This window comes from Myotis lucifugus, unplaced genomic scaffold (assembly GCF_000147115.1).
Source record: "Myotis lucifugus unplaced genomic scaffold, Myoluc2.0 scaffold_1, whole genome shotgun sequence".
Classification (NCBI taxonomy): Eukaryota; Metazoa; Chordata; class Mammalia; order Chiroptera; family Vespertilionidae; genus Myotis; species Myotis lucifugus.
Window position 1 is genome coordinate 1,085,405 of NW_005871049.1, and position 72,089 is coordinate 1,157,493.

At 40.3% G+C, this 72,089-nt stretch overlaps 1 protein-coding gene and 1 non-coding gene across 2 annotated transcripts; one reads left to right on the top strand and one right to left on the bottom strand.

Annotated features, from left to right (window-relative positions):
• Window positions 1–28,226: 28,226 nt before the first annotated feature.
• LOC111825818 (endogenous retrovirus group V member 2 Env polyprotein-like) lies at window positions 28,227–32,166 on the bottom strand. Its single transcript, XM_023753138.1, has 2 exons — window positions 31,929–32,166; window positions 28,227–30,584 (listed from the first exon to the last, which is right to left on the bottom strand). The coding sequence occupies exon 2, from the start codon at window positions 30,319–30,321 to the stop codon at window positions 28,864–28,866; it is 1,458 nt and encodes a 485-aa protein (XP_023608906.1). The 5' UTR covers window positions 30,322–30,584; window positions 31,929–32,166; the 3' UTR covers window positions 28,227–28,863.
• A 26,496-nt stretch (window positions 32,167–58,662) lies between these two features.
• On the top strand, window positions 58,663–58,791 carry LOC111826556. Its single transcript, XR_002829906.1, has one exon. It is a non-coding gene; the product is annotated as a small nucleolar RNA SNORA11 (small nucleolar RNA).
• The last annotated feature ends 13,298 nt before the right edge of the window (window positions 58,792–72,089 follow it).

The window sequence follows — 72,089 nt, forward strand, 5'->3', positions numbered from 1 at the left end:
GTACAGTGGACTGCACTCAAAAGTAATGACTCCTGGATGGGGTTCAGAGCAGTCCAATAGACTCTCTCTACATTTCGCATTTTTTAAGACAACGAATAACATAGGCAACCTTAGGGTGTCCTGGAGGCAGTTAGATAAATTGGTTTTCATGGGCTAAAGCAGATAGTTTAGAGAAAAGACAGAAATTACATCAATTGTGTCCAATTGTTCTAGTTGTGCCTTGAAAGCCATCTGCATGTGAAATAACTGTGTGCAACACCAAAGCAACCTTATTCAAACAATGAGAGATGATACATCCTGTGATGTTCTCCTTTTTTCTTTTCACATAAAATTGGGGCATACAAGGTGGTCCTGAATGGGAAGACAAATGGAGAGAAAAGTATAAATGGTTCAATGTTTAGGAGCTCATCTTCTTAAGTAACTTCACTTGCCTATTGAAGTGCTTAAGCAGTAAATGCATAAAACTGGTGGCACTCATGATGGCCCTGGTATCAAAGCATAAAAACACAAGAGCAAGACCTGGGTGGTCCTAGAGGGAAAGAGACATGGCAAGGTATGCAAGGAAAACCTCAGATCAAACTTCCTCAGGGAGCCGAAGAGCCACAGCATAAAACCAATCGGAGCCCATAAGAAAGTTAGAAGGAAAGTCTATCCTAAAACACTTAACAACTAAACCATCTTTGAAAAGCTTTATTGAACCAAAATCAAAACTTTGTCTGTTAGAAGTAAAGTCAACGCAACAGGATGCAAATGACCTACATCTAAAGACAAGAGCAGATCAGGTAAATATTCTTGAGTAAATGCCACACTATTTAATATATGATACTAAGAGCCAAGGTAATTTTCCTCATTCATTCATTCAACAAATATTTATTACTGAGTGCCTACTATGTACCTGATACTATTAGCATCCTTAGCTAGTTATTAATAAAGAAAAGAGAGCAAAGGGAAGTCACACATTGTTGGGCATAGTCAGCTGGGAAGCAGAGGCCTGTTTGCTCACCAAGAAGCTATAGCTTCACACTCCCCCCAGGAAACCATCAGTCCTTTCCCCCACAGATCACTGGGAGGTCGGGATAGAACAAAAGGGAGGTAAGCACATGCCCAATGAAGTAAAAATGGTGCAGGGGAGGTACTGGACCATAGAGGCCTGCAATCTAATCTGGGGAAAAGATGATTGGCTAGCAGGGGGTGGCCAATGCAAGCCCATGAAAGCGTGGGAAGCTGATAGGTTATTTTGAAAAAGCTTCTGTTTCCTCCCAAGCCTGAGAATACATAATTTCAGGAGACAAAGAACTCTCTCACTCGGTGACCCACACTCACCCCTTTCCTGTTCTCCCCCACCTGGGAACATGCGACCATGAGGATCTAGTGGCCACCGGGAACTCACGGCAGACTGTGTGGGCTCCGAAAGACTATGAAGCAGAAACGCTGGGCACTGGCCTTTGCCTTGGCCTTGTTGAAGACGCAGGTGTGCTTTTCCATGGCTGGACAGATGGAGATGGGACATTGGGAAGCCAGGAGAAGGACTCTTTTGATAATACATCACAAATAAACCACGTCACCACATCACAATCTCCCATGCATGGGTCCTTGGAATTCTTTCCTCACAATCCCGTGGAAGAGCCTAATTTCCACCCACAGCAGTACCATTCTAGACCCTGGGATTATATCAATGATCAAAAATAGCAAAAATCATTGTCCTCATGCTGATTATATTTCAAAGGTGGGGGATAGAAAAGAAACAACAAAAAGTAAATGATATAGATGATGATAAGTGCTATAGAGGAAACAAAGCAAGTCATGGTGGATAAGAAACGCGTGAAAGGAGTAGAATCAAGAAAGTGTTCGTTGATCTAATGGAGATAAGCAAGCCATGCAGACATCTGCGGAAACAGTGGTCTACATGGAGAGAAAAGCAAGGGTGAAATCCTGATGTGAGAATGTGTCTGGCTTATTTGAGGAAGAACAAGGAAGCCAATGTGATTGGAATGGAATAAGTAATAGGTGAGAGAATGGGGATCAGATGTGGAGCCCTGTAGGCTAGTCCCGTGGTCGGCAAACTGCGGCTCTTTGGTCCCTTGAGTGTGGCTCTTCCTAAGCCTTACGAGTACCCTAATTAAGTGAATAACAATGTACCTACCTATATAGTTTAAGTTTAAAAAATTTGGCTCTCAAAAAAAATTTCAATCATTGTACTGTTGATATTTGGCTCTGTTGACTAATGAGTTTGCCGACCACTGGGCTAGTCTAAGGGCTTTGGCTTTTACACTGAATGAGATGAGAGACATTTTGAAGATTTTGAGTATATGAGTGAGATGATATTTTTTAGAAGAACACTCTGGATGCAGTGCAAAGAATAGATTATAAGTAGGCAAGTGTGGAAATAGGAAATATCAATAGCAACAATTCAGGCAACAGGAAGTAGTAAAGGAAGTGATGAGAAGTGATCTGCTTCTAGAGCAGGATTTCTCTACCTTGGCTCCATTGATATTTTGGGCCAGATAATTTTATTTTCTGAGGATTGCATTGTAGGGTGTTTAGCAGCATCCCTGGTCTGTGCTAATTAGATGCCAGTAGCAAATCCTTACCTCATTTGTGACAACCAAAAATGTCCAAACACTTCCAAATGTCCTGGAGAAAAAAATTCAATCCTGGTTTAGAACAACTGTTCTAGATATATTTCATAGGCAAAGCCAACTCGAACTGGAAAAAGATGAGTCAAGTATGATGTATTAGCTAAACATTTTGTCATCATGATACAAAAAAAAAGAGTGGCACAAATAAAACAAATAATCCAGAGTGTGTTGGGGTGGGAGGAAGCACTATACAACAGGGCCACCCAGAAACCAGCCTAGAGAGGGGTCTGCCATCCTAAATGTCTCTAATCTATTTAGTAGCTCACAAGAACAAAAGCCAATTCTCAACTTGTGGGAAGGGAGAAAGAAAACATGGAGATCAGACAACAACAATTTTCAGAACATGAGTTCAGCAGAAGCAATTGCATACTTCCCTTTCATTCAGATCTCAGTGGAGAAAAACCTAGCCATATACACATAGCTACAAAAAAATCTGAAACGTAGTCTTTAGCCAGGAATATATATGGCCAGTCAAAATGTGGGTGGAGAAGAGTCTATCACTAAATGAAAGAATTGAAAATGGAAGATAGTTGTCCTGCCAACAAGGTCTCCAAAGTTTAATTAACTGGGAGGATCATGTTACCATTAATCTTCCTGGGAAGAACTACTGGTGGAGCTTGTTTGTCGAGGTGGTGGACAGGGAAGGAGATGAGGAGTTTGGTTTTGAACATATTAAGTTTAAGATGTTTATTTAACACCTAAATAGAGATGTTCACTAGGTTCAAAAAAAGCTTTGGAACAGAGATATAAATTTGGGAACTCAAGCTTGTAAAACGGATAAGCTCACCAAGGGAGTGTTTAGACAAGAGTGAAGAATTCCAAGAAGTCTGAAGGTCCTCTGATGCTTACAATTCAGGAAGAAGCAAAAGAATCAACAAATGAGACTGAGAAGTAGCAGCTGATAGGAAGAAAATCAGTGGAGTGTTCCAAAAACTTAGTGAAAAAGTGTGTTTTAAGGAAAGTAAAATGATCAATTATGGTAGAGGCTGATAAGTTCAGAAAGATGAAGATAGAAAATTAACCATGGTGATCTTGGAAAGAGCAGTATGGAGAGGGGGTGGGTGGTGGATGTTAATATGGGAGAGAAAATTAGAGAAGGGACCTGGAAACAATTATTATGGCAACCTGTCCAAGGAGTTTTACTGGGAGCAGGGGAGTGAGGAGATGTGCTGGTAAATTAAAGAGGTTTTTATACATTGGTAAATTCTATAGCATGTTTGAATGCTAATCCAGAAGAGAGGAAGGAAATTAACATTAATTTTTGTTAATTTTATCCAGCACCTCAAAGGTTAACCAGCTTGAGTTCTGCTATAAATACCATTCTATTAATTCTTTTTATTTAAAAAGTGAGTGATAGATCATGGAAAATTCTGTGTTTTTATCAGAAAGTGAAATATAAAGCAAGAGATATAAAACTTTTATATATTGAATTCTATATTATTTGAGACAATAAGGTTGACATTCAGTCAATATGTGCCAGTATGGCCATCTACAACTAAACATTTTCCTCTAATCTGATTATCTTTGTGTCTAGCTATATACTGCTCACAATAGACAAAACTAAATCATAAAAACAACAGAAAAGGTGAATGTCAAATAATAGAAAAAGAGATAACAGGTAAATATTAACAAAATAAATATTGGTATAACTATTACTGCAAGAAACAGCTTTAAAGCAATACATAATGATAACAGTTGATTAATACATATTTTGTATGTTACATGTACTATATACTGCATTATTATGATAAAATATTTTTAAAATCATAAGGAAGATTTCATTCTTTTTATGTCTAAGTAATATTTATATATTCTTTATCCATTCATCTATCGATGGGCACTTGGGTTGCTTCCATATCTTGGCTATTGTAAATAATGCTGTAATAAGCATAGGGGGGCATATTTCTTTTTATATTAGTGTTTTATATTTCTTTAGATAAATACCCAGAAGTGGAATTACAGAATCATATGGTAGTTCTATTTTTAATTTTTTGATGAACCTCCATACTGTTTCCCATAGTGGCTTGAGAAAATATATTTACAGTGAATATTGAAAAAAATGTGTATAAGTGAACATAATACACAGTTCAAACCTATATTCCCCTTGGGGGAAATTTTAAAATATAGTTCTAAATAATACACAGATCAAAGATCAACCAGTTCCTGTTGATTAGTTGGTGTCTATGCTATGCTAGTTGTTAAATATTTTTTATATCATCCTATAAAAGACTAATAGAAGAGCTAAATCTCTGGCATGATTAAGAAATAAACAAGGAAGAGAACACAAAAAAATATTAGGAATAAAAAAATACTATAATGCCTTGGCCAGTGTGTTGATTGGGCATCACCCTGTGTAGTGAAAAGTTGCGGGTTCAATTCCCAGTCAGGGCACATGCCTGGTTTTAGGCTTGATCCCCAGTAGAGGGTGTGCAGGAGGCAGCCAATTGATGATCAATGCTCTCACATAGATGTTTCTCTCTCTCCTACTCCTTCCATCTCTCTCTAAAAATCAATTTAAAAACTTTAAAATAAATACTATACTAAAGATACCTGGGTGTTTTTTAAATTAATGGAATAATAAACATAGGTAATAAAAATTAAAATGAATACCAATAACTTTGAAAAAGTATATCCTAGAATGATGAAATTTATTAAACTGGTTCAAAAAGCTATAGCAAAAGAGTATCCCATAACTATTTAGGAAATTAGTTAAAAATATACACTATTTTCCCTCCCTACCAAAAGAAAACATAACCAAATAATTTTAGAGCTAAGTTCCTACATTCATTCAAGGAATAAATAATCCCTAAATATAAGCTCTTCTACAGAATATAAGATTAAGAAACAGAGAGTCTAGAATATCTTTGATACTCACCCTAGACAAGGTAACAGAGGAGTGTAAAATTATAAGCAAATCTTATTAAATAACACAAATAGAAAAATCCCATATAAAACATCAACACACTGAATCCTACAATGCATTTTTAAAAAACATACAGGAGAACCAAGATGGCGGCATAAGGTATAAACCTGTGAGTGCTGCCCCCCACAACAACATCGAAACTACAACTCTAAGACAAAACAGCTATCATCCAGAACCACGGGAAAGCTGGCCGAGTGGAAGTTCTACAACTAGAAGGAAAGAAAGAAGCGCATTGAGACCGGGTAGGAGGTGCAGAGGCGCCAAGAACAGAGGTACAAAGGTGAGCGCAAGCAGGCTGCACCTGGGTGAGCAGTTTTTTTCAATTGGAAGGAGATACAAGCTCTCGAATGCACTGAGCTCATTTAAGGTGAGATTCTGGGGTCCCAGACTCCTACAGGGAGAAACTGGACTGTCTTGCAGCGGTTTGAAAAGTGAGGGTGACTTTCTCGCAGAGCTGCTTGCAGGGATCATTGTTGCTGTGGGGGCGCGGGACTGCAGAGACTCGGAGTCCCGAAGACACACAGTCGCGGAGACGCTGACGACAGCCATTGCTGTTTGCTTCGCCCTGGTGATTCTCTGAGACCCAGCCCCACTCAAATTACTTCCCCTCCCAAGCTGTGCTCAGCGGCGCAAAGGAATCACCTCGGCTTTTGCAGCCTAATCTAACTGCAGCTGGGTCAGAGAGCTCCAAAACTTCCAAACCCCAAACAAAGAGGAGAAACCTGCTGATATCGCTGAAGCTCCTGCTGGGTGGACTCACACAGTGGTTGACTTGGAGATCCAGGAGCCAGAGTACCCCTGGTCAGATACCAGATTTCAACTCCTCACATCCATAAGGGACACACTCAAGAGACAGACTCAGTGAGCACCAAAGCCCCACTGAAGCAAGTCCTGCCCCATAAGGGTGTCTCCAGCACGGCAGTTCTTCTTATAGACACAGTGGGTCCTCACAGTCAGCCAAAAATGCGAAGACAAAGAAACATGTCACAGATGAAAGAAATGGAGGAAAGCAAACTAATGGAGGACATAGAGTTCAGAACCACAGTTATAAGATTACTCAAGAATTTTCTACGAACCTCTGAGGAACTTAGTGAGACCTTCAAGGATCTTAATGAGAATGCCAAAAAAATGGAAAAGGACCAGTCAGAAATTAAACATACACTGACTGAAATAAAGAATAATATACAGAGATCCAACAGCAGACGAGAGGATCCCAAGAATCAAGTCAAAGTTCTGAAATATAAAGAAGCAAAAAACACCCATCCAGAAAAGCAAAACGAAAAAAGAATCCAAAAATATGAAGATAGTGTAAGGAACCTCTGGGACAACTTCAAACATACCAACATCCAAATTATCAGGGTGCCAGAAGAAGAGAGAGAACAAGATATTGAAAGCCTATTAGAAGAAATCATGACAGAAAACTTCCCCTACCTGATGAAAGAAATAGACTTACAAGTCCAGGAAGCGAAGAGAACCCCAAACAAAAGGAATCCAAAGAGGTCCACACCAAGACACATCATAACTAAAATGCCAAGGGCTAAAGACAAAGAGAGAATCTTAAAAGCAGCAAGAGAAAAACAGTTAGTTACCTACAAGGGAGTACCCATACGACTGTCAGCTGATTTCTCAACAGAAACCATGCAGGCCAGAAGGGAGTGGCAAGAAATATTCAACATGATGAATAGCAAGAACCTACAACCAAGATTACTTTATCCAGCAAAGCTATCATTCAGAATTGAAGGTCAGATAAAGAGCTTCACAGATAAGAAAAAGCTAAAGGAGTTCATCACCACCAAACCAGGATTATATGAAATGCTGAAGGATATTCTTTAAGAAGAGGAAGAAGAAGAAAAAGGTAAAGATAAAATCTATGAACAATAAAGTGACAATAAATAAACACCTATCAACAAGTGAACCTAAAAATTAAGTCAGAATAAACTGGTGAATATAATAGAAGCAGGGGCATAGAAAGGGAGTGAACTGACAATTCTTGGGGGAAGGGGGTGTGGGGGGTGCGGGAAGAGATTGGACAAAAATCTTACACCTATGGATGAGGACAGTGGCAGGGGGTAAGGGCATGGGGTGGGGTGGGAACCAGGTGGAGGGGAGCTATGGGGGAAAAAAAGAGGAACATCTGTAATAATCTGAACAATAAAGATTTATTAATTTAAAAAAACACACATACACACATAATGGCCAAATTAATACTTTTCCGGGAAAGGCAAGGATTGTTCAACATTAGAAAATCAACAAATGCAACTTCTATTCAAGTGACAGAGTAAACAGACACTTTAGTAAGCCTCCTGGATTCGAAACTCAATAAAATGACACATTATACATAAAAAGAGAGCACTCAAAAGTGCTAACTACTCTATTGATATGTTACATTGATATAACTATTACTTTGTAAAATCCTTACATTATTAGAATAAACTGTTTTTTGCCGGGAGCCGGTCCATCCTTGCTGCTTGACACAGTCGCTGCAGGAAAGAAACATCTGCACAACATATGTTTCAAGGGACCTGGCATATATAGCATATTGTTCTTAATATGTTTGCTCTCTTTAGCGCCATGTGTTTTAACCAAGGTCACCTCTCTGAGAAAGGTTGTTTCCCCAGGTGGGGATTTTTCCCTGAGGTTAGGGAGGGGATACAACCCCTTAATTAAGTGCCAGGCGGGTAGTTAAGCTACATAATCTTTACTCCCTGGAATGGAGATAAGAAACGCCCTAACCTTTGTAATAGAAATTGACAGGATTAAAATCGGCTGGTATAAATACGGATGTAACAAGACAATAAACATCAGATCCTGATCAGTTCCTAACCAGAACTCCGACCAGAACTTTGGCTGGAGATCCTGGCTAGAGGTCCTGACTAGGCTGCTGATCAACTGAAGGCTGTCTTCGTGTCATTCCTTCTTCGCCGACTCCGTCCACACCTTTGGGGACCCCTGGACCTGCTGGGGTTTTTCATGATATATTAGTTATTGAAAATATAACTATTCTGTGTAGAATTTTTATTACTATGGTCACTTATGAAATGGATTATGATTTAATTTCTTGTCATTGAGTTTAGGCTTCTAATGTACACTAGTAACACAGCAACATTCAGATATCCTGTAATGAGAAAAACTTTTAAAATTGTTATCTATAAATTAAACAGTCATAAAAACTTAACTGTGATATGTTTGCCTCACTCTAACTTGGAAAGAGTTTCCATTACCAATCCAAGGTTTTAAAGAACCATTGGTCTATTTGAGTTTTCTTCTTGTGCCAATTTTGGCATCTCATACTTTCTCCCGAAAAGTGTGTAATTCAGGATTTCAATTATTCTGTATGGTTGCTTATAAAAGAACACAATTATTTTATAATTTATAAGTTCTGCTACCTTTATAGCTATTTCTTTTCATTTTGTATTTTATTTTTTCTCTTTCTCAGTCAATCTCAGAGAAAGTTTATCTCTTCATATTAATCTTTTTAAAAATATCAACAATTTCCTTTAAAGAGACAAAATGTATTTTTTAAATTTTTTATTTTAAATCCTCCAGTATTTTTTTATAAAACATAAGATTGGTTGAAATAAGCCCAATAAATCTCTAGCATGCACTTAACTAAAGAAAGGGAAACAATATTAATACCAAATAAGATTACAAAATGAAAATTGTCATCAGAAAACTATTATTGAATCTATCAAGAAAATTATGTCATGAAACTTTATGCACTTAACAACAAAGATTTGAAATACATCTGAGTCACCACAATACAGGCAGATGGGCTGAGGGCAGCTAATGAGAAGCACAGGTGTCTGTCCCATCATGTACTCATATGTATCCTGTCTATCCCCTAATGGGTGCTCCTTGCTTACCCCTCAAAATTTACATAATTAGTATAATTCACTTAATATTAATTTATGTTACTATGAAAAACAGCTCCTAGATTTATTGAATTTTGAGTCCTGCCTGCGGTTGCCTTGGCAGGGCCAGACCAAATAATTTTGAGGGCCTCATACAGCCCATGACTAGCCCAGAAAAACATCAAAATTCCAATTTTGAAGTATGGTTTTTCTAATGAATGCATGTCACTTTTGCACCATCATAAAGTCAAAAAACCCTCAGTCAAACCATGGTAAGTCTGTATATATAAAGCTAAAGTTGATACGGTCTGCTGAAAGAAATTGAGTTTTATTGAGAAAATGTTACATAAACCCTATAAAGAAAATATAAATCTCTAAGAAGTCTACAGATCAAACAGACCCAAATTAAATGGGGATAAAGACGATTTAAATAATATACTTAAAACTTATCTTATAAATAGATAGCTCTCCAATAGGAAGTTTGGCCCCTTCTGGTAACTGAGATGATATGGCTTTGCCATTCAGTTCTCCAGGCAGCTAAGCCAGGCATGCTCTCATGGAAATGGCAAAGGGCATTAAGCTAGAGCAGCGGTTTTCAACCTGTGGGTCGAGACCCCTCTGGGGATCGAACGACCCTTTCACAGGGGTCGCCTAAGACCATCGGAAAACACATATATAATTACATATTGTTTTTGTGATTAATCACTATGCTTTAATTATGTTCAATTTGTAACAATGAAAATACATCCTGCATATCAGATATTTACATTACGATTCATAACAGTAGCAAAATTACAGTTATGAAGTAGCACCGAAAATAATTTTATGGTTGGGGGGTCACCACAACATGAGGAACTGTATTCAAGGGTCGAGGCATTAGGAAGGTTGAGAACCACTGAGCTAGAGGAAAACATGAATGCCCCTGGAGGCTCGGCTTGGAACTGTAACACACCCTTCCTGCTCACACTATTGGCCGAAGCAAACCAAAAGGAAACCCAGATTCAAGGGCAGGGAAGTAGACTGTCCCTCTTTATTGAGAGGGACCAGACATTCACATGGCAAAGGGCGGATTCAGAGGAGAGGGAAGAGTGGGGATTATTCATGCAATCAGTCCTCCATGTGGGAGCCTAGGAAAGAGAACTTAGTGTTTAGCAACCAGTAAGTGTGCATGCAATGCTCGCTGAAAGGATCTGAGAAAGGAGAAAGATTACCTACCTGACCCTCTCTGAAGGAAAATGACACAGTATAAACAGGATGGAAGATTACGGGAAAATATTTTTATGGGCAAATTAACTCTAAACACTAAAGGAAGAAAAACAAATGCAGGATTTGTTCCAACTGGCAGGAATATCACTTCATAGACTATTAACGTGGCATAAGTAAGATTTCTAGTTGCTCTGCTAATGTTTCTCTTTTCCTTTCTGCTTCCACTTAACTTTTCTCTCAAAGAACAGTGGAGGAACTTCAAACATTCGGTGACATTTGGTCTTTACAGGAGGAAAAGTTATTTCAAGTGCTTCAGAGGATTCCAAGAAGAGTAACAGTTTTTCATCTTTGCCATATCTATGACTTTATTAATAATGATATTTCCCCTTCCAAGGGAAAGTATAGCAGTTTTTAGCTGGTTTCCTAATCGCTTAATTAAAATCTCACAGCCAAAGCTTTGTATATCATACAATGAAAATAAGGAAAGCACTGGATGTCATCACTAAGCTCTGTGAATTGATGAAGAACTTTAATAATGGGTGATGAATATGATACTATGATAAGAATGGTTTCATTATGTTTCACAATACTGCCACCTACATATCCTTGGCCATGTTTCATTTATACTATTGTTCAATTCAAAAAGGATTTAAAGTTTTGAATGGTCTTGACTCATTCAAGTATTTTGCAATGTTAAGGGTCCATTGTTTTATTATTAACTCCTGATATGCAACACTAGGAAGAGGAGGGGGGAAGAAATAAGTGTTCTCACTTGTTGAATGCCATATTGTAGAAGAAGGAAAAGACTGTACCAATTGAGGGAGGCGGTGAAAAAAAGACTTCTAACAGTAACATGAAACAGTATTTTTAATTAAAATTGGAACGCTTTAGGCAGGAGAATTGCTCAATTTTATGCCCCCTGAAATAACAAAATAAATGAATTATACTTTAGTTACATGAAAAGAATGCCTTATTTTTAGCAAATTTTTAAACACCCTGCATAAAAGATTAATAGATGCAACAAAATGCATTAGACAGATGTGGATATAATACTTGCTCCAAATGCCAGCTGGGTTTGTAATTACATTTCTGGAGACACTGAAGACCTGAATGGCTGCACTGAATGTGGTATATATTATTTCCCCATGGTGAGTGCTAGTCATAGACGCTCCCTTTTCATTAAAAAGGACATACAAGTATACTTAATATATAATGCATTTCATTATACTTAATATAAATTATAAATTAAAGAAGATATATATCTTTACATTAAATTAATCTAACATAAATTAATTGTAATAAGTATTGGGAACGTTTTCCCGGTACTAAAAAGGACATAGAGATATATCATTTTTAATGTGAGATTTTATTTCTATCACATGGCCTTTAACCAGAGACAGACGGCAATTCCAATGGGGGGGAAATAAAGAGAAATACTAGTTCACGGATTAGAGAAGTTTTTTAAACAGTTTGACCAGTAATCCTGCTATTTCTCTCACTAGCACAGATACTGAAGAAATTTATCTTCCATTTAAATAATTCTACAACCGAGAGATGAAAGCATTCAACCGACAGTTGGAAAAGGACAACCAATTCAAAATTAGATGCCAGAGAAACCCGTCAAAACCAGCATGCTGGATTTTCATATTTGGTCAAGACTGCGGGTCAAACTGAAGGCCGAAAGGTGACAATGATTTGCAACTGCCACGATACGTCTAAGGAAGTCACTTTTTAAGGAGAATGACAATAAAATAAATTTTAAGCACCAGAGCGCTCTCCTCCCTGCTCCCTCCCGGGCTGTCAGGGGCCATCCTCCTCTCCCGCCCCTGGAAAGGGAGAGGGTTTGTTTCACCGGCATTCTTGTTATTCCCAGGACAGTCCTCCACCAGCCTCCCCACCGCCAGCCCTGTGTCTGTGATCACCGCACACTCAGGACAGAGTTCCCAGGGACGCCCGTGCTGGCTCCCCTTGACACCATGCACTTTCTGCCCGATGATCGCCACAGAGGGGAAATGTGAAGAAAGTGTCATTTCTCTCACAACCCTTGAACTTCACTCTCCACACACAGAAACCTCCTTCACTGAAAAATTGGGCGTATCTGCAAAGTGTTATATGTGTGTAAGAAGGAGTTACCTTTAAACCTGTATGCTAAACAGGACTCTTTGGGGAGCCCAAGAACAGAAAATTATGGGAAAGTCCCCTTTTCTAGTTTTTACCTTTCTGTCGGAGGCTCTACCCTTCAGTCTGTCGGAGGTAATTCTTTCTTTTTTTATCTTCCCTGTGCAAACCTGCACTCCTCTTGGAGAGATTCCAGTTCCTTCCCTTCAGAGGAACTTCCGGCCTGCAAATCTGGCCCCTCCTCAAGCCCCGCGGTTCATCTATTCCCCCAAACTGAATTCCTGCGAATAGAATTCCTCGGATGTGTCAGCAGGAGACTCTAGCCGGGAAGTGGTGCCCGGTGCTCAGGCCCAAGGCTGGTCCGCTCAGGACTCCCAACCTCTGTGAGATAAAGACGTGCTTTCTTGGTCTTCCCCAAACAGGCTGTGTTGCCTTTTTTTCTTTAACTATATTCTCTCTCTCTCTCTCTCTCTCTCTCTCACACACACACACACACACACACACACAATTCTTACAATGTGGATGTAACATGTTTTTCCATAAATGAAACCTCATATTTACCTAATAAAGACACTAAATTATATTGTTAAACTCAATAAAGTTAGTTTCCCTTTGTTCAAACTTCTTCTAGACAATGGGTCGAGCAGTGGTTTGCAAAGTGTGGTTTGGAGTCCCTGGAGGTTCAGAAGGTCAAACTTCTTTAAATTAATAACTGAGGTAGTATGTGCCTTTTCTACTCTCCTCCTCATCTGAGTGTACAGTGAACATTTCCAAAGGCTAGGTAGCCTCTATGGCCATCATCGTTCTGACAGTTAGTGAAATAGATGCCTGTGGATCCTTATATCTTCTAAAATCTTCCACAATGAGCCCTTTGGGGTCTTCCTTAATTTTTAAGGGTATAAAAATGTCTTGAGACCAAAACATTTGAGAACCACTGGCACAGTAGGAAGTAGGTACAAAACCACCGATTTCCACTCCATTAAATCATAGACTGAGCCACTTCCGATAGACGCTCTTCAGGTATATCCCAAATGCTGAGAGTTTTACAACTGCAACTTTTCGTTACCTTCAGCATATCAAAAAAATCTTTCTTTTTTAAAATATGTTTTTATTAATTTCAGAGGGGAAGGGAGAGGGAGAGAGAGAAACATCCTATATAATAAAAGCCCAGCAACCGAACAGCATAATGACCAGGACAACTGGTCAACCAGTCGCTATGACGTACACTGACCACCAGGGGAGTGTCACTCGGCTGACCAGTATGAGCAGCTGCTCCCACTGCAAACCCCAGGCCTATGGGCAGGAACCCTGTCTGCAATCATTGCCTCCTTGCCCCAGGCTAATCCTCCTCACTCCCTGCTGCCTCTTCTGGATGCCCACAGGCCATGCAGCGCTGCCTCCGGGCTTACAGAGCTGACCCTGGAGGTTGGGAGGCCGGTTTGTGGCTGCCATGGGACGAGGCCTACTCCACCGCTCTCAGTGCTATTGTCCCTGGGCCTGGCCCAACTGGGTCCCCTGGAGAGGCGAGTGCTCTGGCTCCACAGAAGATGCCGGACCAGGGAGCAGCCACTCAGAGGGCGGGTCCACAGCTACTCGGCTGATCTGGATGAGTGGCACTCCCACATTGGCCAACCCCCGCAGGCCATGCCCCCCACCAGTGCATGAATCCCATGCGCCAGGCCTCTAGTCTTTATATATAAAAGCCTAATATGCAAAGTGTCCCCTCGGGAGTTCAACTGGGAGTTCTATCACTCACTATGACGTATGTTGACCACCAGGGGGCGGCACGGAATGAAGGAAGGCCCCAGCCAGCAGCCAGCAGACAGGGAAGGGAGGCCCCAGCTGACAGCTGGCAGCCACTAGGGACCCTACCCATGCAGGAATTTCATGCACTGGGCCTCTAGTCAATGATAAAAAGAATCATTGATTGGCTGCCCCCTGCATGCCCCACACTGGGGATCAAGCCCACAACCTGGGCTTGTGCCCTGACTAGGAATAGAACTGTGATCTTCTGGTTCATAGGTCAACACTCAACCAGTGGCCAGGCCAAAAATATCTTTCTAAACAGAAAGTTAGTAGTGTAGTTTTCCTTTAGCCAAGAATTTGAATTTTTATTTTTTCCTAGCTCCATAGTTGAAAATTTCTTCCCCTAGGAGATCTATATATCTATATCTATATATTGCATATAGTTTCAAAATAAGTGAATATACATATATTATATAGAAAGTCTTATCGTCACAGCTAACCATTCTTGTAGTAGACCATATATAAGAAATCAAGGAATTTCTGTAGATCTTGTGTCATCTCTATAATAGATGAGCATTTACACTCTACAAAATAATAATCTTAGAACCCTTAATTTACTAGAGATAAAAAATGAAACCAAACAAATCAGATTTTTAAAAAAATATATTTTATTGATCTTTTACAGAGAGGAAGGGAGGGGGATAGAGAGCTAGAAACATCGATGAGAGAGAAACACCGATCAGCCGCCTCCTGCACACCTTCCACTGGGGATGTGCCCGCAACCCAGGTACATGCCCTTGACCGAAATCGAACCTAGGACCCTTCAGTCCGCAGGCCAACGCTCTGTCCACTAAGCCAAACCATCCAGGGTCAGATTTTTTTATTATTATTATTTCAGAGAGGAAGGGAGAGGGAGAGATAAAAACATCAATGATTAGAGAGAATCATTGATTGGCTGCCTCCTGCACACCCTACACTGGGAACTGAGCCTGCAACCCAGGCATATGCCCTGACCAGAACCAAACTGTGACCTCCTGGTTCATAGGTCGACACCCAACCATCAAGCCATGCTGGCCGGGCAAATCTTTAAATGCATTTTATCCAGAATGAGCTCTAATAGATAACTACTGAGGAACTACCAGGGCTGTCATTTGCCATGAAGTTTGAAAGCAAACAACCAATCAACATTGACAGTTCAATTATAGTTTAATAATCACTAAAAAAATGCTTTCTAATTTTTTAAAGTTTCTGTTTGATCACCTATATTCTGGCCAGCTTAAAAACAACAGGCAGGGGGAAAAGCAGAACTATATCAATAAGCTAAATTTCATTTGTAAAGTTGATATCTAGTTTTCTATTCCATATGACTTCTATATGTAGCAAGAGCTTTCCTGTAATTTACTAAGAAAGCACTTCTCCCCTGGACTATGGGAACTACCTATTATTTTATCCCAGATCTTCAGAGGCAAAGCCTAGCTCAAGAACTTATAAAACCCAGCTTCTTGTTCATAGTCTCTTTACTACCTTAAAAATTACCTCCTGGCCCCAGCCTGTTTGGCTCAGTGGATGGAGTGTCGGCCTGCAGACTAAAGGGTCCCAGGTTCAATTCCAGCCAAGGACACATGCCAGGGTTGCGGGAAGCAGCCAATCAATGATTCTCTCTCATCATTGGTGTTTCTATCTCTCTATCTCTTTCCCTTCCTCTCTGAAATCAATAAAAAAATATGTTTAAAAAAAATTACCTTCTGGTGCCAGATGTACTGAGAAATTGCTAAAAGTGGTTCACAACCAAAAATAATGGGTCAATACAAAAAGACTTAAGGAATTATGAAAAAATAATCGACCTCTATTTTTATAACTGACTACTTTAAACATATTTTTAAAATCAGCTTTGTTGTAAGATCACTCAAGCATTATAAAACCTAGTTGGAAGTTACTTCAAAGTTGTTTCCACTGGCTTTTCATTTTGTTAACATTAATACACAGAATAGAAATCACAGGCATGATTTAGAACTCAGAACAAACTCCAGAACCTACATGGCTCCCAAGTGCCTATATCTTGGAAAAATAACAGAAATATCAAACACCCCCCTATTTTGTCCCTTTCCCCTCAGTACAATAGTTAAAATAAAAGAAGCTTCTCTGTGTACCTGCATTGTGAAATGGCCTCCGTCTTTATTGTCACAGTTTCAGGGTGCTAGCCAAGCCAAAACACCCAGTTCTTTAGAACTGAGCTTTCATACACATTCTCTGCTGAACTGTTGAGTCCATGTGTCAAGGTTCTGCCTTCCTGATCGCACCTGACCTAGAGGGTTTATTGGTGGGGCTGGGCCAATCAGACATTACCTCTCAAAAGTTTTAACTAAGAGGAACGCATGGACTGACAAACACAACGAGCTGAGGGATAGCAGCCCCCCTCACACACACACACACTAGAGTTCATGCATAAACCTCAGAAGAGCCACATGTCTGCAAGAAAATACATGTCCACCCCACCTCTCCTTCTGGCTAATATACCAATAACTAGCAACAAAAGCTCAGCTTAGCCCAACTGAGAAAGTGCTGACCCTACCAAAAGCTAAAGGGATTATTCACATAAGGATCTGCAGTGCCTCGAAAATGGGTTCCAGCAGGAACTCATAGAACATGCCTGGGACTGGGACCTGAGGGTATTGAGCCAGGGTAGAATATGTAGCTGGATAATGGAGAGTTTGCTAACTCGGAATATTCTCCCATGACTTAAAAACATGCACTTGCAACAACCTCTCGCAGCGGTTCTCAACCTGTGGGTCGCGAACAATGAAAATACATCCTGCATATCAGATATTTACATTACGATTCATAACAGTAGCAAAATTACAGTTATGAAGTAGCAACGAAAATCATTTTATGGTTGGGGGTCACCCCAACATGAGGAACTGTATTCAAGGGTCGCGGTATTAGGAAGGTTGAGAACCACTGCGAGAGGCCTGATGCGGTGAAGGCCCTAGAACTGCCTTGGCATTGTTGGGAACGGGGAAAGGACTTACAGAGGTCGCACTGTTGCATGGATCTATCATAAAGGAGTGGAGAGCACATCGGATGACTATGTTCACCAGGAGCACAAGTAGAACAGGCCTTGCACTAACACCTAATGTGCTAGTGAAGAGGTCACAACATCACTGAGCAGCTCAGAAATGGCTGTCCTCTGCCGGACAGGATTGACGATGGGGATGGTGTTACGGAACTGGGATCTCTATCAACAACTGAGATGGTAGGATTCTGGAACAGGGGAGGCCATGTAGCAGTACTTCGGATTCAAGTTTGATGTAATTACTGTCGCTGGCAGCAAGACCAGATTGCTAGCCAAGAGACCTTGACCCATGGAGATCCATGGATGGCCACTAAACACAGGGACAAGACTGATGAGAAACCAAAGAGGTTGTTTCTTGTTACAGGCTGATACCATTCTCCCAATAGAATTGCAATGCCAACCTTGCTCCGTTTCCACTCCTGGTCAAGTTTTCAGAGTCAGTGAAACTGAATGCTGGGAAAAGTGTCTAGATCTTTCCAAGGCTTTTGTGGACAAGGTCTGATCTATCATTGATACTAAAGGGCCCCAAGTGTTATCATAGCCCCCCTAAAACAGTAAAGTCTCTTTTACCAAATAAATAATCAGAATCTGGAGATTAGGGTGTAGATATATTTGGGGGCCTTTATTCAGCCACCCCAGTGCCATATAAAAATACAGATGATATTCTAGCTCATATCTCCTAATATTTGCTATTTTCTTCTAAAGTATCAAATGGCCAAAATGGGAAATGGGGAAATGAGGAGTGGACAAAATTCACTGTTCTGCTTAATTGACTTCCAAGATACACCTCTTTGTTACCTCTGGCAAAGAGAAGGCTGCATAGATCAGTGGTTCTCAACCTTGGCTGTACATTAGAATCACCTGGGAATCTTTTTTAAATCCTGATTTCTGGGCCTCACCCTCCGGAAATTCTGTTTCTTTGTTACTAATGTTGTGGCCCCACCCCATAACAAAGAAACAAAATTTCCAGAGGATGAGGCCCAGAAATCAGGATTTTAAAAAGATTCTAATGTGCAGCCAAGGTTGAGAACCACTGGCATAGATCAATAGAAACAATTGCAAAAACAGTACAGGTGGGCCATAACCCTTCTCCAGATTCAAGTCTTCTAAGAGAAAATGTTTCAGTGATAAATTCTCTGAGCCTTGACTTTCTATCTAAAAATAGAGTAACCTAGGGTATTTATCTGCTGTTTTTCTTAGGATAAAACATCTATAAAGAAAAAAATGATCATGAGTATCTATATTATAAAGAGGTAATATGCTAATTGGTCCTAATGGTGTCCCAATCACGACCAGTCAACAGGCTGCACGTGCACAGGAGTTGGTGGGCAGGGACGGGAGCAGGTGCTTCCTCCCCCAGCGGAGGCGCACACAGGCCTGCCCAGTGCTAATGTCTCAGAGGCTGAGACTGCCCATGACGGAGGCACGAGCAGGCCCGCTGCACTGCCCGGCCCAGAGGGGGAGCGTCAGGATGGGGGCGGGGCCTCGGCAGAGAGCTCTCAGCATTCCTGTGCCGGGGTCTGAAGTCGCGGAGAGGAAGAGAGAGCAGATGGGTAGTTAGGGGGATCAGGCCAGGAGGGGAGAGCAGGTAGGGCCATCAGGCCGGCAGGGGAGCAGTTAGGGGCATCAGGCAAGCAGGAGAGCAGTTAGGGGCCTCAGGCAGGCAGGCATGTGAGCACTTAGGAGCCAGTGGTTCTGGATTGTGAGAGGAATCCCAGATTAGAGAGGGTGCAGGCCAGGCTGAGGGGACCCTCCCCCACACACACACACCCCATGCACGAATTTCATGCACCGGGCCTCTAATTTGAAATAAAATAATATCTAAAACCACACAAAAATATTCTCCTGAAAAATGTTAAGTACTTCTGATAGGCTACCCTCAAACATCTTGGTACAGTTATGCTGGCATTATAATAAACTCAGAGAATAAAAAAGGATCTTCCAATATTGTTCAGATATTAAATGGTATAGCTAAGAATACAATGAAGTCTCTTAAATCATGTTTGTGTGCCCATTAAGTAAGAGAGAGAGAAAGAGGAAAGGGGTGAGTTTTTAAGAGTGGGAAAGCAGGGAAGCAATTGGCCAGCTATGCTTCTTATATATAGTCTCTGAAGTTCTAAGATAATAAACCAGACAGACTAGACAAAGCCTATTGTCAACATAAGAAATGTTCAAACCTGTAGAGAATTTTTATGAGGTTATTTGAGCAAAACTGATGACAATTGCCGGGAAGCAAAATCTCAAAGGATTGAGAAAATGCTCCAGATAATGGCAGGGTTTATTTTGGTGTGTGTGTGTGTGTGTGTGTGTGTGTGTGTGTGTGTGTGTGTGTTTTAAGTGCACAAATGCCATGAAATTAAATTTCATGGAAATTCAGGAAAAAAATTTTTCTTACATTTTTTAATGCCCTCTGAAGAATTTTCTTATATAAACTTTGGAATTGTTTTATATCAAAAAGGTTAATGTCTTCACCTGGTTCTTTAGTCACTGAAAAAAAAGAAAGTTTGGGATATTTTTCAGATAATGGCAGTTTTGTATCTTATTTTATACATTACAGTCAAAGGAGGAAGTGTAAGGAGAGTACCATGACATTCATTGGTGATAGATTAGGGAGAAAACAAAGCGAGGGAAATCTCTGAGACTGGATAAAAAGTAAAACTGCTAGACACATACTTCTTTTACATTGGGTGTAGGATAGTTAACAATGAACATTTACGGCACAGAGAGACGCTATGAGATGGTATGCAGAAGAACAAGATAACAAGGAAGGGTTCTGGGAGCTTGTGCTCTGGTTGGAGGTTGTGCCCTGAGGGGTCTGGAAAAAAAACCACGAGGATTACTCTGACATTTCAAAGGTATGTTATCTTAGATGCACAAAGACAATAGACAGGCTCAGTTAAGGTAAAGATTAACCTTTGTCAAGAAAGCTACTGGCCTAGGACATGGCTACCTGCCATGACTTGCTTTTAGTTAGGAAGTTTTAAATTCAGACCATCCTGTGTGGTTATTTTAGGTCTCTAAGTTTGTAAGGCCCACCGCGCAGGCCTCCCCTGAGCTTGTCAGGTTTAATATGTGGCCCCTTTTTGTCCACACTATACAATCAAATCTCTAACTGTTAAATGAACAAAATCCCAATGGTAAAATAAAACAGCTGCTAAAGTTTGGCAAATATTATTTATTCCTCTTACAGTTGCATTAGAAGATGAAAGTATAATGGATGAATAAACCATTCTTAGAAACTGAAACCACACATTTCATCCAAATCCAACACAGAAAAATGCAGGTCTTGCATATCCTTAGGGAATGTTTCTCCTAAATATATGTCAACTGCTAGGCTCTTGTGGTCTTTTTCACAGAAGTTGTGTAAAGAACACTGATAGCCCTGACCTGCGTGGCTCAGTGGTTAGAGTGCCGGCCCTCGGACCTAAGGGTCCCAGGTTCAATTCTTGGTCAAGGGCACATACCTGGGTTGGTAGTTTGGTCATGCCTCCCCTCCACTCCACCCCCAGCCCTGGTGTGCAGGAGGCAACCAGTCAATATGTCTCTCTCACATCGACGTTTCTCTCTCTCTCTCTCTCTCTCTCTCTCTCTCTCTCTCTCTCTTTCTCTCTCTCTCTCTTCCCCCCCTACCTTCCCTGCCTTCCACTCTCTCTAAAAATCAATGTAAAAAATATCCTCAGGTGAGGATTAAAAAAACACACACACACAAAAGAACACTGATACCGTTGTAATTAGCTAGTTGTTAATAATAGGAAAGGAGCAAAAGGAAGGCCAGACATTATAAGCTTGGCCATTTGGGAAGCTTCACCAGGAAGCTGAAACTTTGCACTCCCCAGGGAACCACGAGTCCATTCCCTGCAGATCTGTAGGGGAAGGGACTACACAGAGGGGAAGATGGGTGCATGTGCAGTGAGTCTGGGTAATGTAGGGAAAGTACTTGCCTGTCAGTCTAGCCTGGGAGACAAAGATACTAGGCCAGAGAGGTAGAGTCACTGCAAGCCTGTGAAAATTTGGGAATACATAATTCACTCTCTTGCCTCTCTTGTTCCTCTGGCTTTTCTCCAGTTTCCTTGCACTCACCTGTGTTCCCTCCATAGCCATCTAGACTCCACACGCAATGGACTTCAGCTGGGAACACAAACTAAGCTAGCCTGATACTGGACTAGACTGTGCAATTATGGTATGGAAACTCTGAACACTGGCTCTAATCCTAGCTCTGCTGAAAGCAAAATGGGATGTTTTCCCTTGGTGGGATGGAGGGAAACTCAGGTGTTTAATTGCACGCAAATAAAAATCATTCATTCTTCCATGCGAGTCTCAGAAAATTCCTTTTCTTATGACATTTCAAGAAGCCCTCTTCTACCTGCAACAGGTGAGGACATGCAGAGCTCCACACCAATAACAACACCACCAGTGGGAACCCAAGAAGTCCTCAAACAGTCTCTATTTCCTGGAGATTAATGGCATATTACTAAAATCTCAGAGAACACAAGTTATCAGGCCCATTCATTCAATTCTATTAACGTGTGTCCCAATAAATCCAAACACACTCACTTACTTGCTCCCATTGTTCCGTCTCTGACTTTGCCCAGGCCATTCTCAATACCTATGAAATCCGTTTCTCAATCTTCTCCTTTTCTCACCCTAATGTTGGGATTGCCTGGTTGCTAAGACCCTGCTCAGAGATTACCTTTGGCTTTATGTCTTTTCAGATCAGAATAGTACAGTGGTTAATAGGTGAATGCAGGAGTCAGACTGAATTTGACACCTCTATCAACTACTTCCTACTTAGGAGCAAATCAAATTTTCCTCTCTATTAAGTGCAGTTTCCTCCTCTATTAAGTAGAGATTAAAGGTTTAACCTACCACAGAATTATTGTGAGGATTAAATAAATTAATATATGTAAAATACTAGCTGCTGATTGATTGGTGCATACTGAGTTTTCAGTAAGAGTCAGCTGTCATATGCCAAAGTGAAACTAATCATTCCTCTGCGGGCTCCAATTGCACTTTTGTTCTTCTTTACCAATCTTTCTACAGAGGATTAGTTAATATACACATCAAATTGTGTCTTCTTTAAGGACTGAAAAAAAGCCTTACTTATTTTTTATCCTCTATACCCTTTCCAACTCTAATATTGGGAAAGCTAGCCTTCATTGAACATGCAATATGTGTCATAAATTATGTGAGTTTTTTATGTGCATTATCTCATTTACCTTCATAATAACCCTATATAGCAAGAATTATTAGTCATCCCCACTTTACAAATGAAGAAACAGGTTTATCCTGGCCAGTGTTGCTCAGTGGTTGAGTGTTGACCTATGACCAGGAGGTCACGATTTGATTCCTGGTCAGGGCACATGATACAGGGGGTTCCTCGGGGGTGAGGCCGAACGGAGTCCTAACAAAGCATGCCCAACTCCGGGGAAGGTTCAGTGACGCAGATCCAAGTTTATTGTGTGAGTGCAGCAACATATATAACATTCCAGACCAATCAGAAGTTTACAACATCCATAGGGCAACCAATAGTAGGAAAGATCAGGGTACTATGTAGGGGCTCCTGGGGGTCTTCTCAGGCGGGCGATGCCACTTCCTGGTGTGCCGAGGAAGCTTGTATAGGCAGAGCGTGCTCACGCCATTGCATCTGCCGCAGCACTGAGATAGATCTCCTGAGCTCTTCCCACAGGCACATGCCCAGGTTGTGGGCTCGATCCCCAGTAAGGGGTGTGCAGGAGGCAGGAGGCAGCTGACCAATGAATCTCTCTCATCATTAATGTTTCTTTCTATCTCTCCCTCTCCCTCTGTCTCTGAAATCAATAAAATTATATATTAAAAATTTTTTTTAAAGAAAAACAGGTTTAGCAAGATTAAGTAACTTGCTTAATGTTGCATGGTTAATAGGGATTTTCTGATTCTAAACTCTTAACCACTATTCTATATAATAAAGAGCTAATATGCTAATTAGACCAAACATCAGAACGACCATCTGGATGACCTTCCGGACAACCATCCGGACAACCTACCAGACAAAGCCAGGCCTGCGAGGGCCGGCCAAGGCTGCGAGGAGCTGTGAGGGCCAGCCAGGGCTGCGAGGGGCTGCGAGGGCTGAGCCCCTTGCACAAATTTCATGCATCGGGCCTCTAGTGTTATATAATCTCCTAGTTGCTACACCATAAAAGTGTTGAATGCTACATTAAATGATCATAATCTTTACCATAAAGATTTGTATAGACTCTACGATGTTGGTGGGCACATTATAAATAATTACTACTTGCCTTGGAGAGAATAAAGTTAATAAAGTTTACATAATTGTATCACTGAGTCTTAGGGAGAATGAAGTACATTTAGTCCTACTATTGTAGAGCCCGGCTACTCAGTGTGGTCCATGCACCAGTAGCATCATCATTACTCAGAGGCCTGTAAGAAATACAGAATAATCTTGGGCCCCACCCCAGATGCACTGAATTACAATCTATATCTTAATAAGATCTCCAGATCAAGAATCATTTTTATAGAGGTCATGAACCAACAATTCTTATAGTTAAAGAGAATACATGTGGGCACAAAAGTCCTTGTCTCACTAAGTGGCACACTGGATAACCAAGATTTCATACTATCCTTAAATACTGATAATATCTAATTCATTTACCGATTTCACTGTTAGAATGTTACCAAAGTTGCCAACCTTCAACTATCTTGCATTCACCATCAGTGCAGTGAAGGAAGGAGTGATCTGTTCTAGAGTGTGAGAACGAAATGCTTGTATTCCATTGTAAATGGGAATTTTGAAATGCTAAATAAATGAAATAAAAGCAGGACAACTATTGTCCCACAAAGCCACCTATGTTAAGGACAGCGTCATGACAATGGCAAAATTTATTTATTTGGGCAGTTTTGTTTTTTTTAAACACAACTTTCTTTCTTTCTAAGAAAGAAAGATATTTCTAAGATGGTTTTTTGGTTAGTTTTATCATCATGACAAAAGTGAAACGTACAAGAAAAAGAAAATTTACTTTGTAAGAATTGAATGCTAGCAAAGCGTTTTTAGTAAACGGGGATACTGTTCTCCACACCGTCTCGGCAGCGCGGGTGGTGCCTGCCTCTGACAGCCACCTGCTTACCTGCCAGAGAACTCTGCTGGGGAAACCCCCAGCAGTCTTTCCTATAACAAGGAAAACCGAAAGTCTCTGCAGTGGAATGAAGCAGTATTTCAATCTGCCGCACAAAGTAATTCCAGAGGGTTGATGGATGAGAGGTCAGAAATGTCAAGTGTTCCAAAAATTAAATAGTTCACTCGTAAATCACTCAACCCAGGCAAGAGCAGAAATAACAGCGCTTGTCCTAACAGCCACCAGAAAGAAAGGACACATTCCAGCCACAGTGACAGCACGGCTTCTCCGTAATCCCTCGCAGCGGCATGTTTGGCAGCTCGGGCAGGACAAAGAATAGAAATGTCCATCTTAGCGGGCAGACCCCATGACATATTTCCAAAGAATAATAGAAAGAACAGCTCATGCAGACAACAAGACAAAACCAAATTTTAAAAAAAACCTGCATCTTTCAACAGAAAGATCCCAGAAATACCTCTACAACTAGAAGAGCACTAAGCATAGCAGTCACCTTGGGCTAAAAGAGACAAAGGAACGGCAAGGTGGGAGCACCTGTCTCTCCCTGATGCACACACCAAGAACGCAAAAGACGTTCAACAGGTTCAAGGTAAACAGATGTCAGCCATGACACCGGTATGCGTCACTGTGTCCAGGTACCAAAAGCTGCCGGAGGCTTCTTACCTAAGAGTGCAAAATGTCACGCGACCTTGTCTCTAGTCTTTCTTTTGTGTTTTAATTGAAAAAATGACAGTTTCTTGAATGTAAAGTGTAATTGAGAAAACTTGAAATTTAAAAACATAATTAACAGTTACTGATATGTTATGCTAAAATTTTGTGTGTTCGTGTGCGTATACATGCATATTTGGTTTGTTCGTTTTCTTCACAAATGAAAGCATGCTTTATGTACACATAGTTACTATTCTGAACCTGGTCTCTTTTGGCCAAAAATATGTTTTGGAGATATTTCTTTGTTAGCATGTAAACATCTGCCTCACTTTAAGGGACTGGATAATAATATATTGATTGAATGTCTCACCATGTATTCAGCTAGTCATAAAAACAAATTGTTTTTATTCTGTAAAATTAAAAGTAATGCAGAGACCTCTTTCTAAAGTTATCTCTGTACACGTGTATCTCTTTACACATCTATAGGATAAATTTGCAAATATAAAATTGCTGATCAAAATCTATGTTTCTAATTTTGACAGACTTTCATCAAATTGTCCTGTAAGGACATCAATTTATCCCTTGAAAGGAATGTAATCCACCAATGAAATTTAATGAGAATGTCTGTTTACACATACTCTCATCCACACTATATTGGATCTTTGGTAAATCTGATAGGCGAAATGGCATTTCATTTTTAATTTTTATTTTCAAAATTATAAATATTAACATCTATTCATATTAAGTGCCACTTGCATTTCTTTAAAAATGAATATAGATTGTTTATCTTTTGTTAATTTGTCACAGCCCATTATATTCTATATTTCATCAAATCAATACCATCGTAACTAGCTGGCTAATATTAATAATAGGAAAGGAGCAAAGGGGAGGCCACACATTGTAAGCCTGGTCCTCTGGGCAGCTGCAGCTTTACACTCCCCAGGGGAACACCGGCCCATTCCCTGCAAACCCCTGAGGGAAGGGGTCCAACAAGGGGAAGATGGTGCATGTGCAGGTAAGTCAGGGTGACATAGGGAAGGTGCTTACCCGTCAGTCTAACCGGGAACAAAGATAACTGGCTTAGGGGGTGGAGCCACTGCAAGCACGCAAAATCTTGGAAGGGTAATATCCCCAGACAAAGGAATTCCCTCTCTTGTTCCTCTTGCTCACTCCTGCTTCCTTGCACTCACCCGTGCTCCCTCCATAGCCAGGTGGCCCACGGTCGTGCGGGCCCTACACGCAGTGGAATGCAGCGGGGGACACAGGCTAACCAGCCAGATGCTGGACTGGACCGTGCAAACAGGGAGCAGAAACTCTGCTCACGGCCCTGCTAAGATAAATGGGACTTTTCCCATGGCAGGACGCAGAGAGAGGGGACCCTGGGAACTCAGGGTTCAATTCCACGGAAATAAAGCTTTCCACACTACCTCATCCCCCCTCTGAGGGCCCCAACAAATTCTTATCCCTGCAGCACCCCAAAATCCCACTTCTACTAGTAACAGGTGGGGACACAGAGCGTACCACACCGATAACAAAATCAAAGACATCATTGATTATAAAAAGAAAAAAAAACTCTGCCCATTAAATTAAAAAAGAATGCTTTCTTATCACCTATAATTTTTAATTTGAACATATTAAAATAAGCCTTTTACATTTAAGTGAGCAGATAGTTTTGCCATGTTTCCTTGTTAAACAAAGAGACGGGAAATAGAGCAAATGTCTTCAATTCAGTGTCTGACTCCTCAGAATCACTTTGCAACACTGAGTCCCCGTGTCCTCGTGTCCACGGTTTCCCCAGCAACAGTGTCTTCTGTGCAATCCAGGGCACCGGCACTGAAGCGTTCCTTAAAGACAGTTCCTCAAGGAACTGGAAGCCACCAGGGCTGGGCTCTGGGGCTGACACTGCCATTGAGAAGAGCGAGCCTGCTCTTGACTCCAGCTGCAGGAATGTCGCCCAACGAGTCTGATATCCCACCTCCCCTTCTCGCAGCCTTCTGTTTCCCACCATAATGCAATTTGGATTTTAAGAAGCTTCCCCACATTCCAGTTCTAGAAACATTGAAATATGGGGAAGATGTGAATTGTAATTAGCAAAATGCCCCATAAGGAAAACTAGTCTTTGCATTGGGGGTTGGAAGTATGTTTCTCAGTTTGGCAGTTTTATTTTGACTAAGATTTTTATCATTGAGAACATTTACATTTTCATGTGGTCAAATGCATCTTTTTTTTTTCTTTATGGAGTATGAATGTTACGTTTTGAGCATCCTCCCACCACCACCAGCAGCAGTATTATAGGAAAAAAATGCCCATATTTCCAAGGAACAGTTTTGTTAGATTTTTTTAACTTTTAAATTTGTGATCTAACAGGAGAAGGGGGCAAGTGTTTGTAGTGTGTTCAGTAAAGTGTCTGAGGTAGAATTCCAGCTTTCTTTTTTCTCAAATAACTACCCAGGTTTCCCACCGTCATCATATACTACTAGATTGTCACATCTGTGTTGGTTTATTTTATAATTTAATTCAACATTGATCTATCAATAGTCTCCTAAAGTACAACAAAATTGTCTTCTATAGTGAAACATTATGAAATGTTATAAATCTTGCAAGGCTAGTGGGCTTTCATTACTCTTCTTCTTTACGTTTTCTGCATTTTATTGGAATGCTTATTTCTCTTGAGCTTTCCAATCAGTTTAAGTTACAAACAAATCATTTTCCTCTTTTTACTGTCACAGTATTGAACTTCCATCATTTAGAGCTGCAATCTCTAGAATACCAATTTACTGTCTAAGAACAGTGCACTCACTCCGTTTACCCAGATCGCATTCTGTAACCGGGTGAAAGCTCTTTCTGCTCCCCACATGACGGCCAATAAGTCTAGTGACAAAAAGTTGAGGCAGGGAAAGCAACTTTATTTGGAAAGCCAGCAAGCTGAGCAGATGGTGGACTAGCATCCTAAAGACCCGCCATGAGAAAGTACAGAATTCAGGCTTCTCTTATGTCGGGGGAAAGGGAAAAAAGAGAGGGTTTGAGGTCAGGAGGTGGTTGATGGACACAGACATCTGGATGTCAGCAAGGGCCCAAGGGGGACAGTGAAACTTCTTTCCTTTTGGTTCACAAACTCTGGCTGCTGTGGTGCAGTCATAGAGGCTCCTTTTAAAAAACAATCATTATTTTGGTAGAAACTTCCTTTCTTCTTTGGGGACATAGTCTCAAGCAGGGAGATTGTTTCAGTAATTTCTGGGCTACAGGTTAGAGTCCTTTAATGATGAGCATATCTACATGTAGGACTAAGCAGAAGTTGCTAACTGACATGCCAGGCTTGAGCAAGATGGGGTCACAGAGTCTGGTTACTTATTCTATTACAATTTCCCACTGTCAATTGCTCCATTCCATAATCATGTGGAATTGGGGATAATGGGACATCGTCTCTCATCTGACCACTTCCTGTGATCGGGGTCGGCGAGGTGAGGTTGTGGAACGGAACAATTTGACCTGATCTATGAAATGTTCTTTATGCTTCTCTGAAACATGGGGTTTAAAGATTTACCATGGGCATTTCCCTATTTGTCTTAGGAGTCTTAGCCTTCTTAGCACAGCTCTTAATTATACAGTACATAATTATTATGAATACCATAACTATAAGAAGAAGAATGAGACATAATTTGAGAATACTACCTAGGTTCGACTGGAACCCATTCAGTTTCCTCGAGAAAAGGTCTGTGAACCAGTTTCGCATTCTATCTAACTTTGTTCTGCTCTGATGTCCTAAGGTTTGCTGGCGCCGAGTAGCCTGTTGTCCGATTTGAGCAATATGAGTCTCTACCTCAGAAGAGGAATTGATAGATGTACAGCAAGTAGCGTTAGCAGCAATACAGACTCCGCCTTGTTCAGCTAGCATGTCATCTAAAGCTATACGATTATCAAGTACAACTTTAGCAAGAGAATCCAAGGACGTCTGCAGCCCAGTGAGGGTGGCAGCCATTTCATTTGCAATGATATCTAAGGTTTTGGATAGGTTCCTCAGTACATGTTGGTGAGCTGCCACATTCCACCAAGGAAGGAAGGTGTAGCCAAAGAAATAACTGTCTCCCTCAGGGAGGTCCCGAGCAATCCTAGTGAGGAGAGTGAGGGGACTGGTCCAATGGACAGTTTCTAGAACATTCTGGACAGAGAATGGGGTTACCAAGTAGCCCAATAGGCAGGTTCCACCAACATGCCAACTGTCAAGGCATTTATAGGCCCAGGCCTCATTTTGGGATCCACAAACAAAAACGTACCCCATGGGAGCACATAAGATTCCAGTCATGTTCTGAAAATTAAGGCTGTCCCCTTGGGGAAGGTGACTCAAGATGTTTTCTAACCAGGGGTCAGTGCGAGGCAGGGTCCATGATGGAGTCATATGGCAACTCTGTAAGGGGGTGGGGGTGCCCTTCAGGTGTGTCGCGTTTTGATCCCTCCAGGTTCTGCATAGTTCAGTAGAAGCATAGGCAGAGGACAGATTTGCACATCGTTGTCGAATCAAAGGGAGAGAAACGGGGTCAGTGAAATATGTCTTATTATACTGACAAGCAACAGTAGTTCTTCCATGGGGCGTGGTCAAATTCTTGTGCCCCAAGGACTCAGGCTTTTGACAGTATTTACCTGGAACCGTGGCTGTCAAGCTCTCAGGTGGGGTGAGGAAGAAACAAGGAACAGGAAATTCGTAACTAACAAGCCTCACTCGGTAAACAGCATTAGGGAATTTCATGTCATAAGTGACTTGGAAACTCGGGATCTGAGAGAAATTTAAAACGGGCATGACCAGAGGGTCCGCAGAATCAAGCCCGGAGGAAGGTTTGACATGACAGAGCCAGTAATGGGATAAGTTAGCGGAGGAGGCTATGGATTGAGAGATTCGAACGAAGGAATTGTCCTTCCACGCGGGGGTGCAGCTCCAGCAGAGGGACAGGACACACAACGCAGCCCAGAGCCTCATGCTACTTATCTTGTTCATGAAAGAGTCGCGTTAGGTCTCCTAGGGGCTCTCAAGTCCTAGAAGAGGAGGGACTTCTGGCGGCGCCACCTTTATTCCCGTGTGATGTGTCTGCGGCTTCCGTCCAGCTGATGGGCAGGTGAGTGCGTGTTTAGCAGAACCCTGAGGCTCCCGTCCACTTGGCAGCCAGGTGCTGTTCAGGTCCCTTTTCTCTCCAAGTCTGAAGGAGGACTCGATCTCGCAGGCGAAAGGGGTGCAGGGTCACATCAACAAGATACGCAGACCTGCTGGAGGCAAACTCATGGACAGGAGTTCGAATCGTGCCTAAAGTCTTAACACAGCTATTGCCAGATCTCGCAAAGCACCGGCTGTTTCACCTGCTGGGGCAGAGACCTGGGATGGCCGACCAGACAGAATTTCAAAGGGGCTTAAACTAAACCTGCGTCGGGAGCCATCCTAATCTGCAACAGGGCAACAGCCACGCCTTCCCTAAGTCATATGGGTTTCCTGACATATTTTGGCAACATTCGTTTTCTCGGTTTTTTTCCTGTTGACTGTGGTCTCTAGGAAGAATGTCATTTCCAGTTGATAGGCAGCATTTACCTGCCGAGTGATATTGGGAATGAATGTGGGCCCCTTGTCACTTTGAAGGGTGTTTGGCAATCCGAACCGAGGGATGCTCTCCTTCAGAAGGGCTTAACTACTCCACAGGCCTTTCCAGTTCAGGCGGGGTAGGCTTCTACCCATCCTGAAAAGGTGTCTGCAAACACTAGCAAGTACCTAAAATTTTCAGAGGCTCGAGGCATTTGAGTAAAGTCTATCTGCCAGTCCTCACGGGGCACACCCCCTTTATGTTGAATTCCCGTCTGTGGAGGCTTAGCAGCAGTTCTGAGCACAGATCTCACAACACTGTATAATTTGTTGAACAGTCTTTTGCAAATCAGGCCCCATTGTATGTTTTTGGATCTATTGCAAGGTGGCCTCACCTAAGGGGTGTCGTCATGTTTGTGCCAGAGCACAGCACTCAGGATTGTCTCTGGCAATCAGAAGAGTCCTTGTGCATTGCCTGTCCAGCTTGGTCAAAAGTGAATCCCCATTCCTTGGCTCTTTGTCTTTGTTTAAGTATACCAGCTGGTACTGAGGCAAGGCAGTCTGAGGGAGGAGAGATCCTACCAAGCCTAGATAATCGCCTTCCCTTGCTGCCTTCTCTGTGCCCTGGTTGGCCAATTGATTTCCTTTGATTGTATAGGTTTCACCCTGCTGATGGCCAGGGCACTGCATGATGGCCATGTGTGCGGGTTGGTGGCCTGTATCTAACAACAGCAGAATCTCAGAAGCATATTTAATATCTATGTTATTGGCAGTGAGTTGCCCTCTTTCTTTCTAAATGGCTCCATGGGCAAGTCCTACTAAAAAGGCTTCCTGGGAATGTGTGTGTATATACACACACACACACACACACACACACATACATACATACATATTTACCTGTTTTCCTTCAGCCAGAAGCAGGGCTCTTGTGAGAGCAATGGTTTCCGCCTTTTGTGCTGACCTCCCAGGGGGTAAGGTTTTTTGCCTATAAAGTTCTTTGTAAAGTCACCACCGCGTAACCCCAGAGCAAAGCTTACCTTGGTCCATGAAGCTACACCCATCGGTGAAGAGCTTTAACTCTCGTTCTGCTAACTGGTCAGTCAGGTTCGGCCAGCGAGAATATCCTTGCTCGACGACATGTTCTGGAGTTCACAGAGTCTCAATCCGGAGCAAGTCTCATTGCGTTTAAAGCTGATGTTAATCGTAGCCTCACATTAGGATCGCCTAAAAGGATGGCTTTGTACTTTCCCATTCCTCCTGACGCACGCCAATAAAATCCCTTTCCCTCCAATAAGGAGAGGACGTGGTGGCAGCTGTACATGGTGGTAGGCTGCCCCAGGGTGAATTTCTAAGCAAGTAGCTGCAACGGCCGAAGCCAGGGGGCCGTCGTTTACGGTGTGGTCTAGCTGCTGCAGAAGTAAGCGACCGGTCGTGGAATGTTGCCCAAGTTTGTGTCAACGTGCCAAGACTGATGCGTTGTCTCTCGCAGACATACAAGTTGATTAGCAAGTCTGATAACCCTAAAGCTGTGGCTAAAATTAACTTGTCCTAAGTTGTGTCAAAAGCTGCTTGGCATTCTTTAGTCCAAGTAAGAGATTCCAGAGCCTGTCTTTTTAAAGCCTCATAGATTTTACGACGAGTCTGTAATTTGGAACCCAAATTCGACAGAATCCTGCCAGCTTCCCAAATGCCCTCTATGAGGTCTGCAATTGACTGTTTCTGTCAGGCAGTAGATCGCTTTGACTTTGGGACAGGGAGATGCCCAGGTAAGTAACTTGGTGTTTACATATCTGGGCCTTTCTCTGAGAAACATTCAGCCGAATGATTCAGTCTTAATAGAATGTTCAAAGTGGAGCTTGCTGTCAATGCCATTCACATACTGAAGTAAAAAGTCCTTCATCTAACATAAGGTCCCCAAGATCTTTAGCCAGTATTTCCCAAAATAAGGTGGGAAGTTTGGTTTGTTTTTTTAATTCCAAGAGTATATCTTTTTTTTAAATTACATTTTACATTCAATATTATTTTGTGTTAGTTTCAGGTGTACAGCACAGTGGTCAGACAATCATACACTTACAGGGTGCTCCCCCGATATTTCCAGTACTCACCTGGTACCATACATAGCTATTACAATATTATTCACTGTATTCCCTATTCTGTACTTTACATCCCCATGAATATTTTATAACTACCAATCTGTACTTCTTAATCCCTTCACCTTTTTCACCCAGCTACCCAAACCCCCTCCCCTCTGGCAGCCATCCGTCTGTTCTCTGTATCTATGAAGAGATGGAGAAATTTTTGAATCCCTGTAGCAAAACTGTCTGGTCATACTGCTGGGTTTCCTGTGTTTCTGGGTCTTGCCATTCAAAGCAAACAACTGCTGGAATTCTTTGGCAACTGATATGCAGAAAAGTCCACCCTTCAAGTCCAGTACTGAAAACCATCCATATTGGTGAGCGAAGTATATGAGTTGGGCACCACAGAATGCACGTCCTGAACTATTTCATTTATAGCTTAATATTACATAAATCCTGTTAACTTATATTAAATTTGCACCTCAGCAATTTACTATTTTATTGCTGCTATGAATAGGTTTATCCAACATGTTTTCTAACTAGTTATAATTAACATATAAGGAAGCTATTCATTTTGTGACCAGGCTGATCACTCCAAACTCTTCTTAGTTTTAATACTTTTTTTAGTTTATTATTTTGAGGTTTCTAAGAATACAATCATATTTTTATAAAAATTATAATTTTGCCTCAACTTTCAGTTTTTAAGACTCTTTCTAAAATTTATTGAATACTAGAGGCCTGATGCACGAAGATTCGTGCAAGAATAGGCCTTCCTTCTCCTGGCTGCCAGCACCACCTTCGCTCCGGCCAGAGCCGCCTTCCGCCTCTTGCCTTGTCGCATCAGTTTGCATATTCCCTCCTTATTGGCTGTGGGCACCACCATCTTTGTTGTGAAGTTATGGTCAATTTGCATATTCCATCTTTATTAGATAGAATAATTTACTGATATGGACACAATAATATATATATATATATATATATATATATATATATATATATATATAAAAAGCTAACTGGCCGGTAGGTATAACATGCACTGACCACCAGGGGGCAGACACTCAATGCAGGAGCTGCCAAGCGACAGCAACTTTGCAGAGTGCCCTCTCGCACTCTGGGACCCCTCAGAGGATGTCGGACTGCTGGTTTCAGCCCAATCCCCACACCCGGCCGAGGGACCCCACCTGCCAGAGGGACCCCACTCACTCCACAGACACCCTTTGAGCCCTGGCACCGCCCCAGGTGCAGCCGGCTGGGGAGGGACCACGGGAGGTTGGCTCCAGGGTGTGTCTGGCCCGTCTCGCCCAGTCCCACCCCGCCGGCCACCTTCTAATTAATTTTCTTTCAAAGTGCACAAATTCGTGCACCGGGCCTCTAGTATTACATAATAGTAAAAACAAAAGGGCATTTTGATGGTATTGCCTAAAGTAGGTCATTGGATCTTGAGCATGACACTGTAATTTGCTCAGAGATTTCTACTGATTAAGGAAATATCCATCTCTACCTAATTTATAGATATTTTTGAGGAAATAGAAGTTGAATTTTCAGTTCAGTTTCTTTTGATATGATCTTATCTTTGAGTTATCAGCACTATATTAAAATGATGTATTAGAATCATATTATTGGCATAATTAACATAAGGAACTGGAATACTGAACATCCCTTATGTTGTAGGAAAATTTCCCAATTTCATTATGGAGTGCACTTTTTAACCCTTTGCGGTCCAATTTTATTTTTGGAATTCAAACAGTCTGTTCCAAATTAATTGACGGGATTGAATGTTGAACCAGTTTGCGGTGTCTCACCCTTGACGTTGGACCTGCTCCTAGCGCCTGGTCTGTCAAGTCAGCCTCCACGTTGGACCGAAAAGGGTTAACATGCACCAATATTAATATTTTATTTTGGACTTTTTTGCACTTATGTCCATTAGCAATATGTATTGGCAAGGTTTTTTTGTGATTTTTTTTCTTTTTAAGATCTTTATCACATTAATGAAAAACAACAACTCAATTTTAAATAGTACCAATTTGCATCTAAATAATTAAAGAAGAATTGTAAAGAACAAGTAGCCTAAGATTTAATTGGGAATATGTGTATTTTAGTCTTATGAGGTACCCTGGCTGGTGTGGCTCAGTTGGTTGAGTGACATCCCATGCACCGAGAGGTCACTGGTTCCCCATCAGGGCACATGCCTGGGTGGTAGTCTCGATCCATAGTAGGAGGTGTGCAGGAGGCAACCAGTCAATGTTTCTCTCTTTCTTCCTCTCTCTCTAAAATCAATCAAAACATATTTTTAAAAAATAAAGTCTTATGAGGTAATTTATTCTAAACTGGTACAAAATTTATAATTTTTATCAGTTTTAAAACTAATCTCCTATATTTTCTTTCTTTTTTTTTTTTATTTTGCAACTTGATGGGGTTTTTTCCTTGTCTGTCTTTTTTTTTTAACTTATTTTATTTTTTATTGAATTTATTGGAGTGACATTGGTTAATAAAATGATATAAATTTCAGGGGTACAGTGCTATAATGCATCATCTGTAGTTTCTCCTACATTTTCTACTAGCTTCACTAGACCCGGTGCTACTTCTTCCTGAATGTTTAGAACATGAACAAGGCACTGGTTAAACTTTGCCTAGTATCTCATATATTTTATGTGATGTTTATGTGTTTCATTTGGTGCTATTTTTGTCAAGTTTTGATGTCAATATTACCCTTGCTTCATAAATACAAAGTTTCTTTTTCCTCTGGTGAATAGTTCGGAAGGATTATCAGAACTCACTGGTGAATTTGAGACCGCAGTGCTTTGCTGGTTAACACACGGATTATATTCCAAGCTCTTTCAGGTAACTGCTCTGCTAAAATGCTTAATATTTTAGTGGTGAATTTTGATATTTTATTATTTATTGGAAAAATATTTTAGTAAGGTTTTCCAATTTATTTGCATTATTAAAGCAAAATATGCTTTTTTGTAATTCTATCTAGTTTGTCTTTTATGTGTCTCTGCATTTTACTATTTTAAACATCATTTGATTAGTACTTTTAGGAAATTTTTTTGCCTCTAATTTATTGGGTTTTTCAAAGAATCACTCTATTGATTTGATTATTAAATCTACTTTTTTGTTTTCTCTTTCACTAATATCTATCTTTGTCTTCACTAATTCCTTCTGAATGGTTTTCTTGGACTTACTTTGTTTCCTACATTTCTTATTCAATTCTAATTTTAATGCATTGTGTTCAGAGAATGAGATACTTTTCATTTAATAGAATTAGCTGCAGTTTCCTGCATAATACAATATGTGGTCAATTTAGTTGATGTTCTAGGCACTTTATCCTGTGTTTTCATGGTATAAAATTACATAGCCTATGTGGCACTTCCTACTATGAAACAATTCTATGGCCCACTCATACCCCCAGAGTTTTGTGTTCCAAGTAAGGATCTCCTGACGAAATACTTCAAGTCTTGAAGGACAGTGTCCAAGATACATAAAAATATACACAATCCTCAGTATGTTTATTCATTTGGCCAAAATTTCACACTGCTTGGCTTCTACTGTTTGCAATTAGTAGACTGGGTTTGGGCCATGTACTAGTGTCATTGGAGATGAAGGTCTGTTTGTTTGCTTAATTTGTGTCATTTTAATTGGTGTTAGAAATGGAGTAAATTGGAAATACCTTAACATTGCCATCTGTAGCTGGAAGTATTACACTTTATGTTTACTAAAATAGTTTAAATTTTATTTTATCCTGATGAAGCTTATGAGTTTTTGAAACATTCAGTGTAGAGAAAAAAAAAACTTATATCAACTTTTTAACCTTCTCTACCAGAAAACATTTAAGAGGCTTTTAAATTTTTCAATTTTTATCTGTTATTATGATGTTCAGAACTTTGTCATTATAGTAGACTGAATAAAACTCCATACAAAGGCACATAGAGATTACAGATAATATATCACAAAAAATGAAATGTAATGCCATGCCAAGCTTGAAACTGAGAAATTATCTAAGGTGCCAGAAATAAAGAGGGAATTCAAAGTCAGAAAGATAATTGTAGTGAACATAAAATTGTTCATAAGAACTTACAGGAAAGTGGGCCTCATGCCAATCTGGGAAACGTGGTTGGAATTGATCCACCTTTATAAGTGTTACCTTATCTGTAGTAAGGGACTGAAATCTCAGCCAACAAGCCTGAAAGTTTTGTAAAAATTATGACAGGAGGTTAAACGGAACTTCTATTGAGTCAGAGTTGACAACTTGGGTCCACAGATGAAAACACAGGCACTAAACATCTCTTATTCTAAAAATAAATATCAATGTCTGGGGCCTCCTGAAAGTTTCCAGAACTGTCCCTACTATAATTAACTACCACCCAAGACCAAATATAAATGAAACAAAAGCAGAGCAACTCTTGGGAGTTGGACTGAAGTCTACAGCATTGTGGGGAGTAGACTACCCCCAGGGAGAATGTAAACTTACTAATATCTTCATTTTTCATAGTGAAGAGTAAATATATATGATCAAGGGGATAAAACATGAAATAAAAACTTTTAGAAAACAAGGAAGGTATCAAAAACTAATCAGTTATTTTAAAATGACAGAAGTAAAGATTTTTCTATCTTGTTAAACAAAGATAGGAAAAATTTTGAGTGTCTAATGAATAATAAATGCAAATGCATCTCTAATGAATAATGCAAAGGCAAATATATATTAAAAACTCTTGAGCTCATGATAACCCTACAGACTAAATGTTAATTCAGCATTGTTTGAAATAACATGAACTTAAGAAATATAGAACAAAAAATAAAATTAGAACATCTCTATTTTGTAATCCTTAAAACCTAATTTATATAGATAACGATCATCAAAAGATGAAACAAAAAGAGACTGATGGGAAATTTGCAACAGAGAGTTTAAGCTGTCACTTGCTGAACTGGAGCATCACTAAATGTGGGGCAATTTAATGTACAACAAATTAATGGTAGGAGAAAAGTGAGAGGAAGTAGAGAGGGAGATTATTCTAGAACAAAATCTCTTAAGAAAAAAGATCAAATGCAATGAGTGGCCCATGTTTAGATCTTAATTCAAACAAACCAGCTTGAAAAAAAAGGTTTTTTTGAAAAAACTGTGGAAATTTAAGGCTTGAGTATTAGATTAGAGAAAGTGTTAGTAGTAATATTTTTAGGTATAATCAAACTGTGTTTATGTAAGAAAATATACATATTTGTTATAAATGCATATATAAATACATAGGAAAATGCTATGAAAGCTGAAATTAGCTTTAAATGACTTCAGTAAAAGAGTAAAAACAAAAAACAAAAGGCATAAATGACAGTGACAAAAAATTGATGGTTGTTGAGTCTGGGTATATGGAGGCTCATTATACTTATATTTACACTTTTTTTGTATGTTTAATTATTTTACCAAAACTTTAAATTATATATGATGCTTAGTAACTGCTTTAATAAAGCTATTTGACACTAGTTTAGAATGTTGGTTTTATTTGCCTATAGACATTCCTAAAATGGCAAGCAGATTTCCTAAGATAAAATTAACCTCTAGGCTTAACCTTGTAAAACTCTAACATAAATATTGAAGTCAAAACAAAAAAGTATCAACATAAAACTTAAGAAGTAGGGGGGAATGTCAAGGGGAGAAAAAAAAAGGAGACCTATGTAATACTCTTTGTAATACTTTAAGCAATAAAAAAAATATATAAAATTTTTAAAAAAGAAGTAGGATGAATTACATTTCTGAACAATATAATAGGCTAGTTGCCTGAATCAACCCTTCCACCAAAGGCAATATGTATTCCTTGATATAATACAGAAAATATCTTTTATGATGCATTATGGAGTTAGGATGAGAGTAAGAAATTTTCAGGTCTAAAAAAAAAGTAGAAAACTGCTGACTGCATTCAACCTGAAGGTATTTGCCTTTGAAAGAGTAACAATATTATGTTCTTCCTGAAAGAATTTGAGCACCATGGATTATGTCATCCCATAGGAATCACCCACAAATCCTATTACTGCCTTAGTAATTACCAAAAAAAAAAATTGATTCTTCAAACCTGGGTGCAAAGCTGCAAAAGGGAAATATCATTGTTGATAACTGGCAACCAAAATCTGTTTTGAAGACCAAATTGAAATGATTCTCATTGAGAGAAAACTCAGGCAAAAATTTCATTCAGCATGATTCAGAACTATTGGTATGCCTGGGCATTGGAAAGAACAAATAAAAATTCTCTCTGGAGAAGACCTTTCCTTCCAAGTCCTTAAAGATTGTTCAAAAATAAAATTCTAAGGAAAATAAGCATCATAGCAATATTTTTCTGCTATATCTCCTCGGGAAAGGGAGACAAAGAAAAAATAAATAAATGGGACTACATCAAACTAAAAGGCTTTTGCACAGCACAATGTAAAGGCAACACACTGAAAGGAAGAACATATTCGCCAATGATACATCTGATAAGGGGTTAATATCCAAAATTTATAAAGAACTTATACAACTCAGCACCAAAAAAACAAAGAGGCCCACACCAAGACACATCATAATTAAAATGCCAAGGGTTAAATTCAAAGAGAGAATCAAAATCAACAAGAGAAAAGCAGTTACCTGCAAGGGAGCGCCCATATGACTGTCAGCTGATTTCTCAACAGAAACTTTGCGAGCCAGAATGGAGAAGCAAAAAATATTCAAAGTGATGAAAAGCAAGGATCTACAACCAAGATTAACTCTACCCAGCAAAGCTATCATTTAGAATTGAAGGTCAGATAAAGAGCTTCACAGACAAGGAAAAGCTAAAAAAGTTCATCACTACCAAACCAGTATTACATGAAATGTTGAAGGATACTCTTTAAGAAAAAGAAAGAAAAATATAAAAAATATGAACAATAAAATGGCAATAAATACATATCTATCAACAATTGAATATAAAAATCAAAATAAACGAACAAGGAATCTAATGAACAAAATACACTGATGAATAAAATAGAACCAGAGGCATGGAAACAGGGAACAGACTGATGAATCTCAGAGGAAAAGGGGAAGGGGGGGCAGGAAGAGATTAACCAATGAACTTATATGCATATATATATTACCTATGGACACAGACAATAGGGTGGTAAAGGCCTGGGGTTGGGCAGGAACCAGGTAGAGGGGGACAATAGGGGAGGGGCGGGGGAAAGAGGTACATCTGTAATATTTTCAACCATAAAGATTTTTTTTTAATTTTTCCAACAACAAATGGATTCAGTATAGTTGAAAAAATATAAAAATAAAAGAGTTGTTATATATATTTTTAAAAAACTCCTAAAAGAAAACATCAGAGAAAGACTTCACAAATCTTCAAGTGGGCAAAGTTTTTCAGATTGGAAACAAAAAGCATGAACCATGAAAGACAAAGTAATTTTTCTCTTTGAAAGTTGCCATAAGAAAAGAAAATGACAAGACACCGGACTAGGAGAAAATTATATCTCAGGAAAAATTAATAAATACCTAAATAAACCTTAAAAAATAAAATAATAACATCTTTATGAGTTATTAGAATAAGACAACATGCACAGCAACCTTAAGTTCTTAAATAGGTAAGGTAATGAATGAAGTCAACATATCATAATATCCGTGTATTGTCTGCAAGGGAACTTTAAAAATTGACTTTAGATTTTGATATAGTTTAAAATGGAACCATTTATATTAAAGAAGCAGATTTGATAACTTTCATTATTTTTTTAAAATGAGAAAAGAAAACATTTCATTATCCCAAAAGTCAAAAAGTCAAGAAAGGAAAGGAAGAGAAGCCTACATTCAGAATGAAAGTACAAAATAAATATAAAATTATCAGACTTAATTTTTCAAATACTTATAAGAAGACACATCAAAACATAAGGGTGAAAGTAAAATGATGGAATGAGTTTTACCATGAAAATTACCATCAAGCCCTGACCGGTTTGGCTCAGTGGATAGAGTGTCAGCCTGCGGACTGAAGGGTCCCAGGTTCAATTCCGATCAAGGGCATGTACCTTGGTTGCGGGCACATCCCCAGTAGGGGGTGTGTAGGAGGCAGCTGATTGATGTTTCTCTCTCATCAATGTTTCCAACTCTCTATCCCTCTCCCTTCCTCTCTGTAAAAAAAATCAATAAAATATATTAAAAAGAAAAAGGAAATTACCATCAAAAGACAGTCATAGTATTAATATAAGAAAAAATAGACATTAATGAAAAAAAAGCATTGCTGAAGATAAAGATGATTACTTCATGGTGAAAAAAATATTCTATTCCCCAGGAAGGTTTTAATTCTAAATTTTAAATTTGGATGAACCTAGTAACATGATAAAACATATGAAAACTTAGAGAAAGGGAAATAGAATTTATGTTCTTACCAAGTTGGTCAGGGTTCAATGTTCCAAAAATAAATTATTTTCTCTTAAAAAATGTCAACTACATTCTAGTACAATCTAACTCTCTGATTTAAGGATATTCCCTATTCACACAATGACCAAAGCATTTTGTGTCCACTTGGCCCCAATAACCAGTCACCCTCCTTTTCACAAAAGCTCCACAGATGGAAAATACACAGTGTGGGTATATTTCACTCGATTCATTTCTCCTGCTGTTAGCACAGCACATTCCTGGGCTAAATCCCTCTTTAACTGATGCTGCAGAAAAACTGTGACATAAAATGATCAATGTTGTGCCATTGGTGTCTAAAGATGAAAAATGAAAAGTTGAAATGTTTATTTTGGACTCAACAGTGAGCATATTGGAAAAGATTTAAAATGTTGATAAAATAATTTTTCTTCCCTGCACTTTCGTTTTTGCAACAGGTTGATCCTCTCCTACAAAACACATGATCTTCGTGAGTACATACCATGTGTCAATCATAAAACAAAGAAACTTGTGACATTTGTGTGGTAAGTAATCCTTAAGTTACATCTCTGCTAGTGATGACATTAACCTGGAAATATTTGAAATTTGCATTTGTTCTAAATTTTCTATGGTTACAATTTTTTAAGTTATTAAAAATGCATTCAACATGATTATAAAAATTCAGCTCTGATAATCATAGTTTAGATATAGTTTTATGTCCTTTACACAGCAAACATTGCTGAAAATTTTTTTAAATTTTAGTACATTAAATCTTCTAAAGGATCTTTAATGTCATTTTTTTTCTGGTATAGCTTTTGGTGAACCAAATAATTCTTTGAATATAAGTATCCACTCTATAATGTAGATAATTTTGATGCTGATATTTTTACATTATATACACTCTAAAGCAGGGGTCCTCAAACTTTTTAAACAGGGAGCCAGTTCACTGTCCCTCAGACCTTTGGAGGGCCGGACTATAGTTTAAAAAAAAACTATGAACAAATTCCTATGCACACTGCACATATCTTATTTTGAAGTAAAAAAACAAAACGGGAACAAATACAATATTTGTATTTGCATGTGGCCCGCGGGCCGTAGTTTGAGGACCCCTGCTCTAAAGATATATTAGTTGCTGTAAACTATCAAAGACTTATAGAATTATAAAAACAGGATTTAACATGAAAGTTCATATGTTTAGTGATTTAAACATTTTTCTGAAAATGTGCTTAGTTTTGATGTGGTGAAAACAGAACTTCATATGTTTATAATGGCTATTTTCTTCCAAGTGTGTATATGGACTTATATCATTGAGACCTTCCACTTCTTTCCCTGGAAAACATTAGAAAAATATTGATTAAATCTAGCTTTCAGTTTGTGGGCAGGAATATGATTAAATTATCTCCCAATAACCTATGTTATATTTAAAGACACTGAGATGCTGATTTTAGTTTCCTTGATACACTCTTCTAAGACTTAAAATCCTCAGAGTTATGAATTTAATACCAAGCAAGGTTTTTTAAACCAATCACCTCTTCCCTTAGATGGTGGTCACTTCTTGGGTGAGGAAGACATTCCCAGCCATGGCTGGAAATCAAAGAGTCAAGGGAATTTTAATCAAATCGTGTTATCTCGATAAAACAAATAGTCCAAGGCGGTAACTGCCTCTCCACATTTCAGTAAAGCACTCTTTCTAATGTTAAGGCTCAATTTAGAGTTGTGACAGAAACACAAGTCAAACTAGCTCAATCAAAATGTGGCGTCGCCCTAAAATCCAAGGAAAAGCAGCTCCAAGAACCAAAGGGGTAACTGGAACCTGGGAGGTTCAGGTCCTCAGGGCTCCCTGCCCTTTCCTAATCTCTGTTTCTTTTGTGCGTGGGCCTTATGCTCTTCTACCATAGCTTAGCTTCTTGCATATCATCAGGGACATGCCGCCAGAGTCTCTGGGTTCATGCCTGGATTACAGAAGCAATGCCTGACAGTAGCAAAACAACAAAATGAAAAATAGAAAGTAAAAGATTTCCTCTCATGTAATAGGGGAAAAATAAAGGCCATTTTATCAAAACTAAAGGACAATGGTCCCAAAATTTTAACTGATACCCAAGAGTCTAGCAAAATGAAAGGAGATAGAGTGGCAACCACCATTCCTACATTCTTTCAGTCTTTGAAGATTAGAATAATATATTGAAATTTCTGCAGAAACGTTATTATGCTTCAAACATAACTCTTTAAAAGGGTGGAATGTTTTCCTTCTGGCCCTCTTTACATGGCCCTTGTTGGCTATGACTTCCTAGGCCAGCAAAAGTAAGGTGCGGCTTCTGCCAGTGGCCAAGTCATTGTGTATCCCTACTTCCCTACACTCGGGGATGCACTAGAACCACTGTAAGGTTAACTTCTGTGCCCAAACTCTATGTAAAACATCCGCAGCTTCTTCTCTAAATGGAGAACCAAGTGGTGTTTCAGATAACCTGGTAGCAGCATCAGCTCAGAAACCATACGCCAGAATCTTCAGTCTGAATCTTCCACTGACTCCAGTGCATAGTTAGCCTGGTAAGTAGCGGTACACTCCTTTGGGAATGGATCAGAGGAATGTTTATCTTATGTGCTTGTGGTTTTGGAAGGTCCTCCCAGAAGAATCTGTAATCAGTGGGTCCTGGGTCAGTGCACTGGCTTTGATCTGAAACCGGGGAAAGAACTACGTATTTTTCCGTTGCAGTGGCTGATATCAGCCTTCCACTTGCCAAGTTTTTATTTTTTATTTTTTTTATTTAATTTTTTTGGCCAGGCATGCCAAGTCACATCCGAATTAGTAATTTACAGATCTCACCATTTGTTCACCAGGATCTGTTAGCCATCTGAAGATACCTGGGGGTCATGTCTACCTTGCCTCAGATAGGTAAGTACCACTAACTGGCTTCTGCAGTTCCTGATAACATCATCCCCAACATACTAGGAAGGCTATGTATCCCCTAGAGTCAAGCCAGACTATGGAAGAAAACCATGAACAAACTTCTCAAAGACACGGAGGTCTCCCTCAGACTTTCCAATGGCTGAGGGAATCAAATCTTTACGATGCCATACAGTGTGCAGACATTGTAATTGCATGGGTCGTGTTTCAGTACTGGCTCAGCTATTTACTAACTGTGACATTTACTTCTCTGAGCTTCCATTTTTCTCAGCTGCAGGAAGATAAAAATATCTACCTTGCTGGGTTGCTTTTAAGGTTCAAAAAACTCTAGCACAATGCCTGGGACATATATGCACTCAAAAAATATTTCTACTCCTTCCTTCCTTCCTCCCTTCCTTCCTTCCTTCCTTCCTTCCTTCCTTCTTTCTTCTTCTTCCTTCCTGTCATAAGGAAAACCATAACATCCTCTCACTTTTCATACCCACCTTTTACCATTCTCACAAAACCCACTCACTTTGTCTATAATTTTCACCTACAATCCTCAAAAATAGTGAAGGCATTAAGCAATGTCAGTGATTCCTTCCCTTCTTTTTCTGGTGTCTTTTCCCAGGTGGGTTTTTTTTTCCAATTTCCACTGAGAATTCGGGTAAATATGCCAAATTTGTAGTGAAGGCTTGTCCTACCATTATAAACTAAAATAAGAAAATTAAGATATTGGTAGGAATTGTAGAAATGGCAAAAGTTTATCTATATAATACATATCCTGGAAAATTACTTTTTTCCTAAGAAATGGGTAGTATTAAAATTGAAAAAGTTTATCCTCTTGCAAATATTAATTCCAAAGCATATTTTTTTCTAAATACTATAATTAATTCATAGAGATTTTTAAAAACCATATTCATTTAACACCAATATAATGGAAACTATGGCCTGAAACTATAAGCTACCAAGTTCTCTGTTTCTTTCACTTGAGCCTCTATTTCATTTTTTTTTAACACAGATCAAGGGTCAGCAAACTACATTCTTTGAGAAAATCTGGCCCACCACCTGTTTTTGTAAAGTTTCACTGGACATAGTCACGCCCATTCATCCACTTATTGTCTATGGCTGTTCTTCGGCTACAACAGCAGGAGTGAGTAGTTGTGACAGACACCATCTATGCTAAAATATTTACTCCTTGGCCTTTTACAGAAAAAGATTGCCAGTCTCTAACATAGATCGTGTGGGATGTCACGGACGACTTACTCAAGTTCACATCACAAATAGTTAAACCAACATCAGCCATGTAAGCATTGCTGAATACATCTGAACCCATTGTATGAAAGCCTATGTTTAGAGTTCTTGTTTTCTTTCTTATACTGGTAACATTTTGAATCTGTGTAAGGGAATGGTCATCTTTCTAAAGGTGAACCGAATACTGAGTGAGTTCTTCTCTAACACTAACTAGAATTACAAACCTTATAGATGGGTCTTCCAAATACGATCTATGGACACTATAAATAAATGGTTAATTCTGTATAAAATTTCTGAAGCATTCTTAATGAGAGCCCTAGAACACAACTTTCCTTTTTAGGATTGCCACAAGCAAACTCTGTAACCTCAGGTTACACACTCTACTACCCAGGCTTCAGCTAAAGTTCTGTAATTTCCGGAGACATAAGGAAGCAGTGTAAAGGTTTCAGCACTGCAACAATAAAGCACAGAAACTGACCACACATGCTGTTTTGTTACAACTGAACGCAGGTAATTTATGGCAAATGCTTATCCCATTTTCATCAATCATGCCTTGAAGCTTACTGGTAAGATTCCCATTTGTTAAGAAGGAATAAAAACGCTGAAGCAGCACCCTGTCAGTTAGATTTCCTTGGCTGAGCGTGGCTTCTGGTGATTTTTTGGTAGGGAGACGGCTCTCGTTCTTTCCGTTGTTATTAGCTTGTCAATCTCTTGGAAATTCCCAGTTTGATTTCTATTTGCGCCATCTCACTGGTTTTAATCTTATTTTCTAAAAGTATGTTTCCTGGAACGCAGGCCCCTGCTGAATCTAAAGCACGCTTGCTCTTGGATTATGAGGCTTTTTCCTGCCACCTCAGTTCTTCATTCCCTCTCCTCCTGCCTCCCTTCCTTCACTTGCTCACTAAAACATTACTTGGGATAGATAGCATCTGTGAAGGGAAGAAATTGTTTTTGAACAAGTCAAAACCCAAAGGATCACGGGCTCAATTCCCAGTCAAGGGCATGTACCTGGGTTGCAGATGCCATCCCATGCCCCGGCGTGGGCGAGTGTGGGAATCCACCAATTGATGTGTCTCTCTGACAACACGCTTTTAATAATTTTTACATAGCAAACAGCACGATATAGGCACTTAGTTTTTGTACTAAAAGACGATTTCCTACTTAAGACTTTAAGATTAGGAAGAAACATTAAAAAGCTTGTAAAGTGTTGTTGAAAATTTAGGATAGGGTCTTGACTCACTGATAAGTGGTAAGCACCCATAAAGTAAATGGATATTTATCTTCACATCCACTTGTATGTTAAACAGAGCTACTGTAAACCAGTTAGAATTAGGGAAATGCATTATCCAAGATCGATATATTTCTAGGGACTATAGACACATACTGAACACTTTTCCCAGCCTCCAGAAACCGGCAACTAGGGAGGAAAATCCTGTATCAGAAACAGAGGGAAGGGGTGGATGAACTGCCCGTGAAGTTTCGTCAGCTCCCCGAGGGTCCCAGTTAGGTCTGTGTGGGGTCACTCTTACTGAACTTGATCAAATATCCCCGAAAATGAACAGGGAAGTTTCTTATCAGAAGTTCAAGAGAAAAGAAAATATAAACCTCTGAGTCTTTTCAAATTCAGCACAGCCCTATATATCTAAGGTGCCAGATAGCATTCTCTATGCCCCTCACAGCTCACGTTTTCTTGCTTTCCTTTATAAGAATCTTGGCTGCATGGCTCTGCTAAGCTCCAGGAATGGTGAAAATGTTCCTTGCAGCCAAGTCTTGTTCTCTGGGAGAAGAGACCACAGGCAGGCAGGCTCTAGTTTATTGAAAGGGCTATATTTTAAGTATTCCTTGGAATATAAATCGTTTAGTACTTGGAGTTAATTCCATAGAAACCATGCTATGAATGAGATCTACCCTCTTTGTAAGTTTGCCAAAGTCTTTTAACCTATATTGTTCTAAAATCATTGTTGCAATGGCACTATTTTAATTACAGTTATCTACCACTCGACTTTTTTTAATATCAATTTTTTTTCTTTCACCTGGTTACAGAGGTATAGAAATAGACTCATAGTTGCCAGAGGGGAGAGGATAGGGGGCTGGGTGGAAAAGGTGAAGGAATTAAGAAAAAAAAAAAGCCACCTCGTATGGGTGAAACAGTATGGGTGAAAGAGGGATAGATGGTGATGGAAAGAGACATGAGCTGGGGTGGTGAATATACAATACAGTATAATTTTATTAACCAAGGTAGCCCTAATAAATTTAATAAAAAAAAGAAAGGAAGGAAGAAAAAAAGAAACAAACAAAGGAAGACAGAAAGGAGGAAATGAGAGATATGACATCAAGACATATTCTACAGATATTTAAAGTATAACGAAATAGTCTAAAAAACTTTATGAAAATAAATTCAAAACTTACATGAAATGGACAAACTCCTTTAAATATTTACACAAACAAAGCTCATTAAAGATAAAATACATAACCTAAGTAGCCTTATATATACTAAAGACATTTAATTTGTAATTAAAAACCTTCCTGCTTTCAAAATTCCACATCTAGGTTGCTTTCTTTTTTTAATTTAAATTCTTTATTGTTGAAAGTATTACACATGTCTCCTTTTTCTCCCATTGATCTCTCCCCAACTACTCCCACCCCCCAGCACATGCCCTCACCCCCCTACTGTCTGTGTCCATGGGTTATGCTTATATGCATGCATACAAATCCTTTGGTTGATCACTTACCACCACCCCACTCCCCTGCCTTCCCTCTGAGATTCACACCAAGGTTGCTTTAATCATAAATTCTTCTAAATGTTTAAGGAAGAATTAATACCAATTCTTTATAAAAATCTTTTTAAAAATTGAAGGATAGGGAATACTTTCCAACTTACTCTATGAAGCACTGATTCCAACATCAGACAAAGACACTGCAAGAAAATATCCCTCACAAACATAAATGCAAAAATTCTAAAATTTTCAACAAGTTAAGCTATATAAAAAAGAGGACAACATTCATGACCAAGTGAAGTTTTCTTAGGAATGTCAGGCCGATTTAACATTCAGAAGTCAACAAATGCAATTCTTATATTTGCAAACTAAAAAGAGAAAAAAATATATCATTTCAATGGATGTGTAAAAACGTATTTTACAATATCCAACCTCTATTCCAAATTGTGAAAACTCAGCAGATTAGGAAAAAAGGAGAAAAATTTTACAACATGATAAAGCATCCAAAAACCTACTCTAACCATGAAAAAGCCATGAGACAAACTAAAATGAGAGACATTGTCTAAAATCCCTGACCAGCACTTCTCAAAAATCTCAAAGTCTTCAAAAGAAATGTTTGAGAAACAGTAATGTCTCCTTAGACTCATTTGGGCTGCAACAACTAACTGTAATATGATATTTTGGATTGCATCCTGGAAAAAGAGATTAGGGGAAGACTGATGAGTTTCAAATAAAGTATGGAGTTTAGTCAATAAAAAGGGAACAAAATACTGATACATGCAAAGACATAAATGACTCTTAAAAGCATGATGCTACGTGAAGGAAATCGGTTGAAAAAAAGAGTATATGTTGCGTATTATTCCAATATTAGCATATTATTCCAATACTGGGGATAGCTGCCTGACACAATTGTGGGGTTACAGTCTCAGAGAAGTCTTCCTACTCTCTGAAAGAGTTTTTAGATTCTTCCATCTTTTTAGGTGTTTTATGGATGGTCAACTTGTTCCAGAGAGACCTTCCATTCTCTTTACATGGGAAAACTACGTTTTTCTAAAAACAGAATAATTTTTTTAAATTTTTATTGAATTTATTGGGATGACATTGGTTAATAAATTTTATAGGTTTCGGGTATACAAACCTATAATACATCATCTGTATATTGCATGTGTGTTCACCACCCTAAGTCAAGTCTCCTTCCCTCACCATTTATCAACTGTCAGTCTATTCTCTGTATCTATGAGTCTGTTTCTATATTGTTTGTTACTTCATTTTGCTCATTAGATTCCACATGTAAGTGAAATCTTATGGTACTTGTCTTTTTATGACTGGCTTATTTCATGTAGCATAATACTTCCAGGTCCATCCACGCTGTCGCAAAGACAAGGTTTCCTTCCTATTTACGGATGAGTAGTATTTCATAGTGTAGATGTACCACAGCATTTTTTATAACAAAATTCACAATTTATTTACATTGAAATAAACTAGACAAAGTCGACTTTCTTCACCAAAAAAACCCAGCAATATTTTCTGTATTATTTCTAGATTACCTTCTGTCTTTTTTCAAAATTTATCTACTGCCTCATCTTGATTTACAAGCAAAACCTAGAGAACCTACAAAAATGTGTTTTGTGGTTACCTAGGAATGTACTACAGCTTTTTTATCCACTCACCTACTGATGGGCACTTGGGCTATTTCCAAACCATGGCTATTGTAAGTAACACTGCAATGGACATCGGGGTGCACATGTTCTCTACAGTTCGTGCTTCGCGGTTCTTCAGGTCTATTCCCAGCAGTGGAATGGCTGGGTCTTAACCACTGGTTATCCTGGCAAAAGGGAAAGCCAGTTTCAAATTCATCATTTAGGACACCCTTAGCCCATCCTCCTTGGTTCTGTAGTCATTGGGTCTGGCCTTTCCTGGCATAGAACTAACTCTCCCACTATGTGCAGTTGGAGGTGACCACACGCTGTTGTTTGGGGTAACTGAAATGTAAAATAAATTTCTGTCTAGCTTGGATCCATAAGTTTTGCATTTTTTGAAGAATTCCTTATTTTTATATTAAATATACTGTAAGCTCTAGAAATATCCCAGTTGTTTTTGTTAAATAAAATGTTAATGGTTTGGGGGGGAAAGGGGTTATGTGGGTCCTTCTGTTGTAATTGAGTCTTGATGTCTATTGGCCTATTCGTGCATGGGGGCTACCCTCAGACTGGCTCTCTGAGAATTGACCCTGACCAATGTCTACAAGCTGCTATTCAGGTGCTGACCACATGCAGTGAAATTTACTTAGCAGGGTCCGAGATACCCCTTTGAATATGCTGCTTGCGAAGCTAATTGGATCCTGCTCTGTTGTCTGAAGCTGGCCACGGGGGTGTTAGTTCTGGGGCCCCTTGGGAGGGAAATGGTGCAGGTCAACGTCAGATGCTGCCTGTGACTGGCCCTGGGCAACTTGTGTGGAGCCACAAAGTGATCCACGGTTTGTGGCTGCCTCTGCTGGGCCTGGGTATGTGCGGCGGGAAACAACAAGCTGTGCATGAAGGCTGGCTTTTACCAGCACAGGCCTGGGGACAAGTCAGCAAAAGTCCCCAGGCATCTGGATTAGCCTTTACCTGCCTCCACCTGCCAGCTATCTGTTAGGCTGAGTCACTGAAAGAGCCTCTGGCAGTACTCATGTTGCATGAGGCAGGTTCTCGCGGTAGGGGCAAGTGGTATTCACCAGATGATACAGGTTCACACTTGGTGCCAGTGCTGGGTCTAAGGCCACTCAGCAAATGTCCCAGGGTACACTCAGTCTAGCTACCACCTGCTGGTGCTTGCACACCTTTGCAGTAGGGCAGGATCTCAGGGAGTCATCAGAGTGAGGCCGCAGAGTTTATCAGGCCCCAGCAGTCCTAGATGTGGCCATGTGAAGGGAGAGCTCTGTACTGGTCAGGCGTGCAAGGAATAAACGGCCACACAACTCAGTATGTCCCAGCGTCTGCCAGGAGCCCAATCTCAGCAGGGTGGAGTCACCAGGGGTTGGGAGGGTGGGTCTAGGAGACCTTCTATGAGTGGGAGGCTTGGGGTATCGTGGGGGGAGTGGCCCCTGCTCCAAAGCCACACAGCTCAGTCTGTCCTGGATTCTGCCCATACCTCAGCAGGGAGAAGTCACCAGGAATCCAGAGGGTGGGGCCGCTTGGAGACCGGAGAGTGTGTCTAGCAGATCACCCATAAGAGGGAGGTGGCAATCAGCTCACTGGAAAGTTGGGGAAATGGGCCCCACCCCAAAGCCATACAATGCAGTCACTGACACCCCCGAGTCTGCCCAGACCTCTACACTCCAGCCCACTCAGCTGACTCCTCAGCAGGGTGTGAGCTCTGCAGGGTGGGGCTATTGCATTTCCCCAGGCTGATGCTGTATGGAGGGGAGTGCTCCACCCAAGATAGATGGTATGGGAGAGGGACTCAGCACAAGGATTCTGGCAGCTGTCCCTTAAGTTCTTTCCCCAGAGGCACAAACCCAGTCTCTCCTAACAAACTCTAGTTCACTATGACCCCCCTACCCCCGCCCACTGGAGCCCAGGGTGAGTGGCTATGAACAATATTTTGTTGGCCCTTTAAAAGGGTGCCTGTGTCTCTCCCTGGTGGACAGAATACCCACTGATTTTCACATCCAGATGTTCATGTCTTTGTTGTTCTGGGTTGGGGAGGTCGGCTTGGGGTAGACCCTTTCTTCTTGGGGGAGACTTTGCATCTGAGCTATCTCTCCAGAATCTCAGCTAACCCTTTTTACATCTCCACTCTTCCTACCAGTCTAGGTGTGGCTTCTGTAAATCCCTGGTTGTAAGACTTCAGTTAGTCTTCAATTGATTATTCAGGATGATCTTATAAAATAAAAGCCTAATATGCTAAGTGTCTGACCATTCGTTGGACCGTTCAACCAGTTGCTATGATGTGCACTGACCACCAGAGGGCAGACGCTCTGACCAGTAGGTTAGCTTGCTGCTGGGGTCTCAATGATCGGGACTGAGTGAGACGGGCCAGACATGCCCTGGAGCCCTCCCATGGTTCCTCCTCAGCCTCTAATATCTTTCTTCTAATTAATTTCCTTTCAATGTGCACCAGGCCTCTAGTTGTTTAGTTGTAATTCCAGTTTGATCCTGGGAGGAGGTGAGTGTAACATCCACCTACTCTGCTGCCATCTTGGATCCCCTCAAGAACACAGTAATTGAATAGAATGTAAGGTACCTGCTATTTGACTGCGATACATTCCCTATGCCAAATTCTAAGTTAATTATAAGGTGTTAGCATCCGGAATTTTAATTCAATTGAACTCATGACATTGTTTAAGGAGAATGGGACTTCAAGGACTTGGAGGGAAATGCTGCACAGGAAAAGACAATTGCTCTTCCAAGTTCATGTAAATAGAGTTTGACTTGCAGTGAAGCTGATACATCTATCACTTTCTCAAACGTTCTATCTCCTTCAATGACATTCTTTCTTGAAATATACTTATGTGATTTTTCTTTTTCCTCTTTTTCTACTACCTTCAACCACCCTCTAGTAGCCGGCTTCAAAGAACACTTTGAAACCCAGCAGATTATTCCCAACTGAAATGTCCAGCCTTGATCTTGTATCCTTTCTGGCTGGTGCTTTGTGTCTTCTTACTGGTTCTTTCCCATAAGAATAAATACATTTACTTTTCTCACACATATTTTTAAATCAACTCCTATTTTTGCCAAAGATACAGCTATCCCCTTAGTTCCCCAGGCTCATGTTAATGGAATAACTGTTCAATCCTATCTCCCCCGTGACCTCATATCCAATTCATCACCAAGTATTTCCAAATGCCTTACCCTTTTGGAAGCTCCTATTACCTCATATCTCTTGAGATGACCTTCCTTCTCTTGCTTCCATTTGATCTCTGTTCTAAAACAGGCTGTGCACACTGCTCTAACACTTTTAAGTGCCTTTTTGTTGACACCTCTTTCTATACAAGAGTCTACCATATACTTCCCAAAGTTTGCCATAATAAATCCAAACTTCAGTATCCAGCATTCAGAGTCTTGTATCAACTGTTCTTCTGTATATTTTATATACCTCAAAAAAATCTCTTTGCTTCCCCCACTAAGAGTTTACTGTACACTAATTGTCACATATGGTTCTCACAATAAACATTAAATAGATACTATTATCATATTCATTTCACAAACAAGGAAACAAATAATCAAAAAAATGAAAGTAATTTGCCACAGGTCACTCAGTTTATAAATGGTAGAGTTATTAATTTACTAGAGGCCCAATGCATGAACCTTCCCCCGGCTGCTGGCACCCAGCTTCCCTCACAGCCCCGGCTTCTTCCGGAAGGACATCAGGTCTAATTAGCATATTACGATTTTATTATTAGAGATTGCAGATCATTCTGACTCCAAAGCCTATACTCTTCACTAGTATAATCTACTGCCTCCACTTGAAATACCGCCTTTATAGGTGTTGCTTCCTCCGAGAATCTCCCCTCTCCTCCAGTCCCAGGTGCGTCACCCAGCTCTGCATTCCCTTTCATAGCTCTCACCTCTGGTCTATGTCCTCTATCTGTTTGCTCTTGTGTACAGGCGGTTGCCATTTACCTGCAGAAATGGCAAGTTTGAGAATCACATATGTAAAAGGTCCAGTCTCTTGAACATGAACCATAAATATCTGTCAAATGAAAAAACAAAGAATGGAAGTTCTTCATTTTTAAGAGCCTCTGGGTTCTGTATCTTTGAAACTTTTCAGTGGTTAGTATACTTCTCTGTACACAGTAAATACTCAGTCAAGGTAAACTGCTGGCTCACCAAGCTCCTTATACTTTAAATACTCCAGTGCATGTAGGTGCTATTTCCTTTTTTAAAAATCCTTGAAGTTACTTGAGTTCTCTTGGACTTTTCCTTTTTGGCAATGAATGGGCAAAAATTAGGCCAACAACGGTTGTGTATAAAAAGCATTCAGAGGCTAGAGCTACTTTCCCTCAGACCCAACAAATCTGGGGTCTGGGCCTTTTATCTCACATGGAAATGAAATAGCTTTGAAAATGGTCAAAAAACAGTAGAACATGTGAACAATGAGAAATCATTTAACATTTAAGGTCTGACATGCTGACCACCATTGTTGCTAGTAATAAAACATCTTAAAATTAATGCCTGGATAACAAGAAACAAAGAGAAAAACAAGAGAAATGATATTTGCATTTACATAGCATTCTGCCCTTTCCATAATAATTTCCCAATCTCCGTTTCCACCCATAAAAAAAAAAAAAACTCAAAAACAACAACAAGCCAGGACAGTTATTATTATCATCTCAATTTTACTTACAATGTTTTTAAGCACTGTGAGATTAAATGATTTTTGCAAAGTGATGGGACCAGGAATCACGTTTTCTGAATCATACACCAATATTCTGACAAACGTTGCTGTACTTGCAGCCAATAATTCATTCAGTCGCTTGTTTTGAGGTCTGAGCATATTTGTTAAACAGTGCTACCACCTGCTGGTAAGTTTTCCAAAATTTTACATTATAGCAAATCCTATAATGGCAAAAAGGTAAAAGAACAACCAATGTATTATTATAACTACATTTATCTACTATATTCTCTAATTGTACTTTCCATTGTCCTGCCATATCTGCTTAGGTCCTCCTTTATATAGCCAAATGAATCTTGCAAGATCAAATGTCTAGACATTTATTTCTTTTCTCAAGAATTTATAATTACATTCATTTTCTCTACTTTCTAGAACATGCATATTTGAGAAAACTTTTATACAATGTGATAAAAAAAAATTGATGTCTACTGAGAATGGAAATCAGTATTCCCCAATTTTGTGTGCACGTAAAACTCATCTGGTGAGGAAGTTCTTAAAAACATATACGTCTAAGTGTGAAGGTCAATTTTGTGTCAATTTGAGTGGGCCACAGGATGCCAGATTTAACACTGTTTCTGGTTATGTCTGTGAGGTTGTTTCTAGGCGAGATTGCCATTTGAATCAAGGACTCAGTAGCTTGCCCTCCCAATGTGGTTGGACATCACTAATCCACTGAGGACCTGAATAGACTAAAAGGCAGGAGGAGGAGGAACTCCCTCCCTTTCTCCTGCCACACTGACTGAGCTGGGACATTCCATCTCATCTTATCTATTCCTGCTTTAAGACTGAGGAAAACACCAGAGGCTACCCTAGTTCTCAGGCGTTAGAGCTGTTACTGAAATACATCACTGGCTTCCTGGGTCTCCAGTTTGCAGGTCCTGAGCCTTCTCAAGCCTCCATAATCGTGTGAGCCAATTTCTATTGGATGCCATTAGACATATAGATATATTATTTATTTGTATTATGTTGTAATACAAATAAATAACAATATAAGAATAAACTGTTTCTCATACTCATAACTGTGAGCCTACTTTTGCCCACCCCTGTGTGTGTGTGTGTGTGTGTGTGTGTGTGTGTGTGTGTACATTAAAAGGGTAATATGCTAATTAGACTGGGCGTCCTTCCTGACAAAGCCAGGGCCAGAGGGAAGCCAGCCCGGGTCCCAGGTACCTACTGGCAGCCAGAGGAAGCAAGCCCAGGTCCTGGGTGCCAGAGGGAGGCCGGTGCTAGCAGCAGGGGGAAGGAAGGCCTACTCTTCCACGAATTTTGTGCATCGGGCCTCTAGTATATATGTAGCTATACACACACATATATGATAAATATATGAGAGAGATATATAAGAAGGATATATATTAGGTATATATACATATACATATATATGTGAGAGATATGAGATATGAGGTATATGTTATATGTGAGATATATCTGTATATATCACATGATGGGAGAGGAGAGATGATATATACAGATAGTGATCATATTTTTATAGATCTATATATCCTCCATTGGTTCTGTTTCTCTGGAGAACTTTAATACAGATTTTAGTACCAACAGTGGTTTTAGAAGAACAGACTATTAAAGGTAAGTTTTCTGAATTTTCCGGAATTGGCATTCTGATTTGATTAGATCTAAGGGCACTAATGACCCTGTTTCTAGTAAAAAGAGAGCACTGATAGTCCATAGCATGATCTGTCAATAAAGACGCAGGAAATGTGTCCGGCTGGTGTGGCTCATAGTGCTGACCTATGAACCAGGAGGTCACGATTCAATTCCTGTCAGGGCACATGGCTGGGCTGTGGGTTCAATCTCCAGTAGGGGGCATACAGGAGGCAACGGATCAATGATTCTCATCATTGATGTTTCTATCTCTCTCTTCCTCTCCCTTCCTTTCTGAAATCAATAAAAATATATTCTTTTAAACTGATCTAATAGAGGTAAACCCATATATGATAACTGAATCTTCACAAATGAGAACATTGGGGAAAAGCTTAAATATTTAATCAGCAATGTTGTACTTTCAATTAATTATCCCACTGTACCATGAAAGGATTGCAAAAAAAATGTTAACCTTCCAAAATAAAGGGAGAAAACTGTCTATTGGTTGGGTTTAGGAAAGTAAGAAAGTGTTAATGAACTAGATGTTTTATTTATCATAATCCTTTACCCACTCAGAGTCTAACTGAACAATGTCAGAGCAGAAAGATAACCAGGAGAAACTGTGAAGAGATTCCTGGCTGTGACTGCATTACCTAATAGCCTCCAGATGCTGAAACCTCAAGCCCCACAATGAGGAAAAAATTTATGAAAAATTAGCCTTATTTGGAAAGTGTTGGACATGTCAACGAAGGATGTTAGACAGTAGGTAATGGAGGCTGGTGTAGGGCAGACTGACCTGAGGAAAGGGAGATAAAGCCATCAGGTCCTTTACAAACCTACTCTCTATCCCATGATTAACTTGTAAAACCAATCCTGGCAGCATAGAAGAACCTTTCAACGAGTGAAACATCTGTGACTCATTAACATAAAGGATAAGAATACAGAAGCTCGGTGAATCCCGGTCCCCACTCCTTTGTCCTCAGGCTCATCAGCACTTAGTATCACATGGAAGCTAAACCTTCCGCGTGGTAAACAAGCAGATTGTCTGGGAATGGACTGCTTGGGACTGAGGTAGCTGGTCAGGAATTGGCTCTGCCAGCTCACGTTGAAGATTTTCTGATTCACAGGCATGCTTTCATCTGATCATTAAAAAAGGCCTCATCCTTATCCTCCCTCACATGCTGCTCATCTCCAGCTGTTGTTGTATGACTTCAAAGCTGCCCTCCATCCAGCCAGATTTTACCCATGAGAGGATGTGAGCTGTGACAGAACAGTAGAACCAGAGCTGAGAGTTTCTCTCAGGAGGCAATCCAATCACTTCTCCTGTTGATTGAAGACTCTACTGAACTGCTTCATCCAAAGTGACAACAGAATTATAACATTTATCCCCAATATTTCTATGAAATCACATAAGACCCCCAAAACCCAAAGCAATCTTGAGAAAGAACAAAGAAGGAGGTGTCATGCTCCCTGATATCAAATTACACTACAAAACTACAATAATCAAAACAGTATGGTACTGGCATAGAAACAGACACATAGAGCAATGAAACACAATAGAGTCCAAAAATAAATCCTCACGTATATGGTCAATTAATCAATGACAAAGAAGGCAAGGTTATACAATGGTATAAAGACAGTCTAGTCAATAAGTAGTACTGGGAAAACTGAACAGATATATGCAAAAAAAATGAAACTGGACCACTTTCCCATATCATACACAAAAATAAACTAAAAATTAATTAAAAACTTCAATGTAAGACCTGAAACCATAAAACTCCTGGAAAGAAAGCATAGGCAGTAAAATCTCTGACACTGCCCTGAGTATTATCTTTTTTAATATGTCTCCTTGGGCAATGGCAACAAAAAAAAAATGAACAAATGGAACTACATCAAATTGAAAAGGGTTTGCACAGCAAAGAAAACTACCAACAAAATGAAAAGACAACCTACTGAATGGGAGAACATGTTCACAAATGATACATCCAATAAGGGGTTAACACCAAAAAACACAAAATCCAATTTAAAAATGGGCAGAGGACCTGAATAGACACTTCTCCAAAGAGGACATACAAATGGCCAATAGACATATTAAAAGATGCTCAATGTCACTACTCATCAGAGAAATATAAATTAAAACCACAATGAAATAGAATAGCTATCATCGATAAATTAACAAACAACTAGTGCTGGCGAGCACGTGGAGAAAAGGGAACCCTTGTGCACTGTTGGTGGGATTGTAAATTGGTGCAACCAGTTTGGAAAGCATTGTGGAGGTTCCTCAAAAAAATAAAAAATAGAATTACCTTATGACCCAGCAATTCCACTTCCGGGTATGCACCCCTATGTTCACCTGCAGCATTACTAGTCTCAGTCAAGATCTGAAAGCAACCCAGTGTCTATCAATAGATGAATGGATAAAGAAGATGTGAGATTTGTATGTGTGTGTGTGTGTGTGTGTGTGTGTGTGTGTGTGAATATTATTCAACAATTTAAAAAAGAATGAATTGGGTATGGAGAGAGCAGAGCGCCTGAAGAATGGCTTCTCTGTGTATAACACATCCAACAGCAACTTGGGCTTACTCCTCACGGGTGGCAGAATACTATGGCCTTCCTGTGACATTACGCCCTATACATAAAAAAAAAAGAATGAAATCTTGCCAATTGCAACAACATGGATGGACCTAGAGGATGTTATACTAAATGAAATTAGGCAGACAGGGAAATATTGTATGATTTCACTTATATGGGGGAAAAAACAAATGAATAAGTAAAACAGAAACAGACCCATAGATATGGAGAAAAAGCTGATGGTTGCCACAGAGAAGGGAGGTGGAAAAATAGGAAAAGAAAACAAAGTTTATCTATATATTTTTTCAGTGTATCTTAAAAATCCTGACAGTTCTGGAAACAGAGTTTTATGTAGGGGACAGAAGAGTTTAAGTTTTTAAACAAGGATTCTTCTATATATATGGAACCTGAATATTCCAGCCTGAGCCCAAATTCCCCATTTCTAATGCCAGGCTTCACCCTTTCACAGAAACGTGTGTAGAACCTGGAAAGGCTCTGTGCCCTGAGAGCTTTGGGTGGCTTGATTAATCTTTTTGTTGTTAATCCTCGCCCAAGGATATGTTTTCCATTGATTTTTAGAAAGAGTAGAAGGGAGTGAGGAAGAGAGAGGAAGAGGAGAGAGAGAGAGAGTGCACAGGAGAGGCAGACAGATGTCAGAGAGACACATCGATTCATTGCCTCCTGCATGTGCCCACACTGGGGCATGGGATGGAACCTGCAACCCAGGTATGTGCCCTTGACCAGGAATAGAACCCATGACCCTTTGGTGTGGGGAAGGGGAGAGAGCACTCTCTAACCATTGAGCACACTGGCCAGAGCTTGATTAAGCTTTAAAATAGGCCTCCCCTTCTCTCTCCCTTCCTCTCTTTAAAAATCAATAAAGAAAAGAATGTTAAGGCCTCCCCTTTGTTTATAGCCCCGGAGGTTTCACATCCTCAAAGGATGAGGGCATAGCTTGCCTTCTTATGGTAGGGGAAGGGTAAGACTGAAGCCAGGTGCATCCAAGGAGATCAGCTTTAGGAAAAAGTACCATGGGAAGCTGAGCATCTGAACATTGAGTTGTTTCCAACTTTCAGTACTTGAGACCCTGGGCTTGGCATCTCTCACTTTGAACACCATTGCCCTAGGATGCTTGCATCCAAGATACCACCCAAACTCCTCAATCCGGTTCCCGTAGAACAGCCCTACCTAGTGTCTGCCCCTGCTACCCAACATTAAGCCCTTAGCTGTCACCTTTCGCCTCCTCCACTCTTTGCTCCAGGCTGGGGCTGCCTCCCAGCCCTCTTGTGGAGGAAGCCGAAAGGTGTCCACGGTCACACAGGCTGAAGAACATTGACTCAAAAAACATTAGATAGATAGATGATAGATAGATGATAGATAGATAGATAGATAGATAGATGATAGATAGGCTAAATAGTTTGTTTTGTGTGATATTAATAAATTTCTCATTTTCTCTAGAGCAACATCCCTTATAGTCAATGAAATTTCTCTTGATCCTGTAGAGTATAAACCTATATTTCCAGAGAAATACAACTGGTATCTTTGAGAGAGACAGTCTGGGGACTTTAAAGTAGGAAACAAAGAACTTAATTAACATCAATAAATATATAACTGTTGGGCCCTAGCTGATTTGGCTCAATGGATAGAGCGTCGGCCTGCAGACTGAAGGGTCTCAGGTTCGATTTCAGTCAAGGGCACATACCTGGGTTGCAGGCTCAATCCCCAGTAGGGGGCCTGCAGGAGGCAGCCAATCAATGATTCTCTCTCATCATTGATGTTTCTCTCTCTCTCTCTCCCTCTCCCTTCCTCTCTGAAATCAATAAAAATATATTTTTAAAAAGAAAGAAATAAAAATACAACTGTTGAGTGAAAAGTGAAGTTTATAAATTGTCAATTCTTTGTCATAAATCCATTTTTCTTAAAATGTTAGCAGGAAATATAAAGCAGCTAAGATTACCTCATAAGAAAACACAGAATATTTTTTAAATATTTATACTAGAATAGTAAAGTACAAATTTAAGTAAGTATTTTAAGTCAAATTCCCAGTGTATTTTATATATTTTTATTGATTTCAGAGAGGAAGAGAGAGGGAGAGAGAGATAGAAGCATCAATGACGAGAGAGAATCATTGATTGGCTGCCTTCTACATGCCCCACACTGGGGATTAAGCCAGCAACCCGGTCATATGCCCTGACCGGGAATTGATCCATGACCTCCTGGTTCATAGGTCGACACTCAATCACTGAGTATGCCAGCCAGGCCCCATAGTGTATTTTAAATATCTATTGCTAAAATAAGTTTAAATAAAAAGTATAGCACAGATAAAAATAATGATGCCTTTTATTTAAAGAGAAAAATACCATTATCCTTATTTATTCATTCAACAAATATATATTTGTTGAACATCTACAGTGTCCTAGGCACTGTTGCAGATGTTTGGAATTCATCAATTAAAAAAAAACAAAGATGTCTACCTGCATGGAGTTTATATTACAGCGTGGAGAGAAAGAAGCGAAGAATAAACATGGTGCCCTAGCTGGTGTGGCTCAATGGTTGAGTGTTGACCTATGAACCAGGAGGTCATGCTTCTATTCCCAGTAAGGGCATATGCTCAGGTTGTGGTCTTGATCCCCAGTAGGGGGCGTACAGGAGGCAATCAATGATTCTCTCTCATTGATGTTTCTATCTCTTCCTCTCCCTTCCTCTCCAAAATCAATAAAAATATTTTTTCTTAAAAAAGCTAGAAGCTTGGCATCTCCACAGATAATCAGCTGAAAAATGCGGCTTCCTCCCACTTTGCTGGACCCCTACTCCTCCAAGGTCTTTATGCTTATTTAATTTAATTTTCCCTTCTTTTACACCTCAAACTAATGACCATGACACCTGACAGGAATGAAGGTGACTAGGCCATCCGGGAGGTAAAAGACACTGAAGTATAACAGGGCAGTAAGTTCTGTGTGGATAGCAAACTTAGGGCTGCCTTTCAGAGTGATTAAAAATGACATCATCCTTGAGATCTTGGTCACAGAAGCACATCCATGTTTATCACTCTTCTGTCACTTTTAACTTCACAGTAAGTAGATGTGAGGTTAACTTGTCAACCCAAGTTCAATATCTAAGTGCTCTTGTCAAAATCATGCATGTTAATGATCTTCATGTTCATTTCAAGAATCCCTTCAAAAATATATGGTGTACTCTTGGCTGACTGGCAAAGGTATTCATGGTCTTGCCCACAAAGTACAAAATGTTTAAGATCTATCTTATCCTCTACATCCTGTGTCCAGTTTAGCAAGGAATTCCAGATGCACAAGGAATTCTTTAGAACTAATTGTACAGGGCAGGAAACTTGGATGGAAACAACACCAGAAATTGGTTGAGTGGGAGAGGACGAGAGAAATGTACTCTCCTGTGTCCACCTCCCCAAGCTATAGATGACTAAGAGAGGAGCACAAATTTAGTTCAAATGCAGGCTCCTTGTAGCTTTGGGAATTACTACAAATGGAATCAATAGGACCTCTCTCATTGTTTCCATGGAAATTTGTACCGAGTCCCCTTTTACCTCACAGTTAGTTCTTGTTTTTCTACTAAACCGTAATCAGCTTAAACTCACGGATATTAAATTATCTCTGTAACTCTTGCTTTGCAAACAAAAAAACAGTAAATAAAAAATGTTTGATTTATGACCCTGATCTAAGTAGTCCCTCAATTATAAAATGTTCCCTTATTGCTTTTAAAAGGCTGATAATCTCCTGCAGAAGCGACAAAACACTAGTTGTTTTATTGTAAAAAACAGTTTCAGCATCTTGCCTACGTATCATAAGACACCAAATATACAGTACGCACATGTCACAAAACTCCATGAAATATGAGACTCTCTTGGCCTGAGAACATGGTCTGCGCAGGTCATTCTCAGTGTATTCATCACTGGTCACGTTGTAAAGGCACTCTTCTCAAACGGGTGCTCATAATTCATTCAAATTTCAAAAGACACATAATGATAGACTAAATAAGGTACGTGGACAAATGTTTATGTTTAATCACAGTTACTTAACAAAAGGCAAGTTTAAAATATAGCTATTAGAAATCAAATTATATATGCTTTGACTCTACGTAAACAAAATCCAAGTCACTGGAATGAACTGCTTAGGTATGTGCAGGCATATATTCCCTTGTTAAGTCGGAACAGGTCCTTGCTGTACCCAATGTCAGGAGAAGGTTTAGTGACCAGCCAAGGTTCCTAGCTTTTAAGTCTTTAAAGCAGCGGTTCTCAACCTGTGGGTCGCGACCCCTTTGGGGGTCGAACGACCCTTTCACAGGGGTCGCCTAAATACATCCTGCATATCAGATATTTACATTATGATTCATAACAGTAGAAAAATTACAGTTATGAAGTAGCAATGAACATAATTTTATGATTGGGGGTCACCACAACATGAGGAACTGTATTAAAGGGTCGCGGCATTAGGAAGGTTGAGAACCACTGCCTTAAAGGAAAGCACTTTCTTCTTAAAATAATTTTGCCAGGAGATTTTCTATTTCCATCCTCATCTTGCCAGTCTCTGGCGCTGTCTTTTCATTAATCAATGAAGAAGAATGTAAATGGTTTTGGTAAATGTAATCTACCAGGAAAACAAGTGATTTTATAAATTTGTTAAATAGCATTTTGCGGGGGTTAGTGGGATAGCAATGTGAGGAAGCAGGGGTGGTAATCTCTTTTCTCAGACACCGGTAACAAGTGACTACTTGTAATGGCTCTTATAAACTTATAAAGTGAGAATTGGAAGACATTTTTATGAATAACTGTCACAAAGATAGAAGTTTCTCATACTATATAATAAAAGACTAATATGCAAATAGACCAAACGGTGGAACAACCGAACAACCAGTCGCTATGATGTGCGCTGACCACCAGGGGGGCATGTGCAGAACATAGCGGGCATTGGCAACATGCGGCAGAGCACGGAACATGGCAGGCATCAGCCACAGAGGGATGGTGAAGCAGGTGAGCAGGGGCACCAGACCAAGGTGGGGTGCTGGTTCGCTGGTCGCTGTTATCAGGGTGAGCCTGTGGTGGTTACTGAAAATTCTTTGCTCCTGCACACCACAGTCCCGCCCAGCGCTCGCACCTGCTGCCGGCACCGCCCCACTCACACCCGCTACTGGCGCTGGAGCTGCCACTTGCACCAGGCACCGGCCTGATTGTTCAGCGCCATCAACAGCTGTGAGCGGTGGCTGCCAGCCCCAATCGCCCCTCAGGGCTTCTCCACCTCCCCCTGCTCCTGAGGGGTGATCAGGGCAGGCAACCGCCACTTGCACCCACTGCTGGCAATGGCCCTGCTTGCACCCGCTGCCAGCGCCGGAGCCGCCACTCGCACCCACTGCGGGCGCCCACTCGCACCCCCAGCCAGAGCCACCACTTGCACCCGTTGTCAGTGCCCAGCGCCGGTCCCAATCACTGGGCGCTGTTATCTGGTGGAGCAGCAACTGCTGGTCCCAATCGCCCCTGAGGCTTCTCCACCTCCCCCTGCTCCTGAGGGGTGATCGGGGCAGCAGCCGCCACTTGCACTCGCTGATGGCACTGGCCCTGCTCACACCGCTGCTGGCGCCAGCCCCAATCGCTCTGCGCCATCAGCCAGTGTGAGCGGGGCCGGCGCCATCAGCATGTGGGAGTGGCGGGAGTGGAGATGCCAACAGACAGGGGACCAGGGGGGCCACGACAGGATGGGCTGGATGGGGGCATAGAGGATGGGCCAAGACCCACTCCTGTGCCCACCGCAGCCTCGCGGCCCACAGTTCCTTTCAAGGTGCACAAATTTGTGCACTGGGCCCCTAGTAGATTCATAAAAGAAACAACAGGCAGGCACAACTCCAGAAGAAGGAGCATGAAGAACAGGGTCTCATCAGGATCAGTATCAGATAAGTTCTTATTTAATATTTAAGTTTGCAGACAGCCATAATAAACATCCCTGGACATTGAAATATCAAAGTGACAGGGGACATGCTCTAAAGGCTATAGGGAAAGACAGAAAAATTCCAGGCAAGGTCAAATTACGGTATGTCAACAATATATGTAGAGGGAAGGGACTTCAACTACAGAGGCCATTGTCGATCGTACCCCAGGGGGCTCATTTCTATGGTTCCTGACACCTGAACTCAACACAGAACAGTGGTGATGAAAGTCATGAAGGAGACACACTTGGGAGGAAAAGGGATAAGGACTGTCAGCGAGCACCTGGGCTGTGCCTTAAACAATGCTTTAAAAAAGGAACATGACCATTTCATAAGTAGTAATAGGATTGCAGACTTTTTCCCTAAAGTAATAACTGTTGAAAAAACCTTAAAAATACAAAAGTTTTAGATATGCATATAGATGCTGATATCCTCAATGAGATATTAAGGAAACCCAAGTATTTTGACTCTTCAACTACTTTTCTGAAACTAACAGCAATGATAATAACCAAGTCCGCCCACACTAGTCCTGCGGTGTCTGCCAGACAGAGCCCAGACCTAGATGGAAATGATTCATTTAGTTCATCCAAATCCTGGAAACACATAAAGGAACATTTAAAGGTTACGCCTCTTCTGTGGTTAATTGTCTATAAGGATTTAAAAATATGTATGTCGGTGTCTGCGATGGAAGTCCTTTATTTCTCCCTATATGTGTCTTGTAAAAGTAGTAAGAACAAAATGTCCCCTTAGAGTCACCTTTTCGCTATCAACCAACTAAAGTGAAAACAGGTCTCGCCTGTTGGAGAGCCCGAATGTGCATCCCTGCTGTTTCATGGTTGTTTAATTACGCAATGATTCATCAAGCCCTCATTTAGTCAGAGGATTATAAACAGAGAAACCATAATGAAATCAACACTGAGGATAAGTTCCACCAAGGGGCAGGATTTTGAAAGTTATGTTGCCAGTTTTCTTCCCGGCTGGCCCCTGAGCCTAGCGTTCTGCGTGCTGGTCAGGAATCACTCACCAGTGAGAATGAAGAACTTCAAGATGTGTTGATGGGACATTGGAGTATGCTCGGTTTACCTCTGCTGGATGGCATTCTTCTGTGTCCGCTTATGGATTTTGTGACAGAGGTTATTTTAAAGTCAGAAGACAGTTTTGGAAACAGTGTGGCCGTAAAAAATATGATGTCATTCTCAGGTTACTCTAAGAAGTGGACAACAGTAATCATCTTGATTGGGTCCTGGCTGAGGCACAAATTTTTTTATTTATTTATTGCTTAAAGTATTACAAAGAGTATTACATATGTATCCTTCTTTTTCCTGAGGCACAAATTTTAAATAACTCTCCCAAAGCAATCCGTCAGGCAGGTTCCAGAGCCAAGTTTGAGACCCAGGAACATGCCCCCAACTGCTACCATTAAGGAAACCCTGTCTGCGTGAACATCGGCCATAGGTGGGCACAGCAGAAAAAGAACTGGAGGCTAACAAGCTGGCCGAGACGGGCAGAGGTAAGTCAGGACTAAAAGGGAGCTCCTCGGTGCTCATTCAAAGATGTACACATACGCCTGCCTCTCTTCCTCCTTCCCGGAACAATAAAGGGAACCCAGAAATGAATTAACTTGTAAGAGTGGAGAGATTTATCGGTGGTTATTTGGGAATTAGAGACTAAATTTTCTGGAAGTCTGAAAGTACAGCAGATTTTTTAATAAAGTCATTTTCATTCACTGTCGTTTTGTTATGATGCCAAAGAGATGATGTAGGAATTTAACTCATTTACATCAATTAACCTAGGAAAAGAACTGGTTGCATTACATGGCATTTCGCTTAAAGTCACAGAACTTATTCATGACATTAACTGAGACCTTACTGTACGTGGAAATCTGCTAATGAAAAAGGAAGACCAGGAGGGAACCAAAATGCAGGGGAAAGCCGAACTCCCCAATAGAATTGCAGATGGACTAAGCTCAGTGTATGTAGGCATAGAGCATAAGAGTGAAAAAAGCCAAATGAAGTAGTTTTTATTTAATGTCTCTCTATACATGCACACCCGTACACATGCACACCCCTGCACATGCACACCCCTACACATGCACACCCCTACACGTGCACACCCCTACACGTGCACACCCCTACACATGCACACCCTACACATGCACACCCGTACACATGCACACCCTACACGTGCACACCCCTACACGTGCACACCCCTACACATGCACACCCCTACACATGCACACCCGTACACATGCACACCCCTACACGTGCACACCCCTACACATGCACACCCTACACATGCACACCCCTACACATGCACACCCCTACACATGCACACCCCTACACATGTACACCCCTACACACGCACACCCCTACACGTGCACACCCGTACACATGCACACCCGTACACATGCACACCCCTACACATGCACACCTGTACACACACACACACACCGTGCTTATCTCCCTCCCATCATAAAACACATTTAACCTCTTCTAAAAATATTGAAAAAGCTGCCTAGAGAAAGCTACAGTATTTCTGTGGGTGTGACTATACCAGAAGACATCCTCACTCCAGATTTGGGGAAACTCCTAACTTACAAAGCAGTTCTCTGTGTCTGACCACAAAATTTGTCAGTCAATAAGACTCACTCAGAGAAAAAAAGGGAGAAAGAAAGGTTCCAACCAGCCTTCTCATTCAGGGGAGAGTCCTATGAGTAAAGCAATGTACATGTACTAGCACAACTTCAGAAACCCATACCAAGTACTTGATATAATCAACACAGTTTTTTATTCTTAAACATGAGCAACCAGCCACTGATTGTTTATATGGCCAATAACAAAGATTGGTCAGCAACAAAGACAGTAAGATTAATAGATAAAACTGGCCATGGTAAACAAATAATTCAGGGACAAAAGGGACTCTAAATCTAAAGCAAATTAAAGTGTGCCATGAGTTTTTAACACTACAGAAAGGGAAATCCATGTGACTTGTATGAGTTCCTAGCACATATTTAAATTTTTCAGAATATATATATGTATGTATATAATAATTTATTTATTGTTTTTCTACATTTAGAATTAGCCTGTAGATCAGGCATAGAAAACAATGTTGGTAGCAAAAAAGAATGTAAGTTTGCCTACCTTAAATATCTGTGTTAACTTCCTGTAATCTCTAGGATTCATTTTCTATTGCTGTACAACAAAGTAACTAAAACCTCTCAGTTCCAAGAGGCTACTCTCAGGTCATAGCCATGTAGCCCTCTTACATGGGGACCTCATTTTCAATTCCACCGGGAGACTCTCCCTTCAGTCTTACAGAACAGTGACTATCCCACCACCGTTGTCCCTCACAAGCCCAGCCCTCACTAAAGGGGAAGGGATTACACATAATATACACACCAGGGGGTGGGAACCTTGGGATCATTTAAAAACTCTGCCCACCACACTATTTAAAAGTGAGTGTGGATAGATTGAGTGACTGGCTTCCAAAGAATAGAACATGAAAAGGAGAAAAGTAGTAATTTGACAGTAGAAAAACCTGGCAAACACTACCTAACCAATGCTGAAGGCTAACCTCACCAGGGATGTCATATGGGTGTCAGGTACCCCCAACATGATGTGTTATGGACATTTTACTTCTAAGGTATTCTTTCCCAAATCTCAAAAGCCCAGCATAATCATGGGAAAAATGGTACATTCTCCAAAATGTCAAACCAGTACTCAAAGCTTTCTAGGACATTGAAAAGAAGGAAAGACTCAGAACCTGTCAGACCAGAGGAAGATGAGGAAACATGATGAGTAAATGAACTGTAGTATCCTAAACTTGAACCTGGAACAGAAATGGGACAGCAGCAGCAAAGCTAGTGAAATACGAATAAAGCCTGGCATTTAGTTAATAGTGATGTACCAATGTTGGTTTCTTATTTTTCACAAGAGAATCACAGTTATGTAGGAGGTTAGTAGGGGAAACAATACTATCTTTGCAGTGTTTCTGTAAATCTAATCTGAAATAAACATTTATTTTTAAAAATTGATATTATAGATGACTGTCCTTGTTTTAAGATTGACAGTAAAATCAGCTATCATGAGAATGCAATGATTTCAGTTACAATTTATTTTTAAAGGACAAAAGGAATCAGTCTTTATTTTTAAACTAGAGGCCCAGTGCACGAATTCATGAACAGGTGGAGTCCGGCCGGCCCACCCCGATCAGACTGGGCCAGCCAGGGGGAGGGGCTGAGGGCAGTGGCTGGCCAGCCCTGCCCCCTGGTTGAACTCCCAGTTGAGGGGACAATTTGCATATTAGCCTCTTATTATATGGGATACTTATAAATACCTTATGAAGTGATCACTACGATAAATCTGGTACCAATTATGAATTTACATTTTTATAAACAGTAAGCAATGAGTCCTCATTTTCTTATAGCTTGGTCCATACAGGAATTTAATTTTCTGTAAATGAAGGCTTATGTGGAAGGTAAATAAGAAAACACTGTGTCTGAACTGCTCTGGACAAAGCCATGTTGAGAGTCTTATTCCCACAGTTGCCCAAAGGGGGCGCCATAGACCTTCTGGTGCAGGTGTTTTGTCACTAGCATCTAATGCACGGATCTTTCCAGCATTTGAGCATATTGTCTCTCCTAAACAAGCTGTATCTGGTTACTCCAGTACCCAAAGTATCCTAGATATGTTAGCTTTTCTTTTTTAGTTCTGCTATGATAGAAAGATTGCAAACCACTGTAGCACATGACTGGATAAATTAGCCTATTAAACTTGAATAACATGTGTGACCTATTGGCCACTGTGACCAAAGAACCTTATTATGAATCTTAAAATGCATTTGATGGCAGGCTCATCCACATGCATTGGCTTTCCCACATGCCCCGCAAAGCTGAATAAACTGAATTGCTCAATCAAATTGCTTAGTTTGTCCTGTGAGGCGGAGGTTGGGGAGTACTTATTTTTCACATTGAATATCCTTCAGCTTATTGGGGATATTTCCAGTTCTTTATGGTAGGCCATGCAATCTACATAGGGAAAGGTAGTTATTTTTGTATTTACATGATTGGAAGGAAGGCAATTAGTTCATTTAACTACTTTAATTTGGGTAGAAATTAAAGACAGGGGAGCCAAAGTTCTTGATAAACACTTCTTATGATGATTTCTGTCAGAAGACCTGCCTGTAGAATTAGGCTTTGAGCAGTATTGAGAGTAGACACTCTGCTAAATACTTTAGAAAGATCATATGAAGTTCTCTCATAAGTAACATGAGATGTTCTCTCATTTTTACAGCTGGAGAAACTGGAGTTCACAGGAGTAAGTGATGGTATAATTCAGTGTATTCCAGGTGATCTCTAAGTCCCCTCAGGTACGACACCTGGCTGACCGAGCCATTCCTGCTGTTTTTTAAGGGCCTATGTTTGGGTGACTCTGCCCTTCACCCCATCAGAAGTATCCCTTTGAAAGCACAGTAAATGTGGTTGCATCCAGGCATTATTATTTTTTGAAAAGGTCCCCAAATGGTTTTGCTGTGTAGAAAAATAAAAAAAGAAAGTGAAGAGTGAAGGACTGCCAATTTACAAACTACAGTTGGCTGACTCTTACTCCCATCTTCAGAAGTGGCTGCTGCAGAGTTTATTTCTATAAATAATCAAAAGACATTCAGAGGAGGCATTATCAAAATTGTCTTCTATAAAACAGCATTCTAAAGAAAGCTTTTAGGCCAGCCATAGGAATAATTTTCATAATTCATTACACAGAAGCTTAGTGGCCTGCATTAGCTAATTGATACTGGTCTGTATTTATCAGTATCCCTTATATTTTATTATTATGTTGGGTCTCCGTATATCAAAGGCCTGCAGTTGGCTGTAGTAAATGCATGATTTTCACAATTATGGGTGCCCACTAAAACCAAAGAAACTACTTTGGGAAGAAGTAGATTCAATATATCCTGGTTCTCCTATAGTTTTGTTACTCATTCTTCTGTATCATAGAAATGCATTATTTTCTTAAATGTATTTACATCATTAATAGTTTTATTTCATGTTATTAAAGATAAAATGTTTTTAAAATTATTATATCTTGAGCATTTTTTAAAAGACATTCAGACCTAGATATAACCACCGACATGGTTTTGTTATCAGGCAAAATTCTCCCAGCACCTTGTTCAATATGAAATAGTTATCAAATAACTCTATGGTAGAAATATTTATTGGGTGAAGACAAGTTCACAGAACTACAGAATAAAGAAAATTGAACTAAGACAGTTGTTTTCAACCCTGGCAGCATATTAGACTCACTTTGGGACAGTTTTTTAAATACTGGCTGATGCCCAGCACTCACCACAGATCAATTAAGTGAGAATCTCCTGAGACAGGCCTGGATATGGGTACATTGTTTAAACTCTCTGATGATTTTAATGTGTAGCTGTGGTTAAGAACCACTTTCCTAAGGCTTAAAAGTGAGGGCCGACCTGTCACTTGATAATGATCAGGCAATGCTTCGCAAACTTTAACCTGCTTTGGAATCACCTGGAATTTTGTTAAAGTGCAGATCTGCCTCGGTAGTACAGGATGGGGCTCCAGAGTCTGCACGTGCCACCGGCATGACGGTGAGGATGTGAGGGGCACGCTGAGTAGCAAGGGTTTGGACTTGGCCACGCACTGGAATCACCTGGGGACTTAAAAAATATCCAACAACATCTGGGTCCCCCCTATGGAGATTGATTTCATTGGTGTGGAACGTGCTCTGGGTATCAGAGTTTTTAAAGCTTTCCAAGTGATTCTAGCAAAGTCTGAGAACACTGCCTTAGAGAGCCTATACCAGGGGTGGGCAAACTTTTTGACTCGAGGGCCACAATGGGTTCTTAAACTGGACTGGAGGGCCGGAACAAAAGCATGGATGGAGTGTTTGTGTGAACTAATATAAATTCAAAGTAAACATCATTACATAAAAGGGTACGGTCTTTTTTTTTTTTTAGTTTTATTCATTTCAAACGGGCCGGATCCGGCCCGCGGGCCGTAGTTTGCCCACGGCTGGCCTATACAGTGGTCTTTACTAGTGGTCTCTACAGGAAATAAAAACCACCAGTAAAACTGAAGGAGGAGGAGTTTGAAGAGCACCATGTGCAGGGGATGAGCTGTAGCTACAGACAGGTCTCATGGCCTATGGACCAGCATCTAAAAAGTCAGGCTTTTCGTTTTCTCTAGAACAATAGTTCTCAACCTTCTGGCCCTTTAAATACAGTTCCTCGTGTTGTGACCCAACCATAAAATTATTTTCGTTGCTACTTCATAACTGTAATGTTGCTACTGTTATGAATCGTAATGTAAATATCTGATATGCAGGATGGTCTTAGGCGACCCCTGTGAAAGGGTCGTTCGACCGCCAAAGGGGTCGCGACCCACAGGTTGAGAA

Coding starts and splice junctions, on each gene's coding strand:
- LOC111825818 (XM_023753138.1), bottom strand. CDS start 30,321: ATGAACAAGATAAGTAGCATGAGGCTCTGGGCTGCGTTGTGTGTCCTG.